The sequence below is a fragment of the Orbicella faveolata genome, unplaced genomic scaffold, assembly GCF_042242905.1.
Source record: "Orbicella faveolata isolate gen_17 unplaced genomic scaffold, um_ofav_v1 contig_4, whole genome shotgun sequence".
Classification (NCBI taxonomy): Eukaryota; Metazoa; Cnidaria; class Anthozoa; order Scleractinia; family Merulinidae; genus Orbicella; species Orbicella faveolata.
The window spans coordinates 9,969,856-10,039,589 of NW_028301569.1; the positions used below are offsets into that span (position 1 = coordinate 9,969,856).

General features: G+C 39.7%; 8 protein-coding genes and 1 pseudogene across 11 annotated transcripts in view; 3 read left to right on the top strand and 6 right to left on the bottom strand.

Moving 5' to 3' along the window:
- Positions 1-5,526: 5,526 nt before the first annotated feature.
- On the top strand, positions 5,527-8,739 carry LOC110046336 (uncharacterized). Its single transcript, XM_020752032.2, has 4 exons — positions 5,527-5,929; positions 6,000-6,128; positions 6,479-6,561; positions 7,074-8,739. Exons 1-4 carry the CDS (start codon positions 5,851-5,853, stop codon positions 7,650-7,652), a joined length of 870 nt encoding a protein of 289 aa, XP_020607691.2. The 5' UTR covers positions 5,527-5,850; the 3' UTR covers positions 7,653-8,739.
- On the bottom strand, positions 7,722-13,538 carry LOC149101385 (complex I assembly factor TIMMDC1, mitochondrial-like). Of its 2 annotated transcripts, none has more exons than XM_089275809.1 (8): positions 13,230-13,538; positions 12,333-12,407; positions 11,481-11,555; positions 10,920-11,177; positions 10,347-10,414; positions 9,773-9,851; positions 9,389-9,499; positions 7,722-8,707 (listed from the first exon to the last, which is right to left on the bottom strand). In XM_089275809.1, exons 1-8 carry the CDS (start codon positions 13,292-13,294, stop codon positions 8,617-8,619), a joined length of 822 nt encoding a protein of 273 aa, XP_089131935.1. In that variant the 5' UTR covers positions 13,295-13,538; the 3' UTR covers positions 7,722-8,616. The 2 variants fall into 2 exon arrangements, with proteins under 2 accessions (XP_089131935.1, XP_089131936.1); XM_089275810.1 differs by having other exon boundaries at positions 10,920-11,174; positions 13,230-13,537.
- A 710-nt stretch (positions 13,539-14,248) lies between these two features.
- On the bottom strand, positions 14,249-24,456 carry LOC110046020 (protein SSUH2 homolog). Its single transcript, XM_089275808.1, has 14 exons — positions 24,145-24,456; positions 23,339-23,414; positions 23,035-23,157; positions 22,288-22,431; positions 20,574-20,649; positions 20,313-20,442; positions 19,562-19,622; positions 19,205-19,329; positions 18,480-18,542; positions 18,166-18,257; positions 17,453-17,545; positions 16,265-16,370; positions 15,376-15,480; positions 14,249-14,834 (listed from the first exon to the last, which is right to left on the bottom strand). The coding sequence occupies exons 2-14, from the start codon at positions 23,400-23,402 to the stop codon at positions 14,688-14,690; spliced, it is 1,329 nt and encodes a 442-aa protein (XP_089131934.1). The 5' UTR covers positions 23,403-23,414; positions 24,145-24,456; the 3' UTR covers positions 14,249-14,687.
- Positions 24,457-28,568: 4,112 nt separating this feature from the next.
- LOC110046037 (protein SSUH2 homolog) lies at positions 28,569-40,005 on the bottom strand. Of its 2 annotated transcripts, XM_089275807.1 has the most exons (14): positions 39,914-40,005; positions 38,977-39,077; positions 37,246-37,617; positions 36,333-36,476; positions 35,730-35,805; positions 34,875-35,004; positions 34,215-34,275; positions 33,621-33,745; positions 33,002-33,064; positions 32,113-32,216; positions 31,146-31,238; positions 30,532-30,634; positions 29,874-29,978; positions 28,569-29,586 (listed from the first exon to the last, which is right to left on the bottom strand). In XM_089275807.1, exons 2-14 carry the CDS (start codon positions 39,032-39,034, stop codon positions 29,440-29,442), a joined length of 1,581 nt encoding a protein of 526 aa, XP_089131933.1. In that variant the 5' UTR covers positions 39,035-39,077; positions 39,914-40,005; the 3' UTR covers positions 28,569-29,439. The 2 variants fall into 2 exon arrangements, with proteins under 2 accessions (XP_089131933.1, XP_089131932.1); XM_089275806.1 differs by lacking the exon at positions 39,914-40,005 and having other exon boundaries at positions 38,977-39,088.
- Positions 40,006-48,993: 8,988 nt separating this feature from the next.
- Positions 48,994-50,795, bottom strand: LOC110046423 (uncharacterized). The gene has a single exon (XM_089276466.1). The coding sequence runs from the start codon at positions 50,542-50,544 to the stop codon at positions 49,933-49,935; it is 612 nt and encodes a 203-aa protein (XP_089132592.1). The 5' UTR covers positions 50,545-50,795; the 3' UTR covers positions 48,994-49,932.
- A 958-nt stretch (positions 50,796-51,753) lies between these two features.
- On the bottom strand, positions 51,754-53,305 carry LOC110046414 (RAC family serine/threonine-protein kinase homolog). Its single transcript, XM_020752103.2, has one exon. It carries the CDS (start codon positions 53,021-53,023, stop codon positions 52,397-52,399), a length of 627 nt encoding a protein of 208 aa, XP_020607762.2. The 5' UTR covers positions 53,024-53,305; the 3' UTR covers positions 51,754-52,396.
- An 8,514-nt stretch (positions 53,306-61,819) lies between these two features.
- On the top strand, positions 61,820-63,465 carry LOC110046316 (switch-associated protein 70-like). The gene has a single exon (XM_020752016.2). The coding sequence runs from the start codon at positions 62,121-62,123 to the stop codon at positions 62,733-62,735; it is 615 nt and encodes a 204-aa protein (XP_020607675.2). The 5' UTR covers positions 61,820-62,120; the 3' UTR covers positions 62,736-63,465.
- Positions 63,466-65,422: 1,957 nt separating this feature from the next.
- Positions 65,423-67,978, top strand: LOC149101386 (histamine H2 receptor-like; annotated as a pseudogene). Its single transcript, XR_016203002.1, has 2 exons — positions 65,423-65,865; positions 65,950-67,978. The product of XR_016203002.1 is annotated as a histamine H2 receptor-like (transcript).
- The window catches only part of LOC149101387 (uncharacterized), a 2,489-nt gene continuing 563 nt past the window's right edge, over positions 67,809-69,734 (bottom strand). Inside the window, exons 2-3 of the mRNA XM_089275859.1 lie at positions 69,114-69,148; positions 67,809-69,012 (exon numbers count right to left, since the gene is read on the bottom strand). Coding sequence (XP_089131985.1) covers positions 68,949-69,012; positions 69,114-69,148 — 99 coding nt within the window. The 3' untranslated portion in view covers positions 67,809-68,948. The remainder of the gene's footprint in view (positions 69,013-69,113; positions 69,149-69,734) is intronic.

Consider the following 69,734-nt stretch of genomic DNA (forward strand, 5'->3'; position numbering starts at 1 on the left):
AGACACAGCCATGTAATAAGTACTGTTAAAAGATCGGTTGTGGTGATTATCGTCCTGCTAGCAGGGCGGTTTCGTTTTTTAGGAGAAAATGAAAGCGGTTTGTGGTTTCGAAGGAACAAAATATGGCGGTTGGCGGAGTGTACACCCCAGACCCCTTAAAACAGACCTTCGTAACTGCAAGCGTATAAGATGGCTAAAAAGAAGTCGCTGGTTATTAACTTGTTACACTCGTAAGACTTATCTAGCTTTGGCCTCTACAGACTAGACATTTAGTTGTCGACAACTAAATGTTATTGACAGCTGCGGCCGATGCGAGCATTCCACACATTGGAGTGTTAGTTGTCGATGTGTAAGTAAGACCTTGGGAACTTATAAGTTCACTGTGTACGAACCAATGATTCGCACACACGGGAACTGAAAACGACCAAAAACGTTGTTGTCGACAAATATAACTTGTCTACAAATAAAGCAGCTTCCCTTTTCGAAAAGCGAAACTGCTTAGTTTTCCATAACTAAAAATTTAGCGTTTAGTTGTCGACAACTCATCTCACACGCAACACTCTTTCTTTAGTTGTCGATAACAAATAGTTTTCTGTCACAAATAGTTGTCGACAACTAAATGTCTAGTCTGTGGAGGTCTTTAGAGTTGTTCCTTTTTCTGACTCCATGATTAAAGCGAGTCCATGTGTCCTAGGCTTAATCATGCAGATTGAGTATAGGTTGCGACAAGAAATTAAAATGGGTCCTTGAAATTAGTACAACTCGTTTGTTATTGTTTTTCAAACTAGAATTGGCCGTTAGTAAATTACAGAATGAGAACTTTAACCTATATGCTTACCCAGCAAAATTTGACTCATCTTAATTTAGCCTGTCCCATGAAAACACGAAATTTCGTGCCATGTAATTTAGCCTTCTTTTTTGAAACGACGAGGAAAGAAAATAACGACTGCTAATTCGAGCTAATGGTCCACCTGCGCTATGAATCCAGACCACCACATATCCAAAAACAAAGGACCTGTTTGAACAGTTCGAGATTATGCCTTTTGTGCTAAACGTGAGGTATACTGATCTTGCTAATTACCAACCGCGTTGAATTTTGTCTCGTTGATAATTTTTTCTAAAACACGGTGCAAGTTATGGACTTCTGTCATGTAGTTTTGAATATACGTACTTTAAAGCGAAATTCTGATCACATGTATCACATGTATGTATGTGGGCAGAGGGAAAATAGTGTTTGGCAACAATTTTCAGGCTTGCCTGACCAAAATTTTAATTAGTTCTTTCACAATTGTCGTTGTTGTCAGAATATCTTGGATTTCCTTTGTTTTTATTCCCTTTCATGCCACAAGTAATCTATTCATGTACTAGTCTAGACATTGTGTTATAAATAACGCCTTGTAACCGCATTCGGCTAATTCCCAGAACTGTGTAGCACCATTGAAAAGTTATTGCGTGTCTGCGGCTAAGAAGGTTTATCATCAAAAGACGTAACTGATAAATTGTGCACACGAAAGCACATTTCTTCTCTGAGCTGTGTCCACCATTGAAAAGATATCTCCGCGTCACCTACAAACTCTAATCCCGAAAGCACATTTCCCCATCCTTTCTTAGTTTTATCACATTTGGAGACAATAACAAAGATATCAACCTCGTTTTCAAGGTTCCCATTAACTATCGCCGTGTCCGCCATCTTGGATAAACATTCGCCATGCACTAGAAACGAGAAGAAATCTGGAAAAAGAAACCTGGGACGAGTCGCATCTCGCAGTCGCTTCTGGGACTCAGTTCCACAAGCCACTGCGAGATGAGACTTGCCCCAGCTTTCTTCTCGTTTCTAAAGTGTTGAATGGGAACGAGGTTGGAAGAATTTTTCGATCTCAGCTGCGCTTGTTCCTTGAGCATTATTTTTATACAAAGATCTCACATGGTTAGCTTTGAAGAGCTATGTATAGAAAACCCTTGTTTTGTGGTCAGCTTCTGTGACGGCGTTACCTAAATTAAATTGAAGTTTTTCTCATGAGTTGGTCGACCTTTCGGAGAATGGTTATCACTTAAATCTTTACTCCTCATCATGGTCAAGTAACATTTTTTATGCACAATTTAGTAGAATTTCCTCTTCATAGCCTCGTACAATCTGGAGTAATATAAATTTCCCCGAGATTATTGAGCGAACAACAACAACAAAAATAGACGTGGGGAAACAAATGGCCGCTCGAATTGGGTACTAACAGGACGGGCAATTCTACTTTTATCGTCTAGTCGATCACAGGTTATTAAATCACTTATTTTATAGTGAGTCGTTAGATAATTATGCACGTGCAACTCACCCGGTTTTATTTTCGTAATCATCTTTCGCTTTCGATTATCATTGTTGCTTCAGAATGCAATTCAAGACGAAATCACCTCTTTCAGGAAATTCGATTCGGCTAGTTTAAATTTTTTTCCCCATGTTTTAGGTTGACATTGATTGTTTGGGATATTTTTTTTCTTTTGAATGTCTTTTTCATCGACGAATGGAAACAGATCTAATCATTTACGTAAATCATAATAGATGCGCTTTTTGATTCGGCCGAAATTTTTTCCAGTCAGAAATTTTAAAAACGACAAACATCCGTTAGTGCTACTTTTTATGTATGCAATTTTAGCAGTAGTCCTAGATTAATCCGAAAATACCAAGCGGCTCTTTAAACAGAGAAAACTACAGCTAATTATAGATCTGTAATTGCCACATTTACGAATTTCAGTGTGATTAACAAACGTGGCTCGGGAACTGCTCCCTCAGAGTACATGGCGACGTTTTTGTCTAATCTTTGTTTCTCCGCTTGGAAAAATCGACGACTCAAACACAACGGAAAGAAGCGCAAATCAATTAAAACAGGTCGCCAGGCAGGTCGGTCTTGTTGACTGGACGACAAACCTAAATGATATATTTTGTAATCGCTGCTATTGCGAAATATGTATATATATTGGTGGGCGTTAAGTTCAGACCCTCGCCATTCAATATTTGCTAATCACAGAATTAAACCAGGACAAAGGGACAAGTTAGTTTGAGCACTTACCAAATTTTGATTGTAAGCTTGCGGCGATTCAATTTTTTTTCTCTCAACTTAAAGGCTATTTAAGGCCAACAACTGAAATTAGTCATTGAAACGCAGTTGACTTCTAGATCAGAGTTGTTGAAAGGCATATTTTGGGAAGGAGATGACGTTAGCAATGACGTCATTTAAGTGGATCACGTGGGGATAGCTTAACCAATCTCAAACAAGCACTCACCACGAAGTAAATGTTTTGTCATCTAACACTGAGGAAAGGAACGCGTTGAAGAGTTATAACGAAAATCTGCCGTTGACCCGTCTTCTCTGTTCATTTTTCATGAAGGCTGAAGCAGACCCTGAGAAAGGAACACAGTTGATCTGTTAAGTACCGGCCAAACGATCACAACATTTTAACGTAACATATCGCAACATTGTTGGGCGCAACATGTTGCGCTCGTTTGGCCACCCTATTGCGACTTGTTGCGACATGTTGGATGTTGCTGGCTCAAATTCGACCATTTCAAATTTGACCCAACATGTCGCAACATGTTGCGCCCAACAATGTTGCGATATGTTGTTTCGAAATGTTGTGATAAACACGTGATACTGCTTGTCAAACGCTGCGCCCGTGGTGTTGTCAGGCGCTCAAAACCTAACCATCAAGCACCACGTGCACGTTCCAGCCTGAGGACGAGGAAGCACGTGCTGTGAAAGAACTGACCGGCAAATTTAAAAGGTCGATTTTCGCGAGACAATGCTAATAGAAGAACGATGTACAACGTGACTAATAAAACGCGAATAAACAGAGCCGAGGTCTTCCCATCGTCCTTTGTGCGCTGTTTTCCTAACACAGTACTACGATTACCAGTTGAGTAAGGCGCGACGAAAGTTTGGTCACCAGGTTTGTGAAAATCTTTTTGTTGTCACCGGCAACTGACTCCGTTTCCAGTGGCAACTTGTCGGCCTTTGACGTCATTGGGAGCAAAGCGCGCGATGTTGTAGGCGACGCGACAGACGACGCACGGCTTTGTTACCGATGGAAACGAGGTAAGTTGCCCGTGACAACACTATAATTTATAAGGCTAAAACTTCGTCACCAAACTTCCGTCGTGTCTTATTCAACTGATAATCAAAATAAGGGGACACCCTTAGTACCATGTTGTTTTCAGTCGAAAGAAAAAGAATAAAAACTTTTAGGCGAGCAATCGGTCAGGCTGCAATTTCCTGATTGAAAAGCAAGTCCTCTAGATATCCATCCAGGCTTTCCTTTGTTTGTTGTTGCTTAGTTTTTTGTTTTGTTTCTTTTAAATTTTTTCTTTCATTTCGCTTGGGAATTTGAACCGATGGCGATTGAGACTTGTTTCAAAATTTAGCAATCAAACACAAACAATTAACAGAACGCGCGACCCTTAAATGTTGGAAAAGGTTTTTAAACACAAGTCTGAGATTACAATTCTGTGATTGATGTAGATGGCTGCAGGCAGAACCCATGCCCATTAAAATCGACCTGTGATTACGCAATCAAACTGATTAACCTGTGACAATATTTTTTGGTTTTATTTTTGTTTTCTCGTGTGTATTTTTGCGATAAACACTAGCTCCCTGAGGGGAATCTTCAAACGAAAGCTAGAACGTTTTACTTTGACTGTTTTTCTTTTCGCGGCCTCAAGTTTATCTCTGTCTCTGAGGGTCTGGCGATGACAGTAATTAACCACGGTGAATCGTTATTTTTTTTTTTGTCCTAGTCACCTGTCCTTTATGATTCTCCACCAGAGTTATTATTCTAAAGGGAACATGAGAAATTAAGATTACGTCTGCAATAACCATTTGCAATGAACGTTACATAAAACGGTCCATTTTATCTCGGAACGATAATTTTCACTTCAGTACTTTGTTTCAAATATTACTCAGTAGCAAAAAATAAAATATCTTTCAACGAAATGTTCGCAAACTGTTGTTTTCTCTTACGGGGGCGGAATGGACGAAAACAGGAGGTGCCTAATCCCTTTTAGCCTAATACTCCTTGTCTCTGATTTTGAGAGAAAAACAAAATACCTTTCTTGTGCGACGAAAAACGCAAAATCTGCTGCTTCTGAGATTCGAATTAATCGTGTGCCTTCGGCGGCCTATTCGATGCTAGCGATTTCGCGGTAAATGTTACTAGGCCGAGGAGAAGAAACAAAAGGCCCTGAAAAAACACTGCGATACAGTACACTGTGAACGTACCATTTGCTTGGTGCTATAAATCGATGCGAAGCGAAAAGTCCTTCAATAGCGACGCACAAATAGACCGTTGAATCTGCCTTAATATTTCAATATACTCTATTCTGTAGGTTGAAAATAAATTAATCTTACCTTTAACAACCACTACGAGTCGCAAACAGGCCGGGCGATGATAGCTGATTACGCTTGAGCTAACTTAGACCAAGAGACGGCTACAAACTGTAATGTTCAAGATAAATAAGCTAAGCAAATGAGGCTAATTACATGCAATTAACTGAATTACCAATGATATTTCATTAAGGTTTTTTGGAAATTATCTCCAATTGATCATAACTACAGCAATTAGTATCTTATTTTAAAACAACGCCTTGGATGAAAATTACATTGTCTCTAAAGTGGAGAAAAGTAATTATAAAGGACCCGCATAGTTTTAAAACAATTTGAATTTCAGATTTGGTAGCCAGAGAGATGATTGCAAATACAGATCGTGAGGGGATTGGGGTTGAGAAGGGTTTCGACGCGAAGCAGATTGGGACCGAGCTAGTCAATCCACCAATCACAGTCAAAAGCCGGGAAATTCGAAAGTATCAACATGGCCGCCGAAGGAAAACACAGCGTTCCTCAGGTCGCTTCTCGTTTGTGCGAAAATCAAAATAATCCTCAGGAAAAAGGTAAAAAATTCGTAAAATTGTGACGGTTCTTTTTTTATTACAAGCTGTTATTTGATTTGCTAATTTTCAGCCGCGAGTACGAAAGAATATCCTTGGCAAGCGGAGTTAAAAACAACTCGTGATCACAGGATTATAAACGACATTCTCGAACGAAGAAGCGCAGAGATTCGAATTCTTTACGAGCAGTGCCACGAGTCCGGTAAGTGACTTATTTAGTGCCTTCAAATGAAATCATGTTTGCTAGTCTCCTAGTCTGTACTTGTTATAAAGTGAATCAAGACAATCGAGTGTCGAGCCTAAATTAGATTGTCCATCAAACTCTCCAAACCCCATGCATGCAAGGTTGTTAATATGGCTCCCTTTTCTAAGAATCGATTTAGTTCCAGTTCATTAAAAGGAATTTTTAGGATAGTCACTCACCAATGATCTTTCCTCACTGTTTCATTGATATCTGCCTTGACTGGTTTAGCCCAGAGGACAATTAATGAGTGTTAAGTGTTTACACTGAGCTGACCTTGATTGATAAGCTTAATATACAAACTCCCACAGATGATCAATGCCGCTGCCTTGAGGAAGAATGGTTGGCCTTAGTGACTGAGAAGGACAGAAATCTTCGACAACAAATTGAAGAGGTATAAACATGATTTTCACAACCTTCACGTACAGGAGTTTCGCATTGATTTAGGTTGCCACTAGTTGGCAATGGGTAGAGGCACTGTCACCCTGTTTTTCTGTAACTAAGGCTTTAGGGGGAGAGTTGTATTTATATCTGAGCTATGTATTTCACCGAAAAAGACTGTAGGTCCCTTAGACTTGAAGGTAACTGTAATCCTTTCAAATTGTAATGATTATTTTAATGTCAAAAAGAGATGAAATTATGTGGAGTAACAGAGGTTATTTCAATAACCTGATGTAAGATGCAGAGGAAACCCTCCTTATGGCCACCCCATTAATCCAGCCACCTCGTTAATTACGGCCAATTTATTGTGGCCAGAACAGAAGTTCAGTCAGTCACTTTCTTATTTAAATAGCCACCCCATTAATACAGCTAGATTTTTGCAGCCAGTTGGTGGCTGGATTAATAGGGTTCCACTGTTCTAGGCTTTTCTTAATTTATGCACAATCCCTATCTTTTATTCCACAGGAGAATGAACAAGCTAAGAATAATCAAATGAAGCAACTTTATCTAATCCTTGAAACTCTGGGCACTTTCGGCTTTACCAAACCAAAAGAGGCCATTCTGAAGCGAAATCTTGCAAAGGTGTACCAACAAGTTGGGAAATACTGTAGCAGAAATAACATCGATGTGACAACAAAAAGTACAGGTGATGGTCCTACCGCACCCCTTCCCCCACAAATGCTGATACCATCTCCCCCTCCTCCACCCCCTCTGACTCCACTCACTAATAACAAAGCAACAGCTGAGAAAGATTCTAGAAATCTTTTGAGAAAGAGGAGTATGTCAACTACAAAGAACCCAAAAACCCCGCAAAGTCAAGCTAATGAAGAACTCCTCAAAAGAATCAGGAAGGGCTGTAGATCTGAGTTACGAAGCACACCTGTTAAACGTTCTCCTGGTGGGACACCGTTCAAACGACAGAGGCGCATGTCTGACAGTGACACTTCTGACATGCTTACTGTGGCTTTGAAGAGGAAATTCCAAAATGTGGCTGTTCAAAGCCCGAAAGAAAATGAATCTCCACAGTCAGTAATGTCTCCTTGAGGTTTGCAATAGAATCTGCCTATAGCCAGTTTAAGGGAAAAAAGAAAGTTCTTTTATAAACAGCAATAATTCATATGAGCTAAAACTTTTATTATAAGCTTTTTATTATTCATATGTTCTCAAAGGGTACAACAAACATGTAAACATTATCATGCAGGTAAATGTACTGGACCGTAACCTTATGTCAGAATGACCTGTACATAGCAGACAGACTTCATCATGTGCAACATTTTGATGATAACATGATTCCAAAAATTTTCACTAAACAATGACACATGTTTCTTGTACATAAACTGTACAGTCATGGGTGGAAAAGTTACAAATTATCCATCATGTAATCAAGTTTCAAAGTGAAATTATGACAACAAAATAAATGTGACTAGATAAGTAAACATGACCCATTGATGGTTATTTGAAATTGAAATTATTATTCATTTAACACTGCTTAAAAACAGACTGGACAACACTGCTCTAATGGGTGTGATAAGAGGCTTGTAACGAAAAATAACACAATAGATTATTTGATAAGGTTGGTTTTCACTTTCCTGCAAGAATAAGAACATTTAAGTATTATCATTCCTTTCATGCATATGGCATGCTGATTCTAATTCTTATGTTGACTGTAGCTCGCTATTGTGCTTTATAAAGTCTGTGTCATTAGTTAAAATCACCACAGAGAATTTGTAAGACTTGAATTTTACTACTCATGTTTTTATCCAAACATTATGTGCGAGCTTCATAGATTTTCACTTGCCTGTAACTTCATTTGATGGTCTTAGTTTTCAATGATGTTAACATTACAGACTTTTGTTGGTTGAGGTTAGGGGCTACTGCCTAATGAAATTCTCTACTTTTCCAGACATTGTGTTTGACTGGTACATCCTCTCCTTGGGTGATCCCAGACTTAAGCTCATCCAGTTGCACTTCAAAAAATTACAGAAAAACTTAATAATATTTTAATTTGCTATCTGTCTTCATCTTTCAATTCATCATTTTCCTCAAGATCTTTTTCCATAGATTCAATGAATGAACTGGTTGCTTCAAGTTTCTGTTTCCTGTTAATAATAAACATATACAGTATTGTCAATCAATGTGAATGTTTTTCCACTAAAAAAGAAAGAAAAAATTTATAGTATTGCTAACTGACTTTCTAGTGACATGATTTGAGGGTTGTGAATAAGCTCAGATTCTAAAGCAATGTTCGCTGCGATCCTTTTGGTCAGCACCAAGAAATCGAGACCTCTGGTAGAAATCGGAACATGAGCCAACGTTAGTCACAGCGGTTACTCTCTCTACGCATGTTCAGAAACCATAAATATTGAACTTAAATGCAGGCATACAATCAAACCTGGTTCAAGTTTTTTTATCTTGTCCAGAGTGTAGAGCATTCAGTCAACTAGGGATACTGACCAAAAATGCACAGCCACTTTTGACTAGTGACAAGAAAGATTCTAAAGGGTTTAAAGGGGAAAATGCCTAGCAAGGAAAGAAAGCCAATGAAAGGGAATTAACTAAATAAATACCTGTACTGACCCAATCCCCTCTTAGCTGAACTGATGCCACTAGCCTAGAAACTTTCTTCATCTGCTATACTACATTAATTTAGTCTACTTACTGCATAAATTAAGCTGATTTACTAATCAAAGCAGAGGTGGACTGCATGTTGTTGACATGAGTCAAGTGGCCAGCCAGAGGAGTTGTGCATCACTGTTCAAACTGTACAATCTAGTTCTTACCATTCCTGTTCTTTGTCATCTGATGCCTGTTGCTCTGGATGTAGTTTATTGAGTTTATATTCATCTGGTAGAATTGCATTTACAGCCTGTGCAAGTATTCCAAAGGGCAAGCTGAAAGTTAACACGAATGTAGTAGTATCACTAAACAAAGTGAAATGCACTTGACTCACTGCTTTGCACCAAAAATTATAAAATGTAACATGGATTGCTAGCCATGGGATGGGGGGGGGGGGGGGGGGTTACTGTCTAGAGGCTCGCTGGTCACAGTGGAGGCCCCCAGACATCCCTGTTTATCTGAAAAGGGACCTTAGATGTACATGTGTACAAGAGATGGGAGCATACAATAGACCTAACCAGTTTTTCTTTTTTTCAAATAGTATTTACCTTAAACCACCACCTATTGCTGCTCCAACAACCATTTTACGCCAACCATTAAATGTGTTGTACAGAACACCTGTTGAAGCTGTAAAATTGAACAGCAAGTAAATGCTGTGATTGTACTGAATACATGTAATTATTAATTAATGAAAAATATATTAAATTAAACACTATTATCAATTATTAAGATGACAAAAAGTGTCACCCCAGTCCTACACACAAAACAATAATTTTAATCCATTTAGAAGTGATACCAGAAATTTGTTTTTGGTTGCTTGTAACCACAAGTACCAGGTTATACCAGCACAGGGTCTCATTTATATTAATTTTGTTTGAACCCTTGTTAGTAACACATCTTCCCAGTCTTCTTGGCACTTTGTTATATCCAGGTTCCACTGTACAAATTTAGCAATACATTAGACAAAACGAATTGTTAAAATAGGTACAGTCCTCTCAGTCCTTTCACTGTTCTGTATCACTAGTGACTAACCTTATTAGATAATCTAACGTTTAGACAATTTGTATTTTTAATTTATATAACCTATTCATATGAAAAGTTTTGCCAGACTTGAGGTCTTACCTCCACTGGCTACGTAATTCAGTGCATCATGTTTGTTTCTAAATGCTTCCAGTGCAACTAAGAGAAAACTGAAAATGTATTGAATTGATAATTAATCATGTGACAGACATTTCAAGACCTCGAGAATATTCCTAGGACGGACACAAAGTCTTATTATGTGAAAAGTCAAATTTCGAGATAAAATCCTCTGCTTATCATTGAGAAATTTCCATCTCTTGTACTATCCAGGAATGCGATAATGTTACAACACCATATTATCCAATTTCCCCTCTATTATCTGTCAAGTGACCCATTACAAGAGGTTAAAAACAAAAGAAACTTTCAAACTTTTAGCTCTGAAAGTGGTCATGGTCGCTTATGAGAGGTGGTTGCTTACAAGAGGTTCCAAATATAGTGATCTGACTGGGAAACTTTTGGTATTTTGGAAAATTGGTCGCTGAGGAGAGGTGGTCACTTATGAGAGGTGGTCAAAACTGGGGGTTCGACTGTATTCACAAGAGGCATGACTGTTACATGTGTACATAATGATCAAAGTATTACTTTGAACATTATACAAATATGTACTTTGCTTACCTATAGACACCAGCAAATGCCCCAGCTCTCCATCCCCAGCGGCATCCATACTTAATAAATCCCAAAATCACTGATGCATGATATTGACGCTGAGCATGCATTGCCGAATCATACACAGTCAGCTGATTATGTCGACGGAAATGGTCATCTATAATTCGTTTACCAAACCGGCCGCCAAGCAAAAAGGCAACTGCTGTGGTAGCATACACAACTGTTTTGATATGTTCAATCTCTGGTGTTAATCCCGTATCATCACTGCTGTCAAAAATCAAATGGATTTTTCCTGTAGAACTATTTTTAATTATTGATATAATAACTAAAACACTGAATGCACTATGAAGCCTATTTTTAAATAGATTTAACAAAATTTAAATTAAAACTCTAATGTGAATATTTTATAACTGTTCATTCCAAATCTTTAACAAATCTTTACTCTTTAATAACAAATCTTTGCTAACAGTGACCATTACAATCCGGTGAGAAGTTCACACAAGCAGTCCTATGGTTGATTGTTTCGTATCAAGTAATAATAATTATTAAATAATATTTACATGTACACACCTTATTTTGAGTAAGTCTTTAAACCTACTCCATCGACTCTTCTGTCCAAACTCCTCTCTCTGGGATATTGTCTCCCTGTGGTTCATCAAATAACATATCATTGGTTTCATGTGTCAGTTATGTTCTAGCATTCCTTTCTTGCCACCAGAGTTAAGGCCAACTGATCCTTTTGGAGAAATCTTAACTTCTGGTTGGGTTCCATTTTTTGTGTATCCATGGCCAGTGTGTTCATTTTCAGCCAAAGAGTCAGCCAATCATATTTCAGCAGAATAAAGAAACTGTGCAGAACAACCTGAAGTCTGTGGATCATGGCCTCTGGGAAAGAGAATGCTAGCAACTCCACTTGCAGCCATGTCTAGCTAACAGGCACTAATGCATATCATTTCCCCTGGACTTCCACAGAATCTGCACAGAATCAAGTACGAGTCTTTATTACGGCCATAAAAGCAGCACACACCACCACTGACAGCTTATTCTGGTTTCTATACTAAAGTACACAATACAATGCAATGCCATGCAGTATTTTATTCAAGAGACGTTAAGAGACTAAGGGTGTTGCTACCAGCACCCTCCCCCGTCCCAAAAGGATGTAGGTCCGTGATAGGTTACTCTCCCATCCCCCACCCCCTGTACTTTGGCAAGTTGTAAAGCCTTACACTACAAGCAGCAAACTGTTCCAAGTAACTTTTAACTTAATATGTGGCAAGATGCACTAAGAAAGTTGTGACTAGGGTAACCATGTCATTAGCTTGTTTAATGACACCCTCTCTCCTCAAGATATCGAGCAAGTTGCTAGGGATGCATCTGAAAACTTTTATTAATAGTTTATAGCTTTGTATGATCTCTACATACCGTATTTCAAATAAAGCCTTAACTCTCTGCCAGCCAGTCCCCTGTTCAGGCTCGTCATTTGACAGTGTTGTACCCCTAATAGTTTTTCGAACAAGAAATTATTGTAAGAAATACTTCATATAACAATATATGTACACTTTTGTACAGGCATTTCAGCTTGTGGAAAGCCATGACCTTGAGTTGGCAGGTCTGATCTGTTCAGCACAAATAAATCAGCAAGCAAAACTCTGTAATTTAGGGAATCATACTTATTTTCCTGGACCTTGCTATCCTCTATAGGACAATGATAGTAAAAAAAATATGTACATTTTACCACAATGTCACCTTTTGCACCTAACAAAGCCTGTTTTGGCACTATTTTTCCCTGTCCTAATGGTATTGCGTATGCTATGCCTGAAGATTATAGAATCTTTGTGTACCTTTTTATAAGCATTGTTTAGGTTCCTGTGTGCTAAGAAAAAATGGGTTAATGTACCAATTGTCATCTTTTTTTCCAATGGAGAATTGGGATAAGCTTACCTGTATATTTCTGAAAATATCTTAGAAATACAATATGAACGCAAAGAAAAATACATATAGGCATGCATTCGCTCATCTTTCACATACACTAGAAGGATAATTCCTGACAAAGATATGATACTGATACCAATACCTCATTTAACCTCCAGCGATTGAGGTATTTTCCTAGCTTAATAACAGCTTATGAGTCAAGTCACAGAAAAGTTACAATCTGACTCAAGGGGATAATACGTGTATCTGTTATAACTTCAATTTGCTTTAAACTTACAAATAATATAGGTCCCAGGAATGGGCTACTCAAATTATTACTTAATTTAAACACAACATAAAAGGTACTAAAACACTGGATAAATAGATCATAAGATTTCCTCATCCTACCTTTGTTTATCAAAATATCCTTTCACACGATCCCAGAGTGAAACATCGTCACCTGGAGCAGACATATCTCTGCTTTTGGAACACTCACGTGGGCTTGAAATGCACCAGGTAGTTTTCAAGCATTATCTGAAGCACCAAATACCAAAAAAATCTCCCTTACACAAAGAACATAATTATCGTTAAATGATACGGGAATTTCAATTTCTGGCTTGCGAAAGATGTACGAAAAGCTTTTAAACGTTTAGTTATAAAATTCGCAGATCTGCGGAAGCCATCTTGGCCGGGGGCACTTAGGAAACTGGGGCTGATCATAGCCTCGACCTGAGACAAAGCCTTTTGAACCACAGGCAGACCACACCTTATATTTCCACGATTACATCTTCATCTCAACGTTGGCTTCCGAGGAAGCTCTTTTAAAGTAATTTAAGAGAGCACTTAGGCTAACCATGAGTGCAGATCGTATTTATCATTGACAGTTGCTTTAATAACTTGAAATAAGTCACACCTTCCCCTTTTGGATCGTTGGAGCAATTTTATCAGGAGATAATTATTTAAAAAACAATTGACTCACAGTAAATTGTCAGTCTGGAAACTATCAAACTTCATCTTCATTGGAATTGTGGGAGTCTTAAAGAGATCTGTCATGCCACGTAAAAGGGAAAGCTTCAATCCAACCCTGCTCCACAAGTCCGCCATCTTAGAGAACCCTTGTAGAAAGCAATTTCGTGACATGGTGGCGTTAAAGCTCTCCATCCCTTTTACAGGCGGGCCGTCCGAGTCATAAGAAACAAATACTTTTAAGAAACAACCAAGTTACGAATCCCAGCTCACACGAGGTAAATTAGTTGGCTAGTGCTGGCCGTGACCGAAACGCCCGACTTGTAATGAGTGGAGGACCTAGACTCGGGATCAATAGAATAACAAGGCCAGTCTTGAACCACTCAGTCAAGTGATGGGCGCATTTACCACAACCTGTACATATGTCTATCTCCTTAGGAGAGTTGAATAGTAGACATTGATTTTAACGTTCGAGCATTTATTGTGCTTTACGTTATATTGACGATACAATAATTCTTGACCATAGGGCTTGTAAAAAAGAACGATAACCTAATATTTGATGGTTCCTAATACATAATCTGCTCGTTTTACGAGCCGCTAACTTCATTTTTAATCTGGCTTGGAATTACAAATTCCAACTATTTTGTAAACTAAATTTTGATAAATCTATTGGTAAAATACGGTGTTAATACTAAAACGAAACTTAAGTTAGTTGCGGGGTTAGTTGCATGCGAATTTTCCCGCACTTGGCTCAGATGACATGTTTTAACTTGTCTTAAATTCCTCTATTGTATCATGTACGGTCATGGAAAACCTATAAAACCTATCACTTACAAAAATTCTCAAAACCTATTGTATTATAATTTCTATACGCTTGCTGCTCCTAGGTCGAGGAACTCTCTACAGAATACTGCATCCACAGCAGCACTGCTGAGGGTAGTCGGGTGCGTACACTTTGTGATCATGCCCGCACACCCAGAAGCGGCTGGACATCTCTTTCCATTGGTAATGAATCTCAGACACAGGCACAGCTCGCAATAGTTGACGCTGAAGGAAAAAGCGTCACACAACACATTGGTTAATTGTTGTCGCGTTTTCTGTCACGCCAGACAGAGCAAAATAATAAATAAGATGATGTGGTTAGAAAGACCTAGAAACATGGGGACGTGATGGGTTTTAGTTCAGTTCTGGCCCTCTCTCTGTCACGCAACGCTACGCTCTTGGAAGAGTTGCGTGACAGATCTATTTACTTCATGTTACAGCTACACCGTGCTGACGAGGCCCGACCAGGTCGAAACAGCTGTCCACAGTTGCAATTCTTGGCTTTCAGTTTCGACTCTATCATGTCGTTGTCCCGTTAAGCTTTCTACATAGTAATCAGCCTTGCTTGATTGTTACAGATATAGGGCCAGAACTGAACTAAATGTGTTTGCGAGGAAGTTTTATTCCCTATTGGGAAACGTTGTCAGAGTTTATTTGAGGCAATTCAGATTTCAAGCAGATTTTTACTTGTTTTCCAGCACCTGCCGTCACTTGCAAGTCTATTACTGCAGTTTTACGTCAGTCAGTAAACAAGAGCTGTATTTACCTGTAGCAGAATGCGTTTGGAGGGCCACTTGTTACTATGCTCGTCCACCAGCTTTTTGGAGCCTATGTTGACTTGCTGGTCAAAAAAGTTAATGATAGGCCAGACCTTGATGAGAATAAAGCAATGCAAGAGAGAGAGGTCACTAAGAAACCTAATTACTGTAATAACAAGATAATATTTGAAATTATATTTTTAAGAAATAGAAAACATGTACCGTGTTTCTATCGAGTTATAGAAATACGAGTGGAAGTTTGGGAGAACGAGAAATGCTGTGGGAACACGAGCCGTAGGCGAGTGTTTCCACAGCTTTTTCGAGTTGTCCCAAACTTTGGAACTCGATAGAAACACGGAGAACAACTTTTTTACTTTGATCATCAACATGAAAATTCTCTTTGCTCGCACCATCATTACGTCAACAGCTCGTGATATTGTAGTGCTGTGTTTCTATCGAGTTATAGAAACACGATTTTTAACCAATCAGCGCGCGTATTTTCTTAGGTTTGTTCTATAAAATGAGATAAATGTTAACGAAAAATACAATGTTGAAAAATAGGAAAAACACTTATACACGCCATCAAATGGGCTACCCCTGCAAGAACACGTAGGCTTGACAGCAGTCAAAGACTTAATAAAATATTGCTAATACGTAAAACTCTAATTTTCACTTTTTTCTTCAAATCCTATGAACTCCATCTTTTTCTTCACGTTCACAAAACTATAAAAATCGTCAAAAAAAATTCGTAAAAGTTTATCACATGTTTACGGGACGTTCACTGCACACCAAATGACGGCATTCTATATTGCATAAAACTTCTGCAAAATATGGCAGAAAACTCTAATCCCCCTTTAAACCACTGTGCACTTTTCATTAAGTAACCCTGAAACACACCCTGGGCAGTTCTTGGCTGAATATCTCAGTTCCTTCGGATTTGACAATGAGTTCTGTAGGCAAACGATCTGTTCTCTCCACAACATGGTTGGACACGTGATTTTCCCTTTACCAAAATTAAGGAGAAAAATAATTCAATTTTATAATCTCTTATTCAAAGAAATGAACCTAACCGCGCCTGACACTAAGAACGCTTGTCTCTAGATCTTTCAATGATTACAACTTTTTCACCTCTGCTAACGCTAATGCATTTGACATTTGAAGACTACGTAATGCTCTTCCTGGCGTACAACTTTTTCACGCTAACCTTGCAACTTTAACGCGCTTACAACTTTGTTGTGTGTCCTTAGAGCTTTTACACTTTTACGACAACAGTGGAGCCTCCATAACGGCCACCTTTCTACAACAGCCACCTCCGTAAAACGGCCACTTTTTAAGCCCCGTCGGACGGTCCATAGATTCAATCTAACTTATTTTAACCTCTTCACAACGGCCACTAAAGCGCGTCCCAACCGCCAAAATAATAACCTCTCGACAACGGCCAGTTAATCAACGACTGACGAACGGTGTGTACAAAACCCCATTTTTTATTGTTAAGGTCACGAAACTTGATCCATACCGCGCATCGTTGGTCTCTGTTTCTGTTTGCTTTCTATCTTAGTGATAATTATATTTTGATACATGCTACAATAAGCATTTTTTGAAGATAAAAATGTTGCAGCCCTGAGAAAAAGAGGTGTCATACAACTCATATCGAACCCCTACCTCCCCTTAATGGCCACCTCTCTACAACGGCTACTTTTCCCTGTCTCCAAGGTGGCCGTTGTGGAGAGGTTCGACTGTACTTTTCCCGCACTTACACGACTTTTTCTGCGTCTTACAGTCTTCCACCTTTCACCAAGCGCGCTTCCAACTTTCTCCGGACACCAATTTTGTTGCGCTTGCAACTTTCCAGCGCTTGCTTTTCAACGGTGCTCTCTTGTTCAAATTTCAACGCCTTGAAAGACACTCTTTTTTTTCAATACTCGAGTATATTTTTTAACAGTAGTACAATTACGCGTCAGTCACACTCCACATTGATGCAAACCTTTATACTGCGCTTGCCAATTTTCCGAGTTAACATCTTTTCTGCTTCCTCGATCTACCAGAAAACTGTTTTTTTTTTAATACGTAAAGCCATTCACTCACCATTTTACAGTCATTTCAATGAAAGTTTTCAACTGCGCTTGTGCCAGACAAGTGGGGCACTTGATTCGACCATGTCCATTACAAACGTCACAACTGTCGACAAACAGTAATTGTTTATTAATCAAAACTAAATGCAAGGCTGGTAGTACATCAAACCGGCTAGTTTATTGAAGCCAATATTTTGACTTACAATAATAATGTTTGTCAATTTTAGTTACTACTGGTCAGGATGAGATTGAGAATAAACAGTGACAAAAATCAAGGTTGGGGCCATTTTAACCCAAGTTAATAAACTACATTGCATGTAGAAATTATTGTCAAACTCCTGCTGTTGGTGACTTCCCAGAGTGCCACATGTACAGTCGGCATGTACGCAGTCGTCAGTGCTTGTTATAATTACGGTTGGTTAGTTGTTGCTGTTGCTGTGATGTCTTCAAGACATGTAAAACAAAGGAGAATGTTTTCTACTGTGAATTCTTTTGTCCTTTTTCTTACAGCATGTTGGTTAATGGCCAGCCTAGGGTTGCCAAAACTACCTGCATGCCTGAGAACTTTTGCCCGTACTCTTTAGAAAAAGATGGTAAAATTATTCGCCTACTTGACGTGGATAAATTAAAGTTACCTACTTGAATTAATTAGATTGTATTATTATTTACCAATTTCTACATGATGGGAGGGGGGGGGGGGGGGATGGGGGTGGGGCTGTCACTTACCTTCTCCATCCCCTCCCAAGACAGTTCATACACTGTTCCCGTTGCTGCATTCCTTCCACAAGACCAGAACCCTGGCACCTGGAACATCGCAACTGAAATCACGAGGAAAAACGGTTCAAATGAATTTAAGTATGACAAGTTTGGCAATAGAAGATAAAAGTGAGGAGAATGAAGCTTGAAGGAACAGTCTGATGAAACCAAGAGCAGACATCAGTTACTGGATTAAGTTTAAATTTATAACATCTCACTAGTTTTAATGTCAATACTGATAAGACTCAGACATGCAGCATATGCTTACTGATGTATTCACGTACCCTTCCACGTCCGCAGCATCTGTAGCAGCGCTTGTATCCAACCGCCATACAATCATGACATGGCTGGAAAAGAAAGTCAAAGCCAAACTACCATTTAAAGGAAATAACATTTGACAGATTAGAAAGTATGTGAGTGCTTGAGTTCGTGTTCTCTTTTATATTGCACTTGACTCTAGGAGGTAATATTTTTGGTGGTGTAATTAACTATATTGTTATTTCCACATGCGCTCGTTAGATATGATACATCTATATAGTGTAATTTGTACATCTTTGTGACATGTCATGTGGTCACTCATCCAGATGGTAATAGTTAGCTTGGCCAGAAATATCTGGGTACTAACAGAATTTTAAGCATCACGATGCACTAATGGTGCAGGTAGAAGAATGGGTAACCTGTGGTAGACCAGGAACGAATCCACTATTTTTCTTAGGAGGGAGTGCATCACTAAGGAATGGCATAACTGAGTGGTGACATAAGCAAATTGTTGAAATTTTTTTGCAGAAAACCAGTTTCATTAGAAAGCCGCAGGTCATATCAGAGGTGGGGGTTGGGGGGTGGGGGAATGAGCACCCCCTGCACGCCCCCTAGATCTGCCCCTGTAGACTATAACATCCCTTTCAACCAAAGAACAGAAATGCTCTCTATCACTTCACACTACATTTCGTGAGTCTGTTGACTGTGAAATAGACTCTACTGTCCATTTCACGCACATTCAGCATCATACCTTGATATTAGCAGTGTGAGGAACTTCTATTTTGGTCTGAAAGTCAGAAAACATCTGTAGCGGCTGTGCAGGAATGGCCCATGGCGGGGGAGCTGGACCATTCACTGGGCTGTCAATCGGTTGACCTGGAAATTGATCAAGTAATGACATAAATACACTGACTTTAAATCCCATTTGTTTAATGGCTTTCAGTAGTTTTCATCCAACCTAATTATAATATTTCTTACCTATCTCTGATCAAAAGCAACTTATTAATTATTAATTTATACATCTTGACAATAAATATGGCAAATAACAAAATAATATCATTATTAATAATAGAAATATGTTACAAATTAAGCTTAGATTACTCAGTACCTCTGTATGGTTCAAACTTCCACTCAGTTTTTCGTGATTCACAGAAGCTTGTCAGAGAGTACTACCAAACAAAGTGAATATACATGTCAGATGATTAATCAAAGACCAAAGAGTGATTTAAATGGTTTGAGATTTGCATTGTTTGTCAAACAAATAGTATACACCCTTAAGTTGTAGGAGTGCATGAGATTACTGCAAGCAATGCCTTGCAATCAATTTGGTTTGATCACTGTTGGCTAAGCTTTACGCATATATTCTGTTGAGTTACTAACCACAACAATTTGCTCTCACATGGGTACCCTTTGAAATGAATGCTACAGTAGAAAATTTGTTATAAGCAGTAGACCTGACAAATTGCAGGGCTAAGAAGCAGAATGGCCTTATGGTTTGGGACTATGGATCGAGCAGTCTGGATTCGCGCCCTTGCCAGGGTCTTTGCGTTGCATTTTTGGGCAAGACACTTTACTCTTGCAGTGCCTAGTTTCTCCATCCAGGTGTATAAATGCCAGTACCTTCAATTTATTGCTGGGGGTAACCTTGCAATAGGCTAGCATTTCAACCAAGGGGAGAGTAGAAACAGTCTTGTTCATTTTCTCCTACAGAAACTAGGATAACTTGGTCGAATACAGACTATGTAGTACCAGATTTATTGGCAGGATGTTGCAATGGGCTAGCATCTCAATGGGGATGCAGAAGTACTAAACAAAAGTTTAAAGGCGAGCCTTCGTTTCTGTCAGCTACTTGAACTTACATGATATGCACTTGAAGGAATGACATCCTTAATCACCATTTCTTGTGCTGGGGCTTTTCCATAACAACAATGCTCGCTCACAAACTGTAACATGGCATCACGAGCTTGGTCCTCTGTTATTGCTGTGGATCTGAATCATACAATGTAAATTTAGCGATTTCCTTCTCAAACACAATTCTATTAGTGCTAACTTCCAATTTATGGATATTATGAAACGACACTATTTATATACGAAAGAAAAAAATTAAAAAGTTTACTCACTGTTGGAAACGCTGTTCTGGCATCTGGGAGTCAGGTGGAGGTGCATATGGGGGAGGAGGAGGGGCAAAAGAATTGCCTACAATAAAGCAGAATGGACAGGGAACTTTTTATTAACAGTAAATCAGATAAAACAGTTTTCACTTGAATGCCCTATTAAAAGTAATTTCTTTCAATTAGTTTTTACTACCTACCTACCTGCCTGCCTGCCTGCCTGCCTGCCTGCCTGCCTGCCTGCCTGCCTGCCTGCCTGCCTGCCTGCCTGCCTGCCTGCCTGCCTGCCTGCCTGCCTACAATGTGGGAGGAAAAACACAAATAAACTACAAGTTCATCCCTACAAGCCTGTTTTGTGGTTGCCCACTCATCAGGGGATTTAATAAGAATAATCTTTACCACCGTTTATATACAATATAATTTACATAATATATGCAGCGCGAAATTTAACGGGTTAGTTGTTTCGTAGGAGGGCTTTGTTTCTGTGGCGGCAAGATGATGTATGTATGTATGTATGTATGTATGTCTGTATGTCTGTATGTCTGTCTGTCTGTCTGTATGTATGTATGTATGTATGTATGTATGTACAGGGTCCGAATCTGCGCTTTCCTGGTCGCCAATGCGACTAAAAATTTTGCACTGGCGACCAGAATTTCACAACTGGTCGCCAGCGGGCGATTAACTATTTCATGCCACGATAATTACACTAACAATAACTTTGATTTTCGGCCAAATCGATTAACATAAAATTCAAAGCCGCCTGCCAATTGGTCACTTCCTTTTTACCTTTCCGCTGCTTTTGAAGTATAAAACCGATTTTCCTGTTATTATAAGTCTACCACAATGTCTCACAGCAACGATCAGTGCGAAGCTTGGTTGCCATGTTTTTTCAGTGGTTTCCCATAACATACGTATTGCGGGCGCAAGACACCACGTGCATTCTTTTGCCATGAGTATTTATCCAGGCGATGTGGTGTCCAAAGATGTTCTGAAATCTTTCCATAATTTATTACAAGGTGGAGACGGAACATCGCGAAGAAATTAGATGAAGATTTAGATATTCTCTGGGCGTCAAAAGGTGGAAATGTAGATCTGTCAAAGTGGTCAGAAGATGATTTCAGCACTGGTTTGATTCCTGATTACATAGATTGCAAATGTTTTGCTGGCAAGCCCGTGGCGACCAAAAATTTTGGTTTGTGTTTCCCTGCAAAGTAAAAATTTTATTGACACTTTTTGGCGACCACATTTTTCCATTTGGCGACTGAAAAAAAATTTTCAGTCACTAGTTGGCGCCTGCCGAAAAAAGTTAATTTCGGACCCTAATGTAGAAAACATTGCTACGCTATGCAATTGGCTTAAAGGACTCATTCCACTTTATTGTCATCAAATCAGAAGTAAACCAAATCCAATCATAACTTGCTTGCAGGTTCATTTTCCATGTACAGTTTGACTGGAGGTTTGATTGGTTTGGTAAACTGTCAACATCCTTTAAAATTCCAGTGATACTCTGGTTTTGGTTTTACATTACTGAAAACTGCTTTGACTTATATACTTCCTTCCTATACCTATACATTTCCATGCAATAGGGCACAAATGTAAGGCTTTGACATTCTCTTTCCACCCACTTCGATTTGCTGCTAGAGCACCAACAGTCACCCCATATATTGCTAATATTAAAACAAGAGTGCCTTTGTGATAAGTGAGCAAGAGTGTATTTACTCACCGTACTGTGTGTTTTCGTATCCAGAGTAGTGTCCAAACATATCAGGAGGAGGTGCTGAGGGTTGTGGAGCTTTGGCAAACTGATTGTCAAACACATCCTGAGAAGGCACATCTGACCCTGAATATGTGGGTTGGTCAACTGCTCCTGAAGTAAATTAAAGCAAACAATGGTTTAAAAACTTAAGATAATGGGTGAACTTGCCCTGATTGCTGAACAGATATAATAATTCACCAAAAAGCAAGAAGATTGTTGCGGGTGTGAAGGACATGGCAGAGTGAGCTGACAGCTGACTGAAAACATATTGACAGTGCTGCAGAAATGTATAATGTAAATGCATATTAGCAAATTATTGGGTACGCTGGCAAGAATTGACTTCCGGTAGTTAGCATACATCTCATCTGGCTTCTCAGAATCTGTGTACTACAAGAGAGAGTTCTACCATAAGATGATTAGAGGTGATTGATTGACTCAGTTAAATGACCTTGCTCTGCATGAGTTCTTGTAGCTCAGTGGATAGAGTGCCTGCTGGGTGTTCGGGAGGTCATGGGTTCAATTCCTATCAGGAACTCAGATTTTTTCTTTGTCCTATGCTCGTGTCATGTTGATTAGTTCACTTTTCACATGTATAAAACTGTCTAACCATGGTAACATTTAGGTTTATTAAATTAACAGCAGCCATGCATAATATTAATGATGAGATATTAAATAACAAAATAATTATGATTTACTTAATAATTAATCGGTTACCACTTATAGCCAAGGACCCATATCCTTGTTGCTGAGGGGGTGGGGGTCCATAACCCTGCTGCTGAGGGGGTGGTTGTCCATACCCTTGTTGTGCATATGGAGCAAAACCAACTGGAGGTTGACCTGCAAATGATACAAAATATATAGGTTTTAACATCACTAAAATATAGATGTTTAATAATATCTACCTCAGTAAAATACTTTTCACAAAAAACTCCAACTAACCCTAAGCAGACAAGCAATCCCATAATTGTTCACTGGTAATTGGGTAATTACCAGACTGAGTAACTATGTAATTATTTACCTGACTGATATCCTTGTCCAGGTCCATAAGAATATCCACCAGGTGGATAAGGTGCTTGACTCATGGTATCTACAGGCTTGTTCAGGATATAAGATTGCAAGTCAGACTTTGATATTTGTCTTATAGTTAAACATAGTATTCACTCAATAAAATAACGTCATTGGTAGGGAAATCATATAGCTATGCTAAAATAGCTGCAACATCAAGTCTCAGATATTTTATGGACCTGTGTGACTTCTTGCCCAGACTTAAAATCAATGCCAGGCAATGGCCAACAAAGTAACTATTGTCCTGGTTGTAAGCTGCTCCTTAATTTGTTGCTTATGATTAATAATTAATAAATTAATGAGATTGAAAATTTATGTTTTGAAAGAGGGGTAATCAATGTTACTTGGTAATCAAGCTTCCATAGATTTCCTGTTTTTCATATTTTTTATTGTAAACCCTGGTTCAATCCCCTGGCTTTTAAATTATCCACTTCACTGTTACTAATCGATTTCAGTTTTTTTTTTTTTTTCCGGTTTCACACGTGTTCGACCTCCACGCTGAGCTGAATTTCGGTTGACAAAGTATGTGCTTTGCTGACGACCAATTGAGACAACACTTCTTGTAACACGATCTTGAACATAAATGAGTTTTCCACTAAAAGCAAGCGTCAGTTTAAACCCTCGTTTAAATCTCCGAGTCTATCCATTTTGATCGACAATCCAAAACAACGCAGCCGAAGGAACAGTAGCACAGTTCACAAAGGTGAGCCAAATCAACCTTTGTGCACAAAACAAAGTATTGATTACTTGAAACCTTACCTTAGTTAGCTATCGGACAAAAGCTTGCAAACTGTACTTTCTCTGAATTGGTTTTCTCAGAATTTTCCCGGGAATCTTCCACGCACCAAATGCGCCTTCTTTCCGCAACTGATCTGTTTGGTGTCAGAAGAAATCGATAGTTTGTCTGCAGGGGGCGGGGAGCAAAATAACTTTATGGGACGGTCGGTGGAATGTCTAATCCGATGCTAGCAGAATAATGTAGTCGAAATTACCTCGAAGTTCAGGTTTGGGTAAGCAATAAAATTCCAAGGTATAATTGTGAACGCCATAAATAAAAACAAGAATATTAGGACTTATCGACTCTCTTCACAGTTTTCGGGGAGAGGGGACAAGAGGAGGGGCGGAGCCTGTTCCCAGGTAGCAGCCGGGGTTCGGTCACGCAACTCACAGAATGGGACGGGTGGGGGGCGGGTCACAGGAGGCCGGTCCTACTTTTAAAAAAGTTACTGGGTTCCCCGGTATAAAATTTAATCGAAGAAAAAACATGATGTCCAAAAAGTGTCCGCTACCGCGGTTTCTTAGTTCCTTCTCCCACTGGGTTTCTTTCCAGTAACGTTCGGTTCCCTTCCCAGCCCCGTTCTCCCCCATGCCTTCTTGTCTCTGTCGACCTCTGGTTATTCCAAAAATGCCAAGAGAAATTCATTTCTTGATTTTAGTTCAACTTGTGCAACGTTATTTAACGTGAAATTTCCAACTTCGATAATAAATCTACAGTTAATGATCGACTAAAAGCAGACATAAAGTAAATTACACTGACTAGCCTAAAGCTGACTTTTTTGAGCGTTTCGACTATTCATTCACGAATTTGTCACACTCTGTGAGCCTTGAAAACTTCAGTAAGTGTCTCAAAGTCTTCCGTCATAATTCGAATCAATTTCCCCCCATCACCGAGTTTGCTCACACAAACGGCTGTCTTAAATATCGGGCTTGCGGACCACCTTCCTCTAATTATTCAGCGTAAATACGCCAAACAAAGAAGAGGTTGTGAGTCAGAACATACCACAATTTCCTATCGGGAAACAAAGAACTTGAATTTAGATGAACTTCTACAATCACTAGAACGTATCCCTTGGGACACTGCATTCATATTTGAAGACATTGACGATATTTTGAATGCTCTTGAGAGTATGCTCAGTGAGGTTCTCGATCAGCGTTTGCCCTGGAAAAACAGGCGAGTAAAGAGGCAAAACCAGCCCCCTTGGATGAATGATGAAATTATGGAATTGATACGTGAAAGAGATAATCTGCTGAAAACAGCCCGTCGTACAAACCTTTCGTTCGACTGGTCTTTGTACACTCGTACAAAATGCAAAACATCAAATTTGATAAAATATGCAAAACGATGTTTCTTCCAGGAAACAATAGATAAGAACAAAGGGAACCCTAAAGGAATCTGGAGGGCGCTAAAGACTTCAAGCGGTGTTAAGAAAGACCCGATCTCTATCAGACAATTAATTACGGAGCATGGCGCCGTAACAGATAAACAAGAAATTGCTGAAAATATGAATGACGCTTTTATCAACATTGCTTCACAGATTACCCCTGATAGTCAGCGCGTTGCAGATTTAGATTTTGATGATGTGGCTCTCTATGAATTTGTAAAGTCAAAGTCAGGAAACCAATCCTTTGAAATACCACCTATTGCTGAGGCGCAGATGCTTGATCTCATTACCAAGATCCCTTCAAGTAAGGTGATTGGATGTGACGGCCTTAGTGCGAAGGTTCTTAAGTTAGCGGCTTCTGTTCTGGTCCACCCACTTTGTCGCCTTATGAATCTTTCCATCTCTACTGGATGTTTTCCATCGACATGGAAAACCGCTCAAGTCACTCCCTTGTTTAAAAATGGCTCTCGTGAAGACACAAGCAACTATCGACCAATTTCTGTATTACCTGTTCTTTCGAAGATACTTGAACGACACGTTGCAACATCTCTCTGCAAACACCTACACAGCTGTGATTTGCTATACAATCTCCAGTCAGCTTTTCGACCAAATCATTCCACGGAAACGGCGCTGATTAAATTAACTGACGAACTGCTCTTTAATATGGATAATGATATGGTTACTGGCTTAGCTTTTGTCGATTTTAGAAAGGCTTTCGATGTAATAAATCACGAGCTTTTACTTAAGAAGCTATCTATTTATGGGGCCAACGATTTATCATTAAAGTGGTTTGGGTCATATCTCACTGGAAGAAAACAATATGTGCGTATAAATGGCTGTTGTTCCACCAGTAAACAGTTGTTACAAGGAGTGTCTCAAAGATCAACCTTAGGACCCATTCTCTTCTTATTGTTTGTAAATGACATGCCTTTAAGTATACGTGATTCAACACTGGATGTTTATGCTGATGATACAACTCTATCAAAATGCTCTAGCTGGGAAAATGTTCCTCATCTGACACAGGCTCTCAATCAAGATCTCAAACGTTTAGATGAGTGGTCGGCACGAAACAAAATGTTTATTAACTCTCAGAAAACGAAGTCCATGCTGGTAACAGGCAAACGTTTGCGGAACCTTGTCGCCTCTACCTCAGTAGATATTAACTTGAATGGAAGTAATATTGAACATGTTACTGATTTCAAACTTCTTGGGGTAACGTTAGATCAGGATCTTTCATTTAATCGCCAGATTGAGGAGTTATGCAAAAAGTTGGCGAAACGGATTGGACTCCTTCGTCACATAAGTCCTTATTTGAAACGCAATCAACGAGACATATACTACTCTACGATCATCAAACCTGAAATGCTTTACGGTAACACGATTTGGACTTCTTGCAGTAAAGAAAATCTTATGAAAGTCCTGCGTCTTCAAAAACGTGCGGCTAGAATGCCGAAAGAACAGCACCTTCTGTCGGCTTATTTAACACCTTAAAGTGGGTTCCCTTTTATGCTGAATCATATATAAATCGATGCGCTCTAACCTACAAAAGGCTGAATGGCAATACCCCAGAATATATAAATGATTTACTTATCAGAAACTCTGACACTCATAATAGATCAACCCGTTTTTGTAATATAAACTTAATGTGCCCGCGATTTAAGAGAATTACTGAAGGGGGTCGAGCGTTTGCTGTGCGAGCCACGAAAGAATGGAACAAATTAAGCGTGGACATCAAACAGAGTACCAGTATAAAAAATTTCAAGCGCTCCCTTTTTAAAATAATTTTAGATAATCAAATTCTTAGCAAACTATTCCTGTAAATTTTTTTTAAAATTTGTAAATAATCACATTTTATAAATATTTTACGATGTATGTAGGCTTAATTATTTTATTTTAATTATTTTTAATATTGTTACGATTGTACTATTTATTTCTTTTTCTAAAATTTTAATTTTTGAGGGCCATTAGGTTATCAGTTTTAATACTGTCAAATGTTACCCTCGTAAAATAAAGTCTTACCTACCTACCTACCTACCTACCTACCTACCTACCTACCTACCTACCTACCTACCTACCTACCTACCTACCTACCTACCTACCTACCTACCTACCTACCTACCTACCTACCTACCTACCTACCTACCTACCTACGGCTATTAAAGCTCCACTGATCAGGTTTTCAGGTTCTACACGATTCGCCGAATTCACTTTTTTATCAACTTTCAAATTGATAATTTAATCAGCTAAGCGTTTCTGCTGCACATCATTTTGATCTAGTTCAGTGCCGTCTAGTTCCTAGTTCTCCCCCCACTTAAACTACATAACTTCCACTCACACGAGCTAATCACCTCTGTATACCAAGTGTAAAAACCTGAAACCAGTTTAAATGTATACAAGGTCAATTCAAGCTCCCATTGTCACTTCAAGATGACAACTTCCAAGCCAATAACCTTTAGTAAACATTTATTAACAGAGAATGACAACTGTAATAAACGCTGGTTTAAAAAAAAAAAGAGAGAGTTTGGCGGGCTCGGAAAACTAGGACCAAGATATCAATTTATACATTTACATTTATACCACGCCACAGAAAATACAGCCAATCAGAATACAGAAAAGCCGTTATATACTCGACGGTATCAGTACACCAACCTTCCCATCATGCGCTCCATTGATAGCGTTTGCCGCTGTATTTTCTATGGTTTGGTAAAAAAATAGGAACGTGGAATATCCTATTTGTGACTTGTATTTTCTTGATCGGTATATACACTCGGCTGTTAATGGGTTGTGTGCAAACCGAGAAAAAAAAAAAACAAGTGACTAGTGGGATATTCCATTGTATGCCACTCGAAAACGTTGTATAACTAGTATCAGTGCGATGTTTCTGACATATCGCAATTACTGCATACCATTTTGAAGAAAATTAAGGGAACGCTCGGAACTTTGGGATGAATATCTAATCACTACATGGTACTGGTAAAATAGCGTTATCTAGCCTTGTAGCTATCTGTAAGAACAAAACAATTTCAACAATGCTTGTGAGTTTTTATTCATGTTTAAGCTCGAATGTGAAGGAGACATTAAATGGCTAACTACAATATAATAAAGGTTATAAACTTGTCCTTGCAAAATAAAAAGAATATTACTGTTTAGTAGAGCAAACTGAGGTAGCAAATTCTTGGAACCGATCAGTATTGCCTACTAACACTGGTAAAAATTATTTCGTTAGGTATGCGTTTCTGTATGACAGAAAGATTCAATCACCTAAAATTTTAAAAAATCAAGTTAATTATAGCAAGATCGCCTTGCAAATAGTGTAAACTTCATTTATAGTATTCTTTACACCAGTTTGGATACAGAGGAATCACCTAGTAAAAATTTATACTATATGACTGGATTTATGAAAACCGTGTCAATACTTTACACCAAATTACCCATGTGCACTTTGATTTCACGACTCCTGATGGGCAAAAGCGATAAAAAAGGAACAAAATAGAGAGAGAAGAGGAAGAAGATGAAGATAAGAGAGCGGAGGAGATAAAAAAGACTGACATTCCTTTTAATTTTTATATCGTCTACTTTGGAGGTCTCTGGCGAGAAAAGAACGTTTGAGCAGGGCGCGATTTCGTTAACACCGTTTTCATAAATCCAGACATACATATATTCAGTGGAATGCCGATTTCTCAAACCTTCGACTTTTCCGAACCTCCCCACTGCTCGAACCAAAAGTCGTTACCTCCCCTCAGTCGAATACTGTAATTTTAACCCCGATTTCTCGAACTATACCTGACTGTTCAAACCAATTTCCATTTCCTTTGTAAAGGTTCGAGAAATCGAGATTTCACTGTACAACCTTCAACAACTAGTTTTTATTTGTTTCTTTTCTTTAATTGACTTAAAGTATAGTGCAACCACAACAGCACTGTTGGGGGTAGTCTGGGGCGTGCACTTTGTGGTCAAGTCCATACACCCAGAAACGCGTTGAAGTCTCCTTCCATTTATATTGAACTTCAGACACTGGCACAGCGCGTAAAGTTTGACGCTGAAACAGAAAAGAAAAAGAAAATGTTACTTTTTAAAGCAGCTTCAGATTGAGCGTTTCACAGTCGCGTCTATTGTCAGCAAACAGGAAAAGGTCCAACCTCGTTCCCAGGGTCTCTCATCTTCGCGCTCTTCTAGGACGGAGGAAAAAGAGAACCTGGGAGGGAGGTTGAGAAAGGACATCGCTTGAGACCGCCATTTTTTTCTGCGTGCGCGAGCAGAGTCACGTGACGGGTCATTTCAACCTTCAGCACGCTACTGTTTGGTCCTTTGAACTTTATTTATTACCTGCATAAGGATTCGTTTTGACGGCCAGTTACGAGAATGAGCGTCAACCAGGCGCTGTGAGCCACTGTTGACATCTGGATCATGGAATGCTGTGATGGGGTACACCTGCGGATTAAAAGTATTAGTTCTCAGTTCTTTTCAAAAGCTGCAACGATTATTAACCCTTCCACCACTGGAGAACACTTATGAACTGAAGACGTTACTGTTGGGTGGAAATCTGTCCGGTTTTGATGAAATTTTCACAGCAAAATGGTCTTGTAAAGATCAACTCATTGAAAGCATAAAATCATGGACCCTCTGTACATCATACAGTTGACCACCTCTACAAGTTTGAGATCTTTTTTTCTATAATAATTATGCGGTCTCTAATGCATTTGTTATTCACCATAAGTTAAGGGGTATAACTAATATTTATGAAGATTTTGACTTTTTTGAACTTTTTCATTCTCTCTTTTCAAACCACCGTTTGTCAAAGCTATCACTTCCTTAGTGGTCGTTGATGCCATTTTTGGAATACAGAGTTCGATAGCTTTCAAATGGTATGTAACACATGGATCGACGAGGTCTCACTATTAATTAAACTGTAAAAAAAAAGTTCGAGCAATTTAGAGGTGAAAGGCTCAAAAGGTCTTTGAGTAGACTCATGATCTATATTTACCCTTGGAAGTTCTTGAGTAAAAATGTCCATCCCTTGAGACCCAACAATCAGATGATCTGGCAGATCTGTTCTCTCTGTCACGTGGTTATCAACGTGACATTCCCTGCAGGAGAGAGAAGGGAACACAGATGTCGTGACTGTTGGGGTGGTTGTGGGGCATTGAGGCTGTTGTGAGCACTGTGTAACCTTGTACCCAGGCCTACGTTCCACTTGAAGCTTGCGCAGTAACGAACGAAGACTCGAGGAACGAGATTGGAGCGCTGTGGTGCGTTTGCGTGTCTTGAAACGATTAACCTAAATTTTTCAAGTTCGTCATTTGTAACTGGTCTTCATCCTTAACCATCCTTGTTCGTTTATGGTTGATTATTATCTCTTTAGCGTTTTTCTATCTTAGTAAACTATCATTTTCATGTTTCCTTCCATTTAAAGGTAATTTTTTTTTTTTACGTGGCCAAAATAACTCAAAATACCGTGACTGAGCTCCTTTAATCTGTGTCAATTATCTTTAATCGTTCGAAAATCACCGTTGTTCTTTTCTGTGTTGTTTCTACCTTATTCAACGCTTCTTTTGATCTGAAGGCAATTCTGTGTTAAAATACTGCATCGAAGCTCACCATTTGACTGTTAGTAGAATGTACATCTTCAGCTGCCCTTGTCCCTGGCATGTCCAGCACATAACACGACCATGACCATGACATGTGTTACAACTGAAACAAATCAACGTATTAGAGCGGTTTTATTTGAGTGTTGAAAAGCAAGTTTAAGTTTGAGTTTAATAATACTTTGTCATGCTAGTTCAAGTAAATAAATCACAGAAATTACAAAAAGTACATGACTGGAGAATAACTGGGGGAAACTAACTAAATAACTGATTTTGCATGATTTCGCGCCACTTTTTCATCCAATCAGAAGTAAACCATTGTTCCATTACGTTAGGCTACGCTACGTTGCTTCGCTTGACAATTAAGTGCGACACAAGTGCGACGTATGAATTGACAGTCACATTTCTGCCACACTTAATTGAATTAGAGTCAACAAGGCAGAAGTGTGACGTATGAACCGGGCTTAGGCTTCTTCTCGGCTTGAGCTGTGTGAAAGTGGAGCATAGCATAAGCACAATGAAACTTCTATGCTGGGCCAATTAAAACACTTGTTCCAGCTTCTTTCTCGCAAACGTCAACGAAACGTCGGCGAAACTCTTTTCCTTGTTCTAGGGGTGAAGTTCCGGTTTTCACTTGACTTAAATCTTCAATGCTTGTTATCGATATTAGAGCAATTTTCAATTGAGCGTCTTAAAAACCAAACCCAAACCTGTCCAGTTACTTACCAATTAGACTACTCCATCTCAAACCGTAGTAAAACCAAATTAAACTAAAACCAAAGTAATTGCCTGAGTACTTTCTACACTCAATTCAAAACCGCTCTAATAAGCAAACATTAAAGTTTACATGCTAGTGCTTTAGTGACGCAGTACTTTAGCGGACGATAACCCTTGAAACCATTCCAATAGTGCACTTTGCACCTAAAAACGAGCTTTAAGCCCCAGATAACGCTCCACTAAGTCATCAATCCAGTACTTACATTCTTCTTCCTGATCCATGACACCACGTGCAGCGGACTCGATGACTCTGTCCGTCTCGGTATTCCGTGCGGTGACCAGAGCCGTGGCACCAAGTACAACGAACCTGACAGAATACACAATAGGTGATAAATAACTACAGTCGAACCTCTCCACAACGGCAACCTTTGGGGACAGAGGAGAGTGGCTGTTGAAGAGAGGTGGCCGTTATGGGAAGGTAGGGGGGTAATATTACACCTGGTTTTTATTTGGATTGTTAAAAAAATGCCTATTAAAGACGTAACACAATCAAGAAAACAGAAACTAAACAGAAATAGAGACCAACGGCGCGCGGGTATGCATTAAGACTCGTGACCTTTTACAATAGAAAATGCGGTTTAGTATGCACTGTTCGTCAGTCGTTGAATACCTGGCCGTTGTCGAGAGGTTATTATTTTGGCAGCTGGGACGTGCTTTAGTGGTCATTGCCGCAGTGTAGCTCTAGGTGGGAGTTGTAGAGAGGTTAAAATAAGACTGAATGTCTGGACCGTCCGCCGGGACCGAAAAAAGTGGCCGTTGTGGGGAGGTGGCCGTTTGTGGAAGTTTGAATGAACCGCGATCATAATCATCGTCCTTAAAGGAGCTCAATCACGGTATATTTTGAGTTATTTTGGCCAGGTACAAAATTACCTTTAAACTGAAGGAAACCTGAAAATAGTAGTTCATAGAAAAACACCAAAGAGATAATAATAAACTGTAAAGGAACAAGGATGGTTGAGGATGGAGAAGATTAACGCGGATTACAAAAGACGAACTTGAAAAATTTAGGCTAAACCTTTCAAGATGCGCCAACCGTGACGTAGCTCATTTAATAATATCGAGACAAAGAAAACAAGAAGGACTGAACATTACCCTGCCTCTTCCATAGCATCTGTAACAGCGTTTGTAACCCATGGCCCTACACTCATGACAAGGCTGAAATCATAGAGTAAGTCACAATTTAACCTCGCATATATCTCAGTATTTATAATATAATGTACTGTGTAGGACCTAATGCGTCAGTCTTTGCAGCCAACCAGCAAACAAAGGAAGTAATTCCACTTTGCGACTGACTATTGTTTGCCCGGTCACGTGACACAGTTGCCAAAAGTATCTACTTCCATTATAAATAAATGTTTTATTCTCACTTTTTCATGTAAATATCAGTTTTCAAAGAGCAAACCCAGCTTTTCCATTGAATTACATGTATGTTATAGAAAACAGCATGTGAGTTTGTTTGTTGAGAAATACGTTGAAAGGTGTATCAAACGTTATTTTGCTACCGACTGAGACTTTCGCAGGTCTTTGGAATCAAATCAACAATCAAGTTTTGAGTCAAGTAACCGTCTATTTATCGAACGTCTAATTATTTCAAGAAAGCCGCAATAAAAGCTTGAACAAAAAATGTAATCAGATTTCCATGGAAACCACACTTGGTATGTTTGGTGGTGATTATTGCACGTCATGTTTGCACCTTTTTTAATATGTATACCTTAACTGTAGCAGTGTGCGGCACTTCAATGTGGGCCTCCTGGGGTGTAAATAGCTGGTTCGGTTGAGCAGGGATACTCCAGGGGGGAGGGGCAGGGCCATTTTGTGGACCATCAATGTGCTGACCTATGAGAGAATGATTTCAGGAGGCACAATAACCTAGTTTTGCTGTTAGTATTAGTATTAAGGCATGATTGACCTAGATCACAGAGGAAACTGACAAATTTCTTGTCAACTGACAAAGTTCTGGACGAATGACAGGTGAATGAAAGAGAGTGAAGATGACAAAGGATAGCGGGGATGGAAATAGATTAATAAATCAGGACAAAACCTCAGCGAGTGGATTTTTTTGGAAAACAGATTGAATAACTTGCTGGGTATAATACGAAGAAATTCAGAAAATCAGTTTTAAAAAAGCCTACATGTACGAACCTATGTAGTTAATCTAGATATACATCATCATTTGCTGATGATCTAACAACAGCTTCATCATAATTTGACAATAATTACAACAGCATCATATCTGTTTAAGACCAAGAGTAAACTTAGAACTGTATTATTATATATTTATTTGTTTCTTATTTTCTAAAATCACCTCGGTAAGGATCATATTTCCAGGCTGTAGATCTTGATTCACAGAAACTTGCCAAGTTATACTAAAAAATGAAAAAAGAATAACACTCTAGATAATAAGTTCATGTGGAAGAAGAAGTGGCTTAATGTTTATAGTCAGCTTATTTGGACTCCAGCTCGAGCAGTGGATCAAGCTCTGGCAAGGGTTATTGTGTTTTGTTCTTGGGCAAGACACAGCCTAGCTTCAGTGACAGGGGGAATCAGAAGGTTCATCAGATGCCAACACCTTCTGTCAGTTTTTTTTTTTTTTTAACATGAAGCAACTCAGTGATTAGCATATCGCTATATTCCCAGCATAATGAGATGCTGGTAAATCACACCCTATATAACTCTTTAAGTATTTTGTTGTTAACTCCAGCAAACCAGTGCCCATTTAAATACCCCTGAGTAGAGAGTCGGGTGCCCACTGTGATCTTAAGGGTTAAGTGTCTAGTAAATGTTTCGCCCAAGAATGCTAACAAGGACCCCAAACAGCCATGGCTAGAGCACGGACATAATCCAGAATCAAAACACACTTTCTAGCCATTAGAAAACAGGTCTGTTATTGAACTACTTTGCACATTGATAATGATACATGGGGCAATAAGTATAGTACTTAATTACTTGAATAAGTCTCACTTACATGATAAGCACTTGATGGGGTTACGTCCTTGATTTCCATGTCTTCTGCAGCTTTCTTTCCATAACAGCAATTCTCAGCTACAAATGCCAGCAGTGCATCCCTTGCTTGGTCTTCAGATATAGCTGTGGCCCTGCAACAAGAGAAATAATTATTCATTGACGAAAAAAAAAAAAGAACAAATTCACCATGACAATGAAACAGAAGCCTATCTGTGAGTAAAATATATAATAACCAGCTCTAGGAGCTCTTTATTCTATTCCCGGCTACTCAAAAGATTCAACTAAAAAATTCCACACTAATAAAGTATTATGTATAGTTCTACAGAGATTCACATTGTCTGATAAATTATTGCTTGGGTTGAATTTTTTGTGCACAAGTAATTTAACATTTGAGCAATTCAAGATTTCACATTCATCTTTAAACCCTGTGGTGCAGCCCGATGTGTCACAAAATCCTCTCTACTATAAGTAGATAAAACGGCAATGCAAACTGTGTGTGACCCAAGCTAGTCAGGATCTCCACTTCTATACAGGGTTGTCATTAGAGTTTTGACTCAGCGCACTCACAGTAGCCTGGTGTATATACTTTATGGGTGAATTGTACCAACTACAGGAAAGTTCACCCGTTAACCATGATTTATCAAGAGCTCATCAAGCATGCTCAGCCATAACAGGTGCTATGGGTTATGGCCCTGCTATAGAGTTAATTATTGGAGTATGGAATTTTGGGGTGAAATCTGACACTTCCCTTGATCAGCAGAAAAAAAAAAAAAGTGACAGCACAAAGAGGTACGTCCATCTGAGTGTCCTCATAGTTGGGCTATTATCATCAGATGAGTGTCCTAGGTTAACTTACTGTTGGAAATTCTGTTCTGGTGTCTGCTGCTGTGGAGGTGGTTCATATGGCGGTGGAGGCGGCAAATACTCAGTACCTGAAAAACAGGATTGGCAGTTGTACATACTAATTAAAGGCCGAAAATATCCAGCTGTCAGGATGGCTAATGTTAAAGACACTTCTGTTTCAAAATTAGTCAGATTAGTGTGAGAGCTTGAATCAAATTATAGCTGAACCTCTTCTTGCAGACACACTATTTTTTTAAAAAAAATTTAGGACATTTCACTTCATTCCAGCAAAACCAGAATTCATTAAATCTATATTACATACTGTAACTTTTATCTCTATAATACAGGCTGAGGCACCTCCATATTACAGACACTCAGCTCTGGCCCTTCAGTGGCCCTTTTTAGAGCCGTCCTACATAAATACCCAATTACTTTTATTAGAGGCAGTGGTTAATTTAAGGCAATCACTCCTGGCAAAGCAAAGATCATAACTAACATTCACATTGTGCCAGTACTTTACTGATGAGCCAACAGGCTAAAAAAAAGCTTTTATTAACAGTATTTACCTTTGAATTACAGTAATCTTTAATTTTACACCGTAATTACTGTCACTTACCAAAATTAACATTCTCATATCCTGCATAACTACCAAACATGTCCGCAGGAGGTGCACTTGGGGGAGGGGGTGCAGCATTCTCGTTGTCATCCACATCTTGATCTGGGACATCTGATCCAGTGTAACTTGGAGCTTGTGCTTCACCTGCAAAAAGACACATACTGTCTAATAGTGTCCTTCTTACCACTCGAATTAACAACTCTTGATTCCTATGCATGAGGGATGGTTGACTTTGCCTGGCCCTCGTCAAGCAGTAGAAAGCTGACTCAAGCTCATAAACCTAATAATTATTGTTAAATATACACCAGCTTGTTACTGCATGAACACGTTACATTGTAGTGATGCTTGAATACATTTAGTAGCGGACTTCATTTTAGTTAATAATATTAAAATTGCTGTAGCCTTAAATTAATCCTAATCATTATTAATAACGAAATGTCAGTTATGACTTACAGTTGAACCCTACTATTTCGAACTCTCAGGAGAAGTGAAAAAAAGTTCGAACTAATTATAGAAGTTCAAAATAGCCAATAGTAAATGAGTATGAAGGGCAAATTCAAGGGAAATGGTTTTGAGTGGGGTCCAATGGGCCATTTTACAGTTGTGTGCTTAGTTACCTGACAATTTGTTATCGTAAGAAACAAATTGGTGTCAGTTCAAATTCATGCATCTGTCCTGTTATTGACAATGAATTTCGTCATGTAACATTGTCAAAGTAGTCTGCGGATCCACTTGGCTATCGGCTTGTGTTCAAATGACAATGTTACACATGTATGACAAAATTCATGATCAATAACAGGACAGATGCATGAAAAAGTCACCTCAACTTGTTAAATTCAAAAATAATCAGGTTCAAATTAGCCGGATTCAATTGTATTTCCTTACAATAATTAATCACTAATCGCAACAATACCTTGTGGCGGTCCAAAAGCCGGTTTAGTACCATCTGTCTGTTGCATGGCATTATAAGCCATTTGCTGACCCACAGGGGGTGCATAGCTTTGCTGCTGAGGGGGTGGAGGTCCATTATAACCTTGCTGTTGAAGGGGTGGTCCTCCAGGAAACTGCTGTTGACCTGACATAGGTCCATAACCTGGTTGTTGTTGGGGAGGTCCATAACCAGGTTGTTGTTGGGGAGGTCCATAACCAGGTTGTTGTTGGGGAGGTCCATAGCCTGGTTGCTGCTGAGGAGGTCCATAACCTCCTTGTTGAGGGGTAGGTCCATAACCTTGTTGAGGTGGATAACCCTGTTGAGGTGTAGATCCATAACCTGGCTGTTGTTGGCCTGAATAAGATAACAGGTACAATGTATATGAAGCTTCCTGTACAGTCTATCTTCAGTTAAAACTGATCATAAATAAAGTGATCTATCTATCACATGTAGGCCATAAGCCTGCCAAGAGGTCTTGCTTGAGCTCCTAGGGGGAAGGATTCTTGTGATAAAAAGGATGGGGGTGCTTGTTGTATCGTGTCCTATACCTCCAAGGGTGTTCAAGCTCAAAAGGTCCACAGCAGGAGCTTTTGCTGTACCTTTTAGAGTATTGAACCCAAAAAAATATGACAGGAGATATATGACAATCTACTAATTTTTAATTTTGTTTCTTTTATAACCGTCTTTATCTTTATCTTTTACAATCATCTTTAAAAATTATGAAAGTAAAATTAATGTGTAATGTTTTAGAATTAATGGTACCTCTTTGGGGTGAAAAAAAAAGAAGCAACACCCACAAAACAGGATCTTGGTACCTCTTTGGGTTTCTTTTCAAAATTTCCTACAAGCACCTCTGTCCTTGTGATAATTGGGAGCCCCCCCAAGGTTGGACTCGTAGAAAAGTACCTGTAATGTGTCTTTAAGTAAGACACTTTTAAGTCTCTTAACTAGACAAGTTTACAGTGCTAATCTATCTACCCAGGAGATATCAGTATTACATGTATGGTGACTCACATGTGCATATGATACCATGGTAACCTGTCAAAATTTTGGGATGGGTGGGGGAGGGGGGAGGAGGCAGGGGGAATAGGTCATCCAGACAGAGTGGCAAAATGAATATTGTTGCCTCTTTAATCTGTACAGCTGAAATGAATAAGCTATTTAACCAGAGCCTATTGTAAATGATGTAACAAAGTTTATGTAAAAATAATATCGTATTCCATATTTACAAAAAAAAAATTTAAATTGATTTGTTGTTGTAGAAAATACAGTGGCCAGCACAATCAATGTGACATGTGCAGTGCATGATGGGAAGGTTGGATGTAATACTGTTGAATATATAACAACTAATTGAAATCATGTACTCTGATTAGCTGTATTCCCTATTGTGAAGCCTTGGACCCCACTGGCTCATAGCTGCTGGAGCTCATCCCAGTTTCTGTAGCATGAAGTGGCTAGGAGTATTTCTACTCCCCCCAGACGGGATGCTAGTCCATCGCAGGTCACTCCCCCGCAATTTGTTAGGTTTCCCCAACAATTCGTTAGTACCCATTTATACTCCTGGGTGGAGAGAGGCACTGTGAGAGTTAAGTGTCTTGTCCAAGACACAGCACAGTGTCCCTGGCCAGGGCTCGAACCCAGACCACTCGATCCGGGAATGAACGCACTAACCATGAGGCCACCACACCTCCTTCTATGGCATGGTATAAATACCTGGATACATAGCTTGTCCAGTCTGGGCTTCTACCGGAGGATATGGTGCCTGACTCATAACTCGCAGCAGATCACTCAAGTGCGAAACCACACCACTATGACTGTCAAACATAAGACAATCAAGAATGTTCAGGGGATATAGTTAAACAGTCTCAACAAGTAGTCTTGCTTCTTGTAAATAATTGGCAAAGCCATGCATATGTGCATGTGAAACTAAATGTCCAATTAATCTATGCAATTAGTAGCCTACATTCAGTAACTATAGTAGTCACACGATTTAAAAGGAAAAATTTCTGACTGCCGGATATGGAATATTTTTAAACCTCCGACCGCCTGCAGGACATCTGGATATTTTACAAGTATGTTTCAGTACAATTTTTCACAAAAAAAATGTTCTAAGACTAGTGCAATTAAGGAAACAGCTAGTTTTCATTGGCAAGGTCGCTATATATTTATGTATATCTATATATTTTACAGTATTAAAAATACTGTAACTGAAATATAAAACTCTTTCGCAGTCTATAGTGAGTACTTTGAAATAATCTTTAACCAAACAAAATAATATCACCCTGGAAATTTGGTTGAAACCAAATTGAAAACAATTTTGACGACAAACCCGCTCTTAACTTCCTTCACCAGCCATTCATATACAATTTACTGACGAAAGATAATACGAGAAAGGAAATGCATCTACTTTATAGAAATTATAAAACATGAAAAAGCAGATACAGTTATCGATACGATACCGATCGATCAATCGTGTTGCAACAAGATCAATTTCAACACCGATCGAAACAATTCTGGAATGTCTTATCAAACTTTGCCGACTTGTAGCAGCCGATAAATAATGATCCAGCAAAAGTTACTTTCCCTGATTACAACTATATTCTAATTTATCGCCTGGAGTGAAATGTTCCAAGATTATTTGCAAGTTTACCTGTGGAAGGTTAATGCTTCCTTTGGCTGGCTCGCTCTTCAAAGGATCTGGGTACGAGGAAAAAACGGTCACAGGACACGCACGCCCCGGATATAACTAAGCATTTTACTGGATTTGCTCACGTTCTTGTTCGTTTTCACTCATGTAGGGGGCCAACAGCCATGCAAATGTACATAATTTATTAGAACAAAGGAAATTGTTCACATAAGAAAAGAGTTCAACTCCAACATGACTACAGCCGCCGAACATTTCCTGTCCTCTCCTAACTACGCTGCTAACGACATGCAATTAATCCCCATCGAAAAAATCGTTTCTAACCGAGACTCTATCCGCAAGGCCAGGGAAGCTTTTTTAATTCAAAAAGGCAGAACAATTGATCCTGATGGTCTGAACATCCGTGAAGAAACATAGTAATTGTTTCCATTTGTTTCCTTTTATTATGTTCTTTCATTATGTTATTTTATTTTACCGTATGCTTATCTTTAATTTACACTGTCAATTAGCTTTACGTATTTCCGGTATTACGAAAATATCGGGCTACATGAAAACACGTCGCAACGTAAAATTACCATTGTACCTGGAGAAGGCTGGTTTGGCCAACCGAAATATAGTACACCTTCAAAAAATCATCCTACGTTGTGTCGGTTTTTGCTTTTGTATTCTTTAACTTCAACAGCCGTTTGTCTAGTATGCGCAGGCTGAAGTTGTCTGCCAATTCGCCTGCCGTTAATTCACCTGCTAGAAGTACACTGCCACGGCTTCGTTTTCCTTTTTGATTTTATGCAACTGCTGCTGAATCTTACTATCCCTGCACGAAACTGGATCTACCCACGCATTTTCAGCGTGCTTGCCGGCTGACGTTCTTACTCGTTGTCACTCTCATTCGTGGCCATGAACAAACGAGAGTGTTCACATAAGAAAAGAGTTCAACTCCCACAGCAGTTGGTCTAGTAGCTGAAGCAGTTACGCGCACCGTGATTTTGACCAACTTTGGCTTGATTTCCTGGAACTTGGGGGATATTTTCCAGTCGTAAGAACTCTAACCTAACTCGTGATGGCCTTGGCTTCCAGCGAAATGGACAGGGGTTAAACAATTAAACGCTCGGTTTCGAGCTTCCTGGCCGAAATATAGCCCCACTTAAGGTATCAGTAAGGGGAAAATTTGCAATTTTGCATAATTTTACTTTTTTAAGCGGTTGGATAAATCTTAAAGTAATCTTTTAGATAAAAAAAAACTCCACGAAAAAATCTTATATCTGCCGCTAGTTATTGCGCGAGAAAGATTGTGTTGCATATTAATTACTTAATTGAGAGTTGACAAGTTCTGTCAAATGAATTAATTATCGAGGCAAGAAGTCACATGACATCAAGATCATGCTTAGTTGACACGCGATTCGCGCGCCATAATCAGTGCCGGATGTCTTCGAAGAAGACAGAGCGATGTTGCCCGTTTTCATGGGCTAAAGGAAGGCCAAAGAAGGCGAAAAACACTTTCAACAAAGAGTGGGCCGCTAAATTAGCAGAAAGCGGCAAAGGGTTCGTTTTACAATCAAGAAAAATTGCTGGATGAACGCGACAACGATCGCGATCACGAAGCCAGCGAGAAAGCCGAAATGAGCGCAAGCCGCGCTAAAATACTGTTGCAAGAAACTGTCGAAGCAGAGGAGATTGACGAAGGGAAGTGGACGAAATTGAAAGACAGATCGATTGTACAAAATTAGAATCAGCAGTGCAACATTTTTTTTTCTTACCCAGCTATTGTCATTTCTTCCAGTATCTTTGCCTTTGCATCAACATCAGTCGATGTAGTCCCGTTTACGGCGTCCTCTCCAGCGTTTCCCTTTGTGCGCTTGCATTCTCTCGGGAACTTTCTACGGGCCTTCGGCATGTTAACGGTGACATGGTCATAATTTTGAAGATTAGTCAACCGATACGTAAAATTTCGAACGCTAATATAGTAAATCAAAAGATAATTTCACGTTTACTAACTTTGGAATTCTGACTTCACACATGAAAAAGTAGCCTGTAGTCTTATTGGGGCGAGTTAGCGTTACAACCTTGCGACCGCCTTTTTAGACCGCCATGTTAGACGGTGGGGGATGGGGGAGGGGAAAAATGAGAAGACGCCTGCCCGAAAAGTCCGTTAAAATGCGAAACACCTCCTGATTAGTTGCGCTTCACTGCATTTCCGGAAATGAGCGGGTAACCAATCAAAATGAGGTTTTCTCGACACCGGAAGTCTCACAAGGGTACACACCACGAGAAGTTTGTGCCAAGCCGCAGGATGTCTTGCATTCTCACAGAGGTACGTGTTGCGCTAGCGACTTCAGACGTACAGAGTATTTTAGAAATACCGGCAACTGATGAGATCCACATGGAGGATCGAAACCATGGTCTTGCCTGAACTAAGCCGAACAATGGCATATAAAACACACAAAACAGTTAACGGGACTTGCGCGTAAACAGCTACACTTGAATCATGTGGTGCCAGAACAACCAAAGGAGGAATAAACCTATACATCAAGCGAGAGAAACATAAGCTCGATCAGATAGCTGCAAGAAACATAAGAATGTGTCTAGACAAACGTATAGCTTTCTCAAAGTAAAGCTACAGCGTCTCCGAAGGAAATCGTACGAGAACAAATATGATATCCGTGATAAGGATCTACCTACTGTGCTCGTAAACAGTTCTAGTCACAGCCGGGCCCGGTGTCACAATATAGAATGCAAGTAAGCAACATGTTCACGGTAAATTTCATATTTTGTCCCTCAAAAGCAAATTCATGGAGACCTAAAAGCATATCTTGCACTAGAAATGAGCCTAAACAATGCATAAACACATGGCAAATTACAGAGGTGTCGAACTCAACGAGTCGACATGCAGATAACAGCGCAAACCATGCAGACCTTTGACTTATAAAAATTTGCCATAGCACGATCTAACGGCTCAACTCCGCTTAAAATTCCTCCTTATTACACAACATGAAGTGCCCTTCATGGACACGAGTGAAGCGATAAGAAAGGTCGAGTGACCGAACAGAGAACGGCAAATGTGCAAATGTCACGAACCGTAGAAGTCGTGTAGGCTAGTCAACCTCATTTTACGTAAATATTAAGCTTTTCCCAAAGTCAGTGGGTAGCACTGCCAACAGATCTTTTCCGGATACCAGTGTGGAAATTGCGTCTTTTTGCTCCGTTCGTAATTCGCGAGACATTCCAAGTTCACATAAACGCTTGAGAGATTCCTCGAGAGTGGAATCGAAACTAACAACATCACTTTCGACAGAGTTTGCCATGTTTCTTACCCGCACGAACGAAACGAAACTGACTGACAGACAATTGACAGGCAGGGTCAAGCCGCACCAATCAGAAACTCCGTTCGTGGGCGAACGGAGTTTCCTAAAAGAACAATGACCTCGGGCAGGCGAGATTTTCTTCGCTCCACCCCTCCCCTATCCTTCCTCTTGCCTATCATTCACCCCCTTGGTAAAACTTTCTTTCTCTCCCCAGTCTTCCACTGCATGAAAAATTCAAGATGGCGGCTAAACTTTTTACGATGTGAGCGCTCGCTCGAAGAAATCTCGCCTGCTCTGCAGGCTAATGAAAAAGCGGTTTATTCACTGGTGAATAATTTACCGCGCGCCGTCGCGGAAATTTGTACCTGTTCCATGTTAACTGTCACAGTCCTATTGTTATACAGAAAGTTGATTCCTCTGCGGTGTCTCCCTTGGTGTGATAATCTCATAACACTTGGATGCCGCCGAATTTTATTTTTTCTCTGTTTCTCGAAAGTAAAAAATAGGCGAGTTGTACGTGCATTTCGAGTTCCAGGTCGGCAGCCCCTGGACCAAATTGGCTGAAATTCGGAGAGAATGTTGTCAGAACGAACGCCGACAAAACCGTGTCTGCGAATTCTGATTACTCTTTTCATTAAAAAGTTATGCCTTTTTTTCGCGGGCAGTCCTATTTTTTTTCTTTTTCTAACTTTATCCTCTTGTAAAATAATAACAAACGCATGTGCCAAAAATCTGAGACACGGTTTTTGAGGTCAATGTGTGAAGAAACGGATGCCATGTTAATCGTTTTCTCCGACCTAAATTTAGCGGGCGTATACCTTGATTTATGGGTTCGTGAAGCTTTGTAAATATATTCACATTTCTGAAACACGGTAAATTTTTACCGTTTTAAACAGGTCAGGTCATAATCTGTAGTTATTAAGCTTCCAGTAAATATACGGTTTATATGGGTTTTTGTTAAAGCCACGAACGCGAGAGCGGCGGGACCGCGCGCGGATGGTCAAATGGGTTATACTGATACCTTAAGTTTAAGACTGAAAAAGTAGCCGAGACCGCCTTACGCGCACCGTAATTTTGACCAACTTCGGCTCTATTTCCTGGAAGTTGGGGGATATTTTCCAGTCCCAGGGACTCTAAACTAAGTCTTGATGCCTTTGGTTTGCAGTGAAGTCTACAGGGGTTAAATAATTGAACGCTCGGTTTCGAGCTTGCTGGCCGAAATATAGCCCCACTTAATATTAAGACTGAAAAAGTAGCCGAGACTGCCTTACGTGCACTCTGATTTTGACCACCTTTGGCTTGATTTCCTGGAAGTTGGGGGATATTTTTCAGTCCCAGGGACTCTAAACTAACTCGTGATAGCCTTGGTTTGCAGTGAAATGGACAGGGGTTAAATAATTAAACGCTTGGTTTCGAGCTTGCTGGCCGAAATATAGCCCCACTTAATTTTAAGACTAAAAAAGTAGCCGAGACCGCCGTATGCGCACCGTGATTTTGACCAACTTCGGCTTGATTTCCTGGAACTTGGGGCAAATATTCCCATTCCAGGGACTCTACACTAGCTCGTGATGGCGTTGGTTTGCAGTGAAATGGACAGGGGTTAAATAATTGAACGCTCGGTTTCACGCTTGCCAGCCGAGATATAGCCCCACTCAATTTTAAGACTGAAGAAGTAGCCGAGACCGCCTTACGCGCACCCTGACTTTGACCAACTTTGGCTTGATTTCCTGGAACGTAACTTGGGTGATATTTTCCAGTCCCAGGGACTCTAAACTAAGTCTTGATGACCTTGGTTTGCGGTGAAATGGACAGGGGTTAAATAATTAAACGCTCGGTTTCGAGCTTGCTGGCCGAAATATAGTCCCACTTAATTTTAAGATTGAAAAAGGAACAGAGACCGCCTTACGCGACCCGTGATTTTGACCAAGTTTGGCTTGATTTCCTGGAACTTGAGTGATAGTTTCCCGTCTCAGGGACTCTAAACTAACTCCTCATGGCCTTGGTTTGCAATAAAATGGACAGGGGTTAAATAATTAAACGCTCGGTTTCGAGCTTGCTGGCCGAAATATTGCCCCACTTAATTTTAAAACTGAAAAAGTAGCTGAGACCGCCTTACGCGCAGTGTGATTTTGACCAACTTTGGCTTGATTTCATGGAACCTGGGGATATTTTCCAGTTCCAGGGACTCTAAACTTACTCGTGATGACCTTGGTTTGCAGTGACATGGACAGGGGATAAATAATTAAACGCTCGGTTTCGAGCTTGCTAGCCGAAATATAGCCCCACTTAAGTTTAAGACTGAAAAAGTAGCCGAGACCGCCTTACGCGCACCGTGATTTTGACCAACTTTGGCTTGATTTCGTGGAACTTGGGGGATATTTTCCAGTTGCAGGGACTCTAAACTAAGTTTTGATGGCCTTGGTTTGCAGTGACGTCTACAGGGGTTAAATAATTGAACGTTCGATTTCGAGCTTGCTGGCCGAAATATAGCCTCACTTAATTTTAAGACTGAAAAAGTAGCCGAGACCAGTTCACAAGCAAGTTCACATCCACTGAGTGTGCACCCACATCGACTCAAATAGCGATCAAGTGCTTAAAATTTATCTTTCCCTTACCGAGCAAAAAAGACAACATTGTGGGCATATTAAAACAAAATCACGTAAAAAACTTTTATTTTTCGTTCTTTAATCCATTGAAGGTGAACACGTAGTCGAAATAGAAAGTTTATAATGAGTCAGGGGTGCTAACCCGGTGGGTGCAAACCCGATTGTACGAAAAATTAGGTAGCAATCGATGGTCAGATATGAACAGGCTAAAGTTGTCTGTTATTTGTAATTCACTGCCATTTTGTCTGCAGCCAATTCAGCCGTTGAAAGTACACTGCCGATTCGTTTCCCTTTTTGATTTTATATAACTGCTGCAATCACTTGTAGCTTATTACATCATCTGTGCACATGCGCACTGAACTTAACAACACAAATGCGCAACGATTGCAATTGCATGCGTCCCATGAAGCACACATAAGTATGGATTTTCACACGGTATTAACTGACGGCCGACGTTTTAACCGACAGTAGTCTATTACAACGTATTTTTAAAGACTAGTAAGGAAATACGTAAAAAGTTATTAGACCGAGAAGTTGCGTTTAGTTTCAAGATGGTGGTCATATTAGACTAACATGGCCAATGTTAGACATCATACTCTCGACCTGTGAAAGAGATGGGATTCCGATATCGAGAGATGAAGCCTCTAGTCAACAGTAGACTGTCCGATATTAGGGCGAAAACTAGGAAGGTATTACATAAAAATTATTAAGCCTCAAAGGTTGCACTTTGTTTGAAGAATGCTGGCATACTAGCCCGAAATATTTCCGATGTTTGACATCACCGTCTTTTCCACCCGTCAAAGAGATGCGATTGTGATATCAATAGATGAAGGTGCATGTCGTTTCAAGATGGCGGCCATATTAGACTAACATGGCCGATGTACATGTTTGACATGATACTCTCGACCCGTGAAAGAGATGCTATTCTGATATCGAGAGATGAAGCCTCCAGGCTTCAGTAGACTGACTTGATATTGACGCGAAAACTAGCAAGGTATTACATAAAAATTATTAAACCTCAAAGGTTGCACTTTGTTTGAAGAATGCGGCCATACTAGCCTGAAACATTTCCATATTTGACATCATCGTTTTTTCCACCCGTCAAAGAGATGCGTAAAGTCCTACATTAAAAGTTTTAAGAGTCCAATGGCCGGATGAACTTCGTTTAATACATGGTCGAAGTTTGACATCGTAGTTCTTTCGACCCGTTTAAAAAGACGAGATTCCGAATAAGGAAATATTAAGTTTTTTTTTTTCTGGACAGTGTTCTCTCTTGATACCATTCATACATAAGATACATCGATAGATTCGAGTGGTCTGTCTTGATATTCAACCAAAACTACCAGGGTACAACGTGAGAGTGGGACGCCCGATGGCCTCATGGTTAGTACGCTCGTCTCCGGATCGTGCGCGATCCGGGTTCGAGCCCTGCCCGTGGATATTGCGTTGAGTTCTTGGGCAAGACACTTTACTCTCACTGTGCCTCTCTCCATTCAGGTGTATAAATGGGTACCGGCGAACTTGATGCTGGGGGTAATCCTGCGATGGACCTAGCAGTGTACCTAGCGGTGTACTTCTAGCAGATACTGCGCGTTTTAATAACATGCGGACTCTAAAATTCAAAGCTCAACCAACAAATGCGTTTTCCGCTACCGTCAATCAAATGTTCGGCGGCTCCTCCCAGCTTCCGACTTTCGCCGAGCACATTTTCGTTGTCTGAACTGTGCTCAACGATTTGATTTGACGTAGCGAAAAACGCATATTTCGGTTGAACTTTGAATTTTAGAGTCTGCATGTTATTGAAAGGCGCAGTAAATTAACATTAGGCGAATTCGTTGACAACTAAGCCCGGGTCATTGTTTCGGGACACCAATATGGCTGCTCTGACGTCATGTGACTTTACATGTAGGGCTGCTTAGAAAGAATAGCACTGAAAAAGTATACCTGATCATAGGTTAATGCAGGATTAGTAGTTTATGAAACAGTACGTAATTTCGCTGTTTTATAACTAACGATGTAAATTCAGCTTGCGGGGGATCGCTCCTTCCCCGACACAAAGAACGGATCAGACTCGAGAGAGCGGCGGAAATCTATTTTAAGTATCTCTGAGCTCAGAGGTTGAGATATTCTACAAAGAGTATTTGAATAAGTCACAAAGCATACACCATCCACAAACACATAGAAGGGAGCCCTAAGCAAATTACAAATACTTACACGTCGACATGAAATCAAGACTCGTTTTGGAACCCAAAATTGTTTTGTATCTCGTTTCAATAGAGAGGGCCTCCCGGGAGGGGTAGGGAGGGGTATATAACGTAGCAGGTTTCCCTGATGCCTTGAATATTTCACTTTTTCTGCCTTGTTCCCAACTATAGCTAAGAAATTCCATTGTTTCCTAACTTTTTTTTATCAAAAATCCGTTTAATAGTAGAGCTATCCCTTGTTCCCTCAAATCAATCTCGAAATATCCTTCGTTTCTTTGAAATAAATGATCGTGTTCTCATGTTTCCCCAAACCCCTGGGAGGCCCCCAGAAGAAGGATCAGCGCCTCCCCCCACCACCCCCTCCCCCATCCAGAAAAGAAAAGCCCCCTCACTGTAACCGATACCGCCATCTGTAAGTGCTTTGTTTTGACGCGGTCTAGAAAATAACAAATAACTAGAAAAATAATGCCAACTCCATATTTGGACAAGGGAAAATCTACTCGCTTAATCCTTGGCAAGCCTGTCACAAACATAATACCGAAATCAGGGGGGGGGGGGGTTCTCCCAGAAAAATTTGGTGGGGGTGTGCGGTCCGCTTCCCAAACCCTTACCCTATTTAAGACCAAAATCTGCGATTTTCCTTACCCGAATTATGACCTGACCAAATCGAGACTAGAGTGTAAAAACCATACTCTATTTGAGACCAAAATGGCCGAACTCCATAACCGATTTCTGACCAAAACGGCTAAAAAAACCATACCCTTTGGGGCCGCACATACCTCTGATAAAGTCCATATGAGAGAATTAATAACCTCCCCCCAGTACCCAACATTGTTTGAATCACAGCCATTCCTCTCCAGCTATTTGTTCTCAAATACAATAATGGCAGAAAGCCAGACTTGGTAAAAACGTGAAAGTTTTTTGGTGGAGATAAACTGAACCGTGAGAAAAACAGCTCAATTATACATACTCAATTAGTTCCACACTTCGAAAGGAGGTCTTTAATTATATGCATCAACTATCTTTTATCAAATCATTTTAAATAGTTCATACAACTATACCTATTGAACCCATATGGACACTGAGTACTGTCCGTGCTTCTTAGTTTTTTAGTCTTTATAGTCTTACCGTAACAAAATATCTTTCTACACATTTTCTTTTCTTCTCGAGCTCTTCAACGAGCCTGCAGAATATTTTACGAAAACGAATTGCTAAATTCTGTGCAAAATAGCGCACATATATATCAAGCCTGTCATTGCCTAACGGTGGCGAGAAATCAAAACCAAACATATTTTTCTTATGTGTTATCTGAAACCAAAACAAAATTTCTTTGCTGTACGTAGTACGTCAAAAGAGATGTACTTTGTTTTTCGCTTACAAAAAGGAACAATTGAGTAAATAGATATAAATATCGTATAAATACTAAATGCAATGTGCGCGCAAATCTGGATACATTTGTTACGGTATAAGTTGACAGAATTTGTTCTCTTAGAGGTCTTAGAGAATAAACACGAACCTTAGCTTACTTGTTTTTATCTGCTTATGCAATTCACCCGAATAACTGGATAAACTGAAAGCTAAGTCTTTTCAGTAAAAACAACTGAAAATCAAAGAAGTCGGACTTTAAAAAAATGGATTTTTTTAATGTTATCGTGAATTGAGAGCCAATCAGGTTACCAAGCACTGAAAAACGACGCCATGCAGTTTTAAGTTCAAAGCTCAAAGTTTAAAGTTAGTGATTCAGCTGTAATGAAAACTGCGCGAAAAATGCGATGCACATGCCATAAACAATGTATTTTGCTTAATATGTCCCCTGTCCTTAATTTTACGCAAAACTATAATTAACTGCTCGCCTTCAATCCATCTCTAAATTTTCTTTGTTCGTTGGCAGTTAAATAACGGTACATGTGCAATTAAATCGCCATTAATGTATTCCTCCATTCCTGACTCAAGCAACTAGTAGACTTGCGTCTTTTGTTTACGCTAAAATCATCAAGAAATAACATGCTTGGCGAATCCCCCCTTGTGCTTCCACCAGACGAGATCTTACGGCGGCATTTTTGGATGATTTCCTTGGCAGAGGCAAGCCTTACACTGCTGCCAGAATTAACAAGCTTAAAGTCCATGTTTTCCTGGTTCCCCCTCCACGTAGTTGGGTCGACCACCAACGCGATCGCTTTCGCTTGGAGAATCTGTGACAACCATTCGTTTCTTTCATGCTCCGAGAAGCAACACAAGAAAAATATCCGAGCTGTGATTTTGGACGGCAGTGATCGTTTCACAAGCTTCAAGCAATACTTAGTTTGCTTGTCTGGTAACTCATCTATGTACAACGACATGTCATTGAAGTATATGACTTCCTTAGGCGCGCTTTCCAAGGATTCCTTCTCTGTTCGATAGTAACACAAACATTCTTTGCTGAGGACAAAATAGCGCAGATGCCACTGTTTCAGAACTTCGCTTTGCTTTAGTAGGTAGCCATGCTTTAAGGTTCTTCCCTTCTGGTTCTCCTTTGCACTCGACATCTTAACCTGGGTCGTTGTCTTAAACGTAATCTCCACAAGGTTGAAAATTCACAAAATATCTTTTATAAGTGTTTTCCGTTTTGCTCAGCTGCGCTAACTGAGAGGCTACCAGCCTTGAAGACAGGTTATTGTCGAGACAGGGGTTTAAAAACTTAACAGTCTGCGCAAAACCTCCAGCCACTACCTTTTCCCTAGAGCAGGTCAGCAGAAGCACAAAAACATTTGTGCACACCTTCGTAACACCCACGTAAACGAAGCCATGCTTATGAAAATGTCTTACATAAATATGAACACAAAGGTCAAGAAATGACGGCACTTAAGACGTAATGGATCGCATGTCATATGACAGCCTTTGCGATTGGGTTCGTGTTTTTGGCTTATCAGTTGAGTGTTCTCATTTGTGACAAACAATACCACACTTGTTTGGTGTTATTTTTCCTCAAAATAGCATGTATTTTGCTCACATGACAGCTGCGCTTATCAGGAGCTCCTTCGAAAACATTTTGCTATTGCGGTTAATAGCAGACAAACAGAATGAGGCAATTGTTAGGGAATAAAGTTAAGTCTAAAAGCCATGCTTTATTAACCATTTAGCATGCTAGAAGCTATCCGTTGCTCTCTGTTATCAGTAGGAGTGAAACAGAAAGTATGATGTCTCGTGAATTGGGGATTTACCCAGGGGGTTTGTTTTCACTGCAGATTGTTTCTTTGGGAGGGGGCAGAGGTGATTAAAAGATAGCTAATAAAAATAAAGACCATGCTGATGTTGTTCTGGCCTCCTTGATCGCATACTTAACTCGAGAATTCTGAGCTTAATTACATGAAGATCAGAAACAATTTTGTGAAGAATGGCACACTTACAATTATTATCCTACCTGGTGACACTGACGAACGAATTGCATGCTGGACCTCATCCCAGCTAAACGTTGGGCGCCAAACTTCAATCTTGTATTGAGTTAAAAAATTCATGTTTCACTCCTTTGTTACTAGATCTGTTAAGATCTGTTATGGTTTCTGGCATTTCAAATCCCTTTTCGGGAATTTTTTATATGGTCTCCAGAGAGAACAGCTGCAGTGACCTAAATCTTTTCAATGAATATCTATACATGTGACATCAGGATAGGACAGTTTCTCCCGCATACTGAATGTTGATTGGTCAATTCAGATTTCAGATTCACCCGCCAAATGCAAAGGCTGCCACAGGAGAAATTCTGAGTCGGCACAAAAGGATTTTTATTCGGATTGTACAAAATCAAAAGAATGCTTATTATCAAAAGAGAAATTTTCCCAAATGTAAATAATTTTTTGCTGCATGCTTACTGGCTTTACCAGAAGTAACGATTGAACATACGTATACATGAAAACAGTGGTAAACATCCTTACAAATTGCAAATGCTGAATACAGAGCGTAGAACTGTACATACAAATTCTCCTTAACGGTTTTCGATATATTTCTTACAATGGTTTAGAGAATTTCATACATGATATTTGATGACCATAACTTAACAATCGATTCAGTTGCTGTATCGGCAGTATCGCATTGCATATTTATATAAGATTAGATTTCCTCAGTGTCTTGGTAAAAGCCCAGAAAATTGAAAGCGCCTGGAAACTTTTAATTAAGACGATTGGCCACTGAAACAGGGTATTTCTGTGACCGTATACACCGATATGATTCAGTCATTCATAGCCTGAAGTCTTGGCTAATCAACTTATGCAACCAAAGAAAACTGCGCAAAAAAGTCGCTGTTTATACAATAAATAATGTATTGTGCCTATGTTCCCTGTTTTTGATTCTTCTCAAATCCCCTTCGCTCCATCTCAAAATTGTCGTTGCTCGCACTCGGTACGTTTAAATCGCCATCAGTGTATTCCGCCATTCTTGACTCCAGCAAGATGTAGACTTGCGTCTTTTGTTTACGTTAAAATCGTCAAGGAATAGCGAGTTTGTAGAATCCCTCGTACTTCCATGGCCACCAGACGAGATCTTACGGCGGCATTTTTGAAAGATTTCCTTGGCGGAAGTAAGTCTGACACTGCTACCAGAATTAACAAGCTCAAAGTCCACATCTTTTGCCGAAGCTTCCTGGTTCCTCATCCACGTACCTGGGTTGACCACCAACGCGATCGCTTTCGCTTGGAGAATCTGTGACAACCATTCGTTTCTTTCATGCTCTGAGAAACAACACAAGAAAAATGTCCGCGTTGTGATCTTGGACGATAGTGATCGTTTCACAAGCTTCAAGCAATACTTAGTTTGCTTGTCTGGTAACTCATCTATGTACAACGACATGTCATTGAAGAATATGACTTCCTTAGGCGCGCTTTCCAAGGATTCCTTCTCAGTTCGATAGTAACACAAACATTCTTTGCTGAGGACAAAATAGCGCAGATGCCACTGTTTCAGAACTTCGCTTTGCTTTAGTAGGTAGCCATGCTTTAAGGTTCTTCCCTTCTGATTCTCCTTTGCACTCAACATTTTCTCCGGCGTCGTAGTTGGCTAAGACTGTAAACGCAAAGAATAGGTGCTGTTCTTTGCCTAGCTGGGCTAAATGAGGTGCGCTCTGCAAGCTGTTTATGTGACAGACAGCAACCTGGTGTTAAAACTTAACAGTCCGCTGAAAATCTCTAACCGCTAACTTTTGCGCGAAGCAGGTTAGTGAAGCGCAGCAAAATTTGCACACACCGTCCAAACACCCACGTAGAACTAGTAGCAAAACTTTTCAAAATCCTTTGTATATTTAACGAGGCATAAAAGGTCACGAAATGACAACATTTTAAGACAAGTTAGACTAAAAAAAGGTATCGCATGTCTTGTCGTATGGCAATCATGGAATTAATTCCGGGGATTAATTTTACTTTATGGCTTATCAGTTTAAGTGGTCACATTTGTGACTAACAGTATCAAGCTTTGAGTGTAGTTATTTTTTATTCCAAGCGTATCACACTCACATGACAATGCTGTTCACGTAGGGGCCAAACCATCCCCCTAATGTTTCATGAAGGCTATATTTGCTTGGTTTATATATTTCTGAACCAAGTTTGGCAGATGAGCTTTCTTTGTTCTCCAGTTTATTTTAATTTGGAAGCTGTGACAAAATGTCAGATTATGACGTCATAATTGATGACGTCACCAAAACGTACCATAATTTTTTGTAAAATCTGATGTAAAGATTATGTCAATGGAAAGGCCTTGACTTGAGGAGTAAAATGCTGAAAACCGTTTTTTGCTATGATGATTATTTTTTGAGATATGGTAAATTAAATATTTGTTTGTTGTCCCCCCCGGAATTTGCTTAACCATACTGTCCTTCTTAAGTCAGTCTCTCTGGTTTATTTTTTTCAGTTTTATTCTAAGAAGGCTAATAATCTAGAAAAATAGAAAGCTTGATGTTGTCAAAAATCGTATGGTTTTAGAAATTTGATTTTCGGCTTTATTAGGTTGGTATTAAAAGTAAAAAGTTTGCTTTAGTTTTTATCCTCCTAACAATTATTGAGCGATTTATTTTACGTGCGAAAGTATTCGCATTCGTGTTCATCTGTCATCGGTGCTTTAACACCCGGCATGTCACAGTAGTTAAATGACACGCGATATGAACGTGAACGTGATTCAACGTTAACGTTTGGTAAGTGAAAAAGTTTCAATTCCCTGTACATAGTCTTCAGACAGTACTACAAATTTACAGAACTTCACTACTTGACTGACGTCTGTTTTGAAGTCTAGTTGCTCAGGTTCGACGTGCGTGTGGCAAAAACTTAAGTATCTACTGATCTCTATTTCCTTTGAACATGAAACGCTGCCAGAGGTCGAGCAAACGCGGGCATGTCCACTGTTAGTATTAGATGGCTTCATTCTCTAAATCACGATTTTTCTGGCCTTTAACCATGATATAGCGACAGCAGATGTTATTTTAGATATTCAAGGTTTATTTAAGACTCTCTTCTCATCATCTCAGTGTTGTGTTAAATCAACACCACGGGAGAGAAGACTGTAACCTCTATGAAATACGACAATTGATTACCGGTGTATAAGAGGTGTATAGCAGGTTGTACACACTCTGTAAACTCTCTGTTCGTTGTAAAAGGGATGGCTGTATGGTGGCGAAAATTTAGTAAAAATATTGTTGGGCGAAAACTCAACTCTCGTCTCTCAGTAAGGTTCGTAGATGCTGGTCTGTCCAGTGTATCTTCAGTTGTTTTTCTTACCTTAATATTATTAAGTGACCACTTAAATGTTATTGGCGTGGCCATTTAATATCATTGGCGTGACCACTTCAACATTATTGGCGTGACCACTGTGACTGTTACGTCTTACGCGTTGAGCTGAGCTGGCTCTTAGGCACCACCCAGAAGGACACTTTGAACCCCCTCCCCCCCATCCCCTCCTTCAAAGGTCTGGTTCTATAAAGCTATGCGGAGGGTGTTGGAAAAATAGTTTGTTGACACTTGCCTTATTTATCGAAGCGGGCAAATATTTCTAGATTGTAGTGGTTATGAAATCAAACAAACCAAATTCAGAGTTTTGGATTGAAAGCAAAATATTGCGATATCAGCAAAGCTGGGAGCCCAAGCATTTGCCAGAAGCCAGCCCTTGTGTGCAGTGGGGTGGATAAAACAGCCAGAAATTTTGACGAGATTGTTACTACATCATAGTTTTATGCTATTACTACCTCTATACCTAATGCTTTCCCAGTCTAGAGACAGTTTCCGGCGCAGTTTCACTAACATTTCACTACAGAAATTGAGCTTCCCTTTAATTTTTCATCTAGGAATATTTATGTTGAATTAAGTTAAACTGAGACGAGCTTGAGAAATACACCGTAAGAGCAATGAAAATTTTAGGTGAAGCTGACTCTTCCCCGGCCCCAGAGTATCTCCTCCACTGCCTAGCACCATTTGTGGACGTAACCGCGTAATGTGCAGGTGCATGCATGGGCGATTGCGACACAAGGTCGTAGATATTGTTTTTTTTTCGGAAAGGGCGTCACGGCTTAGCTTTCTAACCACAAGAAAGATTTTCATTCAAGCTCCATTAAGCTAAGTATGAGGTAGACTGCATTTGTTGAGTTTAATTTTTCCGGGGATGGCTCGGATTAATTTAGCTATAATTCTGAGAAGAACTATTTAAAAACTTTCAGGCAAGAAACCATAATAACGAGAACTTTCTGTTTATTTTTTCAACAAATAGCAATTTTACAAACTGTTGTTGAAGGTTACTATTTTGGGAAAAATTTTCTTCAAACAAAGGCTGCCTTTGTTTTCAGCGGAAATGGTATGTCTACATCAGCCAGTGATAAACAGAAGCATACAGTAGTCATGTGCTGTCATGACACAGTACTATACTTATAGAAGTCGCTTGATCTCATTAAATTCTTTGAAGGTTATCTGTCCATTTCAAGGTCAAATTTCCTTTTGTCCTTCTGATCAACTTGACTGCTCTTCTGTTCAGGCAGAAATGTTTCTGGTTCAATAAAACGGAGATCAAAGATCAGTAAATGACAACACAAAGTGTTTTTAATTGACAATTGTGCCATAAGGTTCCCTTTGCTTACCGTTCAGAGGTCACATTAATTGGTGAAGAAAAATGCCTCTCTTTGTTTGCAGCTAATTTTTCTCGAAATAGTATGTACTTCATATGATAGAAGAGCTTATCAACACCTTATTCGCAGACGTATCTGCTTCTATTTTTTATTCGACGTATTGTTCCTTCCTCTTCATTGGCCGAGAGCCAATCACATGATCTTCCTACAAATACTGATCTGCTCATGCGCTTTAACGCCTTGCTAAAAATATTCTCTTCATGGGTAGAAATGTCCACTACTGTGGAAAAATGGCAGCCTAGTTTTTTTGAAAAAAGGTGTCGACGAACGATTCGCAATTTCTACAAAACATTTACGTCATTATCGCAATACATTGTTATTTCGTCAACGCTGAACAAATCAATTAGTTGCCTCAGCCTTCGGCTTCGGGCAACATGAAATGATCTGCTTACCACTGACAAGTAACGATATTCTACTCCATCTAACTTTAATTGTTAATTGTTTTAGGAGAAATGATACAAAAAACCGCTCGAAAAGCAATACTTTATTTACCAGCCCAATTTGTTCATCAATATCTATATATGGTAGTGATTCTGAAGGTATCATGTGCTTTTTGCTTCACGACTTGGCATGACTTGGGGATTTTTTTCCAGGGATTTTGCTTTCGGTTATTATTTTTGGTTCGATTGTTTGATTTTTTTTTTCGGGGGAGGGGAAAGCGAGGCATACGCTGGGCATTGGAACCTAATCGTTTCGTTTACCAACTGATACAAAATTTCTTTTATTTTTCATGTTTCTTCCGACTTTTGACAGAAATATTTCACACGTGAACAAGAAACCACATAACCGTTCATCTGTTATCGGTAATCCAACACCCAGCGTGCCATTTGGCATGCTGTCTTGGCATGTAAAGGGGCTCCCCCATAGGTCCCATAGGCTACGTAGTTCCTGCTTGAATAGCCCGAAATTGGAGCAAGAAATTGCGCAGAAATTGGAGCAAGCGAGGGAAGGATTCCGACGGTCTTGTTTCCTCCTTATATTCTGATTCATTCGGTTCTTCTTTTCGAGTTTTCTCCTCTCCACAGATGGAGCCTTTGTAAAACCAAGCCTCTTGCTCATGACTGATGTACGTGCGGAAGACAGTTAAGCAATTAAACTTCTATTTCCACCTTTGTAGATGCAACGCTGCCAGGTCCACTGCCAGAGGTCGCGAGCAAATGTGGGCACGTCCACTGTTTGTGTCAGATGGTTTCATTCTCTAAACCACGATTTTTTTTTTTTTGTTTTTTGCTTTTAACCGTGATGTAGCGACAGCAGATGCTATTTTAGAAATTAAAGGTCTCGTTTAAGACTCTCTTCTCCATCATCTGAGATGTTAAATTCAGCACTAAGCGAGAGCGAGACTGTAACCTCTAACCCGCCAATTGTTTCCGTTGTATGAGAGGTATACAACGCATATGAGTAGGTGGTATACACTCTGTAAGATCTGCTCGTGGTTATAGGGAAGGCTGTGTGGAGGAGAAAACGTACCACAAATGTTGTTGGGCAAAAATTGAACTTTCGTCCCTCGGTATGGTTCGTAGATGCTGGTGTATTCAGTATATCTTAGGCGTTGCTTTTTCCACCTTAAATACTATTGGCTTGGCAATATAAATATTATTGGCGTGACCATTGTGACCGTTGGGTTGAGGCTCTTAGGCACAACCCAGAGGGACACATTGAAAACTTTCCCTCCCCTCTCCCTCCTCCGCAGGTGTAGTTCCATAAAGCTATACGGTAGGAGTTGGAAAAGTAGATTGCTGACACTTGCCTTATTTATTGAAGGGCGCAAATATTTCTGGATTGTACTGGTTACGAAATCATGCTTACACCAAAACAAACAATTTCTAGGGTTTGGGTTGAAAGCAAAATATCACGATATCTGCAAAGCTGGGAAGTCCATGCATTTGCCAGAAGACAGCCCCTGTCTGCAGTGGGGTAGATAAAAGGTCCAGGTCGATGGCATTGTTATTGCATTTCCTATGCTATTACTGCCTCTAACCTAATGCTATCATCTAGACACAGTTTCAGGCGCGGTTTCGGCGATGCCGGACATGTTACCACAGAAGTTGAGCTTCCCGTTATTTATTCCGTCTTGGAATAACGATGTTAAATTAAGTTAAACTGAAGCAAGGAAAATATCACCGGCCTGAGAGCAACGAAAATTGTCGAAGAGACTCATTGGGTGATGCTGTTTTCCCCAGAGTATCTCCTCCACTTCCCTTTGTGGTCGTAACGCATAATGTGTAGGAGGGCGATTGCGACACAAGGGCATACATTGAAATTTCTTTTCGGAAAAGTCGTCACTGGCCTAGCTTTGATTCTAACCACAAAGATTTTCATTCAAGCTCTATCAAGCTACGTATGAGGTAGACTGCATTTGTCGAGTTTAATTTGTCCAGGGATGGCTCGGATTAATTTAGCTATCATTCTGAGAAGAACTATTTACAAACTTTAAGGCAAGAAACCATAATAACGAGAACTTTCTATTGTTTATTTTTTCAACAAATAGCAATTTTACAAACTGTTGTTGAGGGTTACTATTTTGGGAAAAATTTTCTTCAAACAAAGGTTGCCTTTGTTTTCAGCGGAAATGGTATGTCTGCATCAGCCAGTGATAAACAGAAGCATAAGGTAGTCATGTGCCGTCATGACACAGTACGAATTCGCTTGATCTCATTAAAATAATTGGAAATGTTATCTGCGCATTTCAAGGACAAATTTCCTGTTGTCCGGTCTGGTAAGGTAGACTGCTTTGCTGTTCAAGTAGAAACGTGTCTGGTGCAATAAAGGAAGTCAAAGATCAGTAAATGACAACACAAAAATGTTTTTATTTGACAATTGTGCAATGAGGTTCCCTTCGCTTCCCCTTCAGAGGTCACATTAATTTGCGAAGAAAAATGCCGCTCTTTGTTTGCTACTTATTTTTCTCGAAATAGTAGGTACTCCATATGATAGCAGTGCTTATCAACACCTTATTCGCAGACGTATCTGCTTTTTTTTTATTCCGCGCATTGTTCCTTCCCCTTCATTGGCCGAAAGCCAATCACATGATCTTCCTATAAATAAACTGATCTGCTCATGCGCTTTAACGTCTTGCTAAAAATATTTTTCTTCATGGGGTAGATATGCCCCGGGAGATATGCCCACTAAGCCACTGTGGAAAAATTCAAAGCTTTCGACGAAGGATTGGCAATTCTACAAAACAATTACCTCGTTATCGGAAAACGTCGCTATTCGTTAGTGCTAAACAACTATATCAATTAGTTGCCTCAGCCTTCGGCTTCCGGCAACATGAAATGATTGGCAATTTCTACAAAACAATTACCTCGTTATTGCAAAACGTCGCGATTCGTTAGTGCTAAACAAATTTATCAATTAGTTGCCTCAGCCTTCAGCTTCGGGTAACATGAAATGATCTGCTTAACACTGACAAATAATGATATTCTACTCAGCCTAATCCATTATTGTTAATTCATTGTTTTCGGGGAATGATACAAAAATCCGCTTGAAAAGCAATATTTTATTTACCAGCTTACTTTCTTTGTTCATCGATCAGTCTATATATAGTAGTGATACTGAAGGTATCATGTGCTTTTTGCTTCACGACTTAGCACGACTTGGGGTTTTATCCCGGGATTTTGCTTTCAGTTTTTATTTTCGGTTCGATTATTTGCTTTTTTTTTGGAAGCGAGGCGTACAAGGGGCATTGCCGGGAACCCAATCGTTTCGTTTTCCGACTTATGCAAAATTTCTTTTATTTTTCATGTTTCTTCCGACGTTTGACAGAAATATTTCACACGGGAAAAGAAACCAAGTAACTGTTCATCTGTTATCGCTGATCCAACGCCTAGCATGCCATTTGGCTTGTAACACTGTTTTGGCAAGTTAAGGGGCTCCCCCATTGCACTACATAGCTACTGGTTCAATAACCTGTTCGTGGGAAAACTGCTTAGAAATGGGAACAACAGAGGGAAGGATGGCAAGGGTCTTGTTTTCTTGATTCGTTCGGCTCTTCTTTTCGAGTTTTTCCCTCTTCGCTGAGCGTAAAATTGTAAAACCAAGTTTAATACTTGTTCATGACTGATGTGCGTGCGCAAGACAAACGAGCAATTAAACTTTATATGTTTTCTTTGAAGATGAAATTATGCCAAATGTCTATCAAATGTGAAAATGTGCATCATTAGTGTCACCTGATTTCGTTCTTTAAGTCACGACTTTTCCCAGCATGGACTTTAACCGTTTAGCGATAGCAGATGTTATTCTATGAAATTTAAGACTCTGCCTTTGATGCTTTTAGAATTCACCTCTTCTCCTGAGACTTATTAATGTCAAATACGCAAATAGTTTCCGGTATAAAAGAATACACGCTGTAAAATCGCTGTTTATGACATAGTGATGGCTGTATCTGGACGAAAAGGTGGCAGAAAGCATGGTTGTGTAAAAACTAACCTTTCTTTCCTCAATATCATGGCTGGCAGATGCTAGTCTATACAATATCATACATATCATATTTATTTAGTTTTACCGCGTAAATATTGGTCACACAATCTTGAAGAGTTGGGTGAATTACAGAGTTTGGGACACTGGGACACAAGGAAGCACAATTGAGAACCTCTGCCTTGCTTGCACAAGTCTCAATTGTTCCATAGCTATAGCTGCTGTTAGAGGAAAAGGTCATTGACACTACCTATATATTCTTTTATTATTGTGGTGAGCGGATTTTTCCGGATTGTAAAGCTTATAAAAATTATCTGACTAAACCTTCAATGACCTTCAGTAAGGGCATTGATAACCACGGACAACTCTTCATTACCAAACCTTTGTTGTTTCATCCGATTCTGTGTCTGTTGTGTTCTTAAGCTGCAATAAAACCTGGGGGGCCTACGCTCTGAAACTGAAAGCAAAATATTGCAACATTTACTAAGCTCTAGGCCAGTACCTAAAAAAACGTTTCGTTTCTTAGCCAAAAATTTCAACTCGACTCAACGAGCTGCTAGATTCTTATTGAAACCATACACAGCGCCCATGTTATACCAATTGAAATAAGGCTCATTATTTTGTACACGAATACGCTCAAATCCACTTTGGCGCCAATTTAAGGAGACATGACATCACACAACCGTAAATCTACTATCATACGTAGTTAAGGCCTCTTACGTCTTGATGCAGGCATAACTATGGCAAATATGGATCTTAAACGAGGATAACATGCACGATGAAACTATAACAAGGAAAATAGTCTGACAGACTGTGGAAGATTTCTTTGCTAGACGTAAAGCATAAGACGTAAGCGGGTAATTGGGACGGAAGGTCACGCGATATGAAAGATAGATGCACAAGTGCTCCTTGAGATAAAAACTCGATTTTGCTGTACAAAATCGCTTTGGACGTTAGAGTCTCTTGATTAAACTTGAGTTCTATTACAGCTAAATCGACCAAGCCTGAGGTGGACAATTTGACGGAGTTCTTCAAGCCGAAGACTCTTAAAAACCGAACAGCAGTTCTAGGAAAGGCTATTTTCACTTCAATTACATCATACGAACACGTCATATTTCCCGGAACAAGATCAGGTTCCTCTCTTCACTTAACAACACAAATAAACTCATAACAGTTGCTGAAAACCGGAATTGTTGTCGGTTTCTATTTCGGGGAAAACTCCCTGGGCAAACAAAGGAGGGTTTTGTTTTCAATGAACGGGTGATGTCCCAATGACCACTAATAACCCAAACAGAGGCATAAGCTTGTCATGTGCGGCTATCATATGACATACCATACATATATACCTGTTGAATTCGTTTAACCTCATTTCAATTTAAAAATTTTCGGAAAGGATATCTGCGCATTTGAAGGACGAATTTCCCGTTGGTCCTCTCTAGCTACAAAATACTTCTAAGCAGTTTCCACTGAGAAAGGCCGTTTGTCTTTGAGGAAGTTCACAAGTGAAGGGGAGAGTTCTTGATATATTTTTGCGTGTTTGAAAGTGCTCCGAGAGAAATGAAGGGCGCCAACGGGCAGATCTTACGGGCTGGCTACTTGTTGAAGCAAAGCCGAGACGTTCTGAAGCAATGGCATCGCCGTTATTTTGTCCTGAGCAAAGAATGCTTGTGCTACTATCACACAGAGGAGGAATCGATGGAAAACGCGCCTAAAGAAGTCATATTCTTCAATGATATGTCGTTGTATATAGACGAGTTACCGGACAAGCAAACTAAGTACTGCCTAAGGATCGTTAAACACTCACTATCACCCAAGATCACAGATCGGACATTTTTATTGTGTTGCTCTTCCCAGGAAGAGAGAAATGACTGGTTGACGCAGATTCTACACGCAAAAGCGCTCGCTTTAGTCGTCGATCCAACAGCTTGGGTGGAAGGCAAGCGTCCGGAGAAATTAACAGAAGACGCGGACTTTGAGTTTCAGTCTAGCTGCGGTCAGACTAGCGTCCGGTTCACTTCCGCGAAAGAGGTTTTACAGAAATGCCGACGGAAACTTTCGATAGGCACGCGGGCTTTTCCAATTAGCCTAGTTCCCGCTCACGTGGACATGAACAGAAGTCCGAAGTCCTTAACCCTGAGTCGGGAATTGAGGAATGTGATAATGGTGTCTTAAAATGACATTAACAATGGTCTCGTAGAGGTGGCTTCAACAATCCACGTGATGACATAAAAGCACTCAAACATTTGAGGAGAATCTTGAACATCTGAACTTAAAAAGCAAGAATTCAAAGACGAACTTATGAAATAAGCAGTTTATTTGTGGTAGTAGCAGTGTATTTTCACTAACTTTAAAACTCCTTCGTGAGGAAAGCTTATATTCAAATATTCCTGCTCGAGTCTTCTGCTTCTTTAAACAGTTCTCGCATTTAGAAGTAGCTCCAACTTTTTATGCTTTAGGGCAGAAGATGCCTCGTAGTTAATAAAGGAGTGCGCTTGTAAATTGGCCAGATTGAAGAGACAAACCTTAGAGAACTGAAAAATACATCCCTGCGAGTTGTATTTAATGCTTATAGCGATGGTGCATAGCCGCCTTAAACTTGTATTTAATGTTTATAGCATTCTGCATAGCCCCCTTAAAATGCTTTATACATCTGGACTTAAATGTACGCATATTTTATTCGCGTTTTCAAAGCAGTGTAACTAGACCTTTCCTTGTTATCTATTTGTATAGGTTTATTTTGATATTACATAGTTTTATCTATTTATTTTTTTAATCTTAAATTACAGTATCTAAAATATGCACGTATGTTTTAAGATTAAATAATGTTATTTAGTCTATTTCATGTTAAGTTATTTCCCACAGTTAGCTTTGTCCAAGATAAATAAATCTGAAACTAATTATAGATCACCCATATTCATTTCTGAGTACTCATCGTAACGTAAATTTGTTCACAGCAGTAATGTTATGAACTATTTCTAACAGACAAAGATGGCAGACTTCCACTGCTCCACACTAATTAAATTCGTGAAAAATAACTAAGCCGAAGTAGAGCAGAACTGTACAATAGTCTTTCTAAAACACTCCAGCAGTGTCCTGTCAACTGTAGCACCCTTCTCTACTTCAAAATACTTCTAAAGACTCCCTGTGAGGGGTACTTCCTGAAATGTTGGGTGGGGGTGTGCGGCCCACTTCCCAACACCCTTACCCTATTCATGAGCAAAATCTACGATTTTTGCTAACCCTATTTATGACCGTTGCGGCTGGCACAGTTGCCCTAAACATAAGTTATGAAGTGCTTTTTCTAAGAAACAGACCCAATTCAAGACTAAAGTGCTAAAACCATACTCTATTTAAGACCAAAATGGCCAAAATCGAGACCCTATTTATGACCAAAACTGCTGAAAAACCATACCCTTTGGGGCCACACATACCTATAGAGCCCATACAAGGGAGTACCCCCCTCCCCCCGGGAAAGACTCACACGTTGTTCATGCCTATTTTATGGTACTTGTTTCTTGAATGTCGTTTACTTTCATGTCTGAAAGCAACTGTTTTTATGTTATTATACTTGATATTTGCAAGGTTTTATTTATAACTATTATATTTGTTTAAGTATCATAAGTATAATAACTGTAGCCTCCATACATTAATCCAAGAGAATATGTTTCGATTTACGTTATCAGTGGCGGATCTAGGGGAGGGAGGCCCGGTAGGCCCTCCCCCCCTCCCCCCCCCCCCCCCCCTTCATTTGGGGTAAAAACAAAAAGAAGAAATTACCCCCTTAGCTCAAGGTCTGGATCCGCCCTGGTTATCAATGAGTTGAAATAAAATTCACGTGTAGAGAATAATGTCAAGGTTATGTTATGTCATCCATTATCGAATAACAGCAGCAGCAGGTATAAATATTTGTCCTTCTTTGGAGTTAAAAATTCTTTTAGAGCCTAAGGGTGTTTATATGTGTAGTTAATTGTGATTCCTTTTAAGGTGTTTGACGCAACCAGCTTTTACGAGAAGAAGCGCAGCAACGCACCAAAAATCTTTGATACATTCGCACATTCTGATTTAGGGATTTATTTAGGGCCACACCACAGACGTTTTTCTTCCATCAAGATCAATCCTGGAGCAGTTCCTAACTTTTAATAGACTACCCCAACCTTGTAGAGTTCGTTTCAAGTTCCATTCAGTTTCTGGGTATAGCTTGTGAAGACGACAGATTAGTGGGCTAAAAGACTATTGTCTATGTATCGTCAATTTGCTGTTGTTGTTGTTGTTGTTGTTTATGACTTTTATGGCTGCTTGGCTTAGAAAAGATAGGGCTAGGTTGAACTAACTAAGTGAGCACTAAGAAGATCTAAGAACTGCCCAAGGGGCTTCTATCAGGCATGGTTAAAGGAGCGTGCTCACATGCAGTAATTTTTGAACATCGTGTCGACAGAAACGACAGTCTGGAGAATTTAATTCGATTAAAAATATAGTTAGCTATTACACGATTCACGTGCGTGTGCATTTGACATTTCCACGTTATGTAATATCTGTTGAGACTTCTTTGTTATGTAATCTGACTTTATCTATATCAATAACAGTTGGAATCGGAGAGCTTCAGTACCTTTGGGGTTAATATTTGTTAGTTTTGTCTATCACCTGTAGTTAATTGCCGCACTTTTCAGCATGTTCATGTTCTAAGTGGACATTATGCAGAGAGCTACAATTTGGCCCTGTTTCTCTCTCCTAATTCTTGTCCGTTCGCAGTTAAACCTTTTCAGTACCTCTAAAGCCTCTAAGGCCACATCCATGCATAAGATTCAGTGATATCTTTCAAGCAGGGGTTCTCTTTGAAATTCCCAATGTAAGCATCCTGGTTGGTTTTTTACACTAGTAACCCTATACCACAGCTGTAATGTTATGAACTATTTCTAACAGACAAAGATGGCAGACTTCCACTGCTCCACACTAATTAAATTCGTGAAAAATAACTAAGCCGAAGCAGAGCAGAACTGTAAAATAGTCTTTCTAGAACACTCCAGCAGTTTCCTGTCAGCTGTAGCACTGTAGCTGTAGTTCATACTATCTGACGTAAACTGCATTCTGATATTTCACTCTGTTCATCAGTGCTATAGATACAACAAATCAGATGGTTAAATGGCTATTCACTTGCATTACTCAGATGTATCTCGCCTACTTTTCTGTGTGTATTACGCAGCCGGACATGTTATAAACTGTATAAAGTGAAGTGTGAGGTTACGATATAGGAAACTAGAAAGTTTTTACTTGGTCAATGTATTGCGTAATACTAGGAAAATAAGTGACTAGCGTCTGTGTCCAAGGTGAGGACCCAGAACAACTGACACTTTAATTTCACTTCCGCCACTCATATTTGTTTTTGCAGAATCGCACCTGGACATTTATTGCTGTTTTAACTATTCAGGAAGGATTTTGCAAGACGGGAGATCATCTTCGATGTGGCACTTCGAAATTATTTTTAAAAAAAACGCACAAAAAAGTTGGATGAAGGCTTGAAGCTGCAATGCTTTTGGTAGTTAGATGTTATAATGGCCGAAATGAAGAACATATCAAATTCAACCGCAGGCGATTCGCTTCCTCCGTCAGCAATTATAATCTGCGCCAGTCTTGTAGTTTTGTCATTTTATCATTTTGGCGAATAACTTTACTGTTATTTGGCTGATTTTTCGAAGAGTTTCTCTACGGACACGAACAAACTTCAGTTTATGTAGTCTTGCCGCCAGCGATCTCATGGCAGGCCTGATGGCCTTACCACTGACAATCGCTTGCAGAGTTTGTGTTATTCCAGAACTGTGTTTGGCTATGGACTTGTGTCAGAGGTTTTTAGCAATATCAACGATTATACACCTCCTGGTTATCACCACCGAGCGGTATATCATGATTGTTTACCCAATGGTGTACCCTAGAATTGTGACAAAACCTCGTGTTTTGACTCCGCTAGTGTATACGTGGTTTATCTCCCTGTTCGTCTCGCTGACACAGCTTTCCTGGTATGCCCCCGAATGGAGGAAAGTCCCGTCGCTACCGAACGAGGATTTAATCTACGATATTTTCTGTGTGGCGATAATCGTGTTCCTTCCTCTGATATTCATGATATACGCCCATATTCACATTCTGGTTGTTGCTAGGCAACAGGTTCTCGCCATCAAGCGACAGACCTTCCACTTATGGACAGCCAAGCAGAAAACAGAAAAGAAAAACGCGCAATTGATTTACGTGGCCATGCTTGGTGTTTTCATCGCGGGGTGAATACCGTATTTCCTGCTCGCAATTGAAACCGAGTCAAACTACACCTTTTTGTTTTTCTATCATGGCTGCGTGAGATGTGGTTGCTTTTTAAGTTTTCCACGAGCCTTTTTAATCCGCTACTTAACACCTACTTTAAGAGTGATTTTAAAGGAGGGGGGGGGGGGGGGGGGGGTGTTGTTGTTATTTCGCAGATGGAAGATTGGTTGCTGTAGACTTCTAGTTCAACACACCAAAACACCAAATAGGCTTAGTGTCTACTCAACTCGAACAAGATTTTCGATGGATAGGAAAGAAGACGATCAAATAATCGAGTTAATCACTGTTGTATAAATTACGAGTGTTGTCAACGTTAAGTCTATCAAAGATAGCCCTGACTTATCGAATGCCAGGACAACAAAAAAGCGAGAGATCCAATCAGAACACAAGCCAACTCATCCTAGCGTCACAAAGCGCGGAATACGTCACTTGAATTAATTACGATAGCTTTGAACCTGAGGCCCCGTCCACACTGCGCCGGAGAAATTTGAAAACGGAGGTTTCATTCTATCGACCTGGAAACGCGTCAAATGTTTTCTGTCCACACTACGCTTAAGAAATTTAAAAACGCAATAATCATTGGTCATTTTGGGCAGGAAAATCCCATGATTGTCGTGATGTGATCGTTTTCGAAAAGCTTTGTTTTCCACACTAAAACGCAAAGTCGACGTTTTAAATTCCTCCACTTTGAAGAGCGTTTTCGAAAATCTGCACTTTCTTGACGGATCAGTGTGAACGGTAGGCCTAACCGTATAAGTAATTAAATTTCTCCGACGTAGTGTGGAAGGAGCCTGACTGGTTGAAAAAGTGAGGATATTTACATTTGGAAAATGGTATAGTCAATGGAAAAATATAGGAATGACACATACAGCAAAGCCATTTATTTTCATTGTTTTTGGTTTTGTTTTTGTTTCTTTTTTTACCTCAAAATAGCATCACTACCGTAACTTTGTTTTAATTGTAAATTGTAAAATAGCTGTGCTAAAAGATTAAACAAACCCATTCTTGTATAAATGCTAACCAACTGTTGTGCCGTCACACCTACTTATTAGTCTTGCGAACACTTGTTGGACCCTTAGAAGTTTTTCATATTAAACTTATGCTTGTAACATCTGCCTCTACAGATTTTCGTGACATGTCACGTAGTCCGGGGTCAGTCAAAATACGCTAATTTTCGAACATTTTCTCTTTCGTGCATTTCATTTGAATCGCTATTTTTCTTACCTTCAGTTTATAAAACTAACATATATAAGCTTTCTATACCACTGCATTTGAACGCGATCATTAACATATTTCGTTCGGAATTTTTACACTTTTGGCTAGCGATCCAGACATCTTACAGAGACGTTCACTCGCATCCGTAGAGTCTGGGGCTAGAACTCTAAGGCGCATGCACTAAACTTAGTTTAAGTTCTATCACTGATTCTCACTGTATGAAACCATTTGAACAGGGTACGTGTACATGACAGAGCCAATCTAAAACAAACAATTCCAAGCATTCTATTTTTTCATGCAAGGGTAGTTTGCACATCGATTTTCATACTAGCTCTGATGAAGATGGCAGCCAACCTCGTTTAGAGTGTCCCTTAACCTGATCGAGCCGCAAGCGAGCGTCACACATACATATAACCTTTACTTAAACACGACTAGATATCAACGCTTTCAGCTTGCGGGGTTGTGCACCAACTAAAAAAACTAAACGATCACAAAAGTTCAATATTATACAATAAAACGGATAGTACATTAAACTAAAAGTTTTACAACGTTTGTCGAGGTTAAAAATATTTAAAATGTAATTGGTCGTATGCGGATTTAACACGTTAAAATTAAAGTCCTTTTAGCCCTTTAGAGATGAAGGTTCTATCAACCTTTGGAGAAGTATCCTCGTTCGCCCACAGAAGCAAATATCTCTCCCACTACCTCTCGGTGGCGGAAAGAGGAGAGACCCTGGGCACAAGGCCTTTGTGTTACGTCATTACCAGGAAAACCACGTGGGCTAAGTCGCCTTCAGATGGCGCCTTTCTTCAATGGGCTTGATAATCGGCGGAATTTGACGAAATCCCTTCTCGCTAATTTAAGTCACAGTTTTCGGCAGCCTGCAAAGTCCGGGATTTTTGTTGGAATTCTATCCTGCAACCATTTTCTGAACATGGAAGCAAAGGATAAAGTTATCGTCAGGTAATGATTTTAAAGCGTGATTTTATAAATTAGTTTAGTATTCATCAAGAAAATATAAATTCTCACCTCGAGTACATTCTTTCGCCTAAATATGCAAGATCCTGAAACAGATTAATTCGACAAATTAAATGTGACTGAAATTTTAGTTAAGTAGCAAATCTCGTTTAAAAGCTAATAGCTAGAAGACTCTTTTAGAGATGGTAGTTAATTCCCCGAGGCCTCACCGAAGAAAGCGTTTGTTTCTCGTAATATAGCCACGCAAAGGGTATTTCAGATATCAATACTTGTTGTGTAGTGTATCACAGAGGACACCTTGTGTACTATACATGACAATAATTAAGGTCATTCCCCAGTATTGTATTGCACATCCCTACTGCGCATAATTTCACGCGTGATTAGCGCGCGCGCATTAAAAAAATGGCGGCTTTCTCTCTACAGCTGGACCTCGCCATAGAGGTAAATCGTCATTTTCGCGCAAACGAGTATGGTGACCTATAATTTTTTTTCTGTTGCTTTGAATTGAGTAATAAATTTCTCTGTGTAAAATAAATATGGGCCAATTCTCAGTGTCGAACAAAAAGCAATCGTCGGAAACGTGAATTTAGCAAGCAATCGTAACTACAATCATGGTGCTATTATAAGGATTTATATGGGTATGAACAAGGTACTTTTGCTCCTAAACGAACA

What these genes read in the sequence shown, in the direction of transcription:
- LOC110046336 (XM_020752032.2), top strand. Translation starts at nt 5,851, where the DNA reads ATGGCCGCCGAAGGAAAACACAGCGTTCCTCAGGTCGCTTCTCGTTTG. An exon ending in AAATAATCCTCAGGAAAAAG is followed by an intron (nt 5,930 to 5,999) that starts GTAAAAAATTCG and finishes GCTAATTTTCAG; the next exon opens with CCGCGAGTACGAAAGAATAT. An exon ending in TTCGACAACAAATTGAAGAG is followed by an intron (nt 6,562 to 7,073) that starts GTATAAACATGA and finishes TTTATTCCACAG; the next exon opens with GAGAATGAACAAGCTAAGAA.
- LOC110046316 (XM_020752016.2), top strand. Translation starts at nt 62,121, where the DNA reads ATGAAGGGCGCCAACGGGCAGATCTTACGGGCTGGCTACTTGTTGAAG.
- LOC110046414 (XM_020752103.2), bottom strand. Translation starts at nt 53,023, where the DNA reads ATGTTGAGTGCAAAGGAGAATCAGAAGGGAAGAACCTTAAAGCATGGC.
- LOC110046020 (XM_089275808.1), bottom strand. Translation starts at nt 23,402, where the DNA reads ATGAGTCAAGCACCTTATCCACCTGGTGGATATTCTTATGGACCTGGA. An exon ending in ATACGAAAACACACAGTACG is followed by an intron (nt 20,650 to 22,287) that starts GTGAGTAAATAC and finishes GCTTTATTGTAG; the next exon opens with GCAATTCTTTTGCCCCTCCT. An exon ending in GAAGTTTGAACCATACAGAG is followed by an intron (nt 19,330 to 19,561) that starts GTACTGAGTAAT and finishes ATCAATTTCCAG; the next exon opens with GTCAACCGATTGACAGCCCA.
- LOC110046037 (XM_089275806.1), bottom strand. Translation starts at nt 39,088, where the DNA reads ATGTTTGACAGTCATAGTGGTGTGGTTTCGCACTTGAGTGATCTGCTG. An exon ending in CCAGAACAGAATTTCCAACA is followed by an intron (nt 35,005 to 35,729) that starts GTAAGTTAACCT and finishes CTCTTGTTGCAG; the next exon opens with GGCCACAGCTATATCTGAAG. An exon ending in GATGCTATGGAAGAGGCAGG is followed by an intron (nt 32,217 to 33,001) that starts GTAATGTTCAGT and finishes GTATTCTGTCAG; the next exon opens with GTTCGTTGTACTTGGTGCCA.
- LOC149101385 (XM_089275809.1), bottom strand. Translation starts at nt 13,294, where the DNA reads ATGTCTGCTCCAGGTGACGATGTTTCACTCTGGGATCGTGTGAAAGGA. An exon ending in AAAGACTTACTCAAAATAAG is followed by an intron (nt 11,178 to 11,480) that starts GTGTGTACATGT and finishes GATTTTTGACAG; the next exon opens with CAGTGATGATACGGGATTAA. An exon ending in GATGACAAAGAACAGGAATG is followed by an intron (nt 8,708 to 9,388) that starts GTAAGAACTAGA and finishes TATTATTAACAG; the next exon opens with GAAACAGAAACTTGAAGCAA.
- LOC110046423 (XM_089276466.1), bottom strand. Translation starts at nt 50,544, where the DNA reads ATGTCGAGTGCAAAGGAGAACCAGAAGGGAAGAACCTTAAAGCATGGC.